Consider the following 71,446-nt stretch of genomic DNA (forward strand, 5'->3'; position numbering starts at 1 on the left):
TAGAAAATTAGAAATTTTTACTCCTGGAATATAGCTGTATCTTCTTGATTACTAATTTCCATTCCATTAATAGTTTTCTAGCTACGTATTCATTTTAGGTATGTTTACAAGGAAGACAATTTAGATACATTCCAAAAAGCCAGCTATTAAGTGTTTCATTCAGCAACTTTTGATCATCTACTCTATATACTTGGCACTTACCAAGTAACCAAAGACAAGTTTCTGCACTCAAGGAGCTTAGCATTTGACTAGGCAGGTGCTGAAAGTGTAGCCATTTCACAAGTGAAAATACATCCTGACTCGGCACTTTCATGTTAACTGGGTAATGTAAATAGCCTGACAAACATAGCAATAAATATGCACTCCTCTTCAATGCCTTCTATAAACTATCCCTTCAAACAGCTGACTTCTGAAAGTCCACAGATCCAAAATTATATCCTTAAAGATGATCTCCTGTGACCATTTACAGAAGACAAGAAAAACTGTTCAGAAAGGAGAGTCCCCTTGTCCTACTGGAAAGGATGGGCCCCGGGCCTGACTGGGATGTAGCTACAGGGCACCTGTTCCCGGAACATGCAGCTGTTCTCAACTGCCTCCAGGGGACATGGTAATGTCCACAAATGGTTTTGGTTGTTACAAGTGTGGGAGTGCCACTGGCGTCTGGTGGGTAGACGCCAGGAGTACTACTAAACATCCTACAATGCATGGGACAGCCCCCAGAGCAAAGAAGTATGTGGCCTGAGATGTCAATAGTAAGGTGAAGAGACTCTTCTCTAGAGACAGCTGCCAACTGATTAAAGAAAGGAGACCAGTGTAGTTTAGTAGCTGCCTGTGCGGCAGAAGAGAACGTGCCCTAACACATAGGGGCTTATACGAAATAATAGGTCAAGAGGTGGCTTCAAGTTTCTGTGAAATACACTGGGCAATGTCTTTTCAGACCACTAATACATAGATGACATCTATAATTCCCCGCTTCTGCCTCAAATATGTAATCTTGTGTCGAATATTCCCCAGCTAAGCCTTAGCAGTGTTCGGAACTTTACAATGATTGTGGCAGACTGCTCTTTCAGGAGTCTTAGTCCCCAGAATCTCATGCAATCATTCCCCACTCCCATCATTTCTTCTCTGTCCAAGGACATATCTAATGCTACATCCTAAGTTTTCCATCTGTCAGTAGACTTCCAGGTTGTATATTTTATTCTCAAATACATTAACCACTGTTTTATTATTTAATGAGATTTTTGTACCCCACCCCACCCCCATCTGGTATCATGGAATGCATCCTTGTATTTCTTACAAGAACTTTCTGACAACACTAAGTTAATGAAAGGTCTTTGAAGAGAGTTGCTACTATATGAATGTGATGAAATGTGTATTTCAGGTAAATAGATCTACAAAGGTCTCCATGTGAAAGGAGATATACAAATATACATACACACATATATACATAAATCTATAAATACACACATACATACACACTTCTATAATTTGTACCTAGCTTTTAGAAGGAAGAAAATGTTTATCATAACTACTATGTATTTAGTCTTCAACAGCAAAGCAACTGTTACCAGTTCCATTATTTAGGTAATGCAATTTTGGCATAATGTTATATACACTTACGTAAAATCCTAAACATATATATTATTTTAATGTTAATGTACTTTTGAGAGAGTGTGAGCAGGGAAGGGCAGAGAGAGAGGGAGATACAAAATCCGAAGTAGGTTCCATGTGGGGCTCAAACTCACAAACCATGAGATCAACACCTGAGCCAAAGTTGGACGCTTAACCCGACTGAGCCACCCAGGTGCCCCTAAAAAAATATTTCTAAAGATCCACCTTCCTGAGGCTTAAGCTTACAATTTTTTAAATTAAAAAAAATCAAGGGGCGCCTGGGTGGTTCAAGTTGGTTAAGCATCCAACTCTTGATTTCAGTTCAGGTCATGATCTCACAGCTGGGGAAATCCAGCCCCACAACAGGCTCAACACTAACAGCACAGAGCCTGCTTAGGATTCTCTCTCTCCCTCTGTGCCCCTCCCCCTACTCATGCTCACACACTCTCTCTCTCAAATATGAACAAAAAAATTCTTCATTAACAAAATCAAAAGACAAGTCCAAACCCAAATTCACCTAAGCCATGCACTTGTTCAAACAGGAAATATTACCTACATGTGTGCAAGGTACTTTGCTGGCAATGTGGATAAAAAGATATGAAACAATCCCTTCCCTCAAGGAGCCCAGAGTCTCCCAAATGAAAGCATATAAAAAGAGCATCAAAGTGCAATAAATCCAAAAAATACCTACCAATGGTGGAGGCCCTAAGGGGAGCATGAGAAGCTACAATACAGGGATGAGGGAAGGTTTCCCACAGGCAAGGAGTTCGCATTTCCTACTACTTCACCGAAGGCCATTTCACCTCCAAGTGTACTGTCCTTTTATAAAAAGACAGTACTTGGGACTCTGTCTCAAGAGATGAAGCACTAACTGGTTTTCCTCTATGATAATCCTTCGGGAGATGGCATGTACTTTACAGGTGATTGGTTAGGGTTAAAGGCGTGTGGCCAAGGCCAGATGAAGGTAAGAAGTGAAACTCATTAACTTCAAGCTATGGCCATTTGTACAGCTCAGTCAGGACATCAGAAACTGGATCTACGAGTTTTCTATTAAAGGTACTATGCTGCACTGTAACCCAAAGGCCACCAGGTGGCGCCAGCCACACGGAAATGGCACAGCGACTTGCTGTGTCCTAAGACGCTATCAGGCTAAACTAAACTCTCAAATGGCTTTGTTATTGTTGTTTGGGGGTTTTTTACAACTCTAAAGGTAAAACTTCAAAATTCTGATCAACCTAAGTACAGCTCAAGTACACATCTTTATTTGTATTGAGTGTACTCCTTCCATCAATGACCGTGACCCAATTAGTACATTTTACACTGTGACCTAGTACACGTAAATGTATGCACCATGCACATGTCTAACAAGTTTCACATAATACTTACCACTACTAGGCATGATGTGTTATACAGTCTTCTTATAAATGTATAGAAGATGTAGGTATGTATATATGTAATCAGGATGAAATAAACACCTGCTGTATCAATACCTTGTCATGTGTAATTTTCATTTTACTTCCATTAGGGTTTTGTTCATTTGTTTTAGCCATCCTATTCCCGCTACTAAAGATGCACAATTTCTGTGACACAAACCAAAATATCTTACCCTTTTTTTGGTTACTTTAATCCTTTCTCTGAGATACTAATTTCTCAATGCCTCTGGATTACTAAATGGTCTTCAGAAGGGCTTTTTTTATATCTTAAATAGGACTTGATTTTTAAGATGATATGCAGTATATTCATTAAAATATTTCACTAACCAAGCAGCCGAATCAAGCGAAACAATATAGGCCTAAATCAGGGAACTATGGAATGAAGAAGGTGCCCCTCCTTTTATGGGATGGAAAACAACTTGAAGAGATGAAGCCCTTAGCCCGCTCCCAGACCTAGCCAGTGGCAGAGAGCCCTAGGCAAGACCTCCCAGGTATGGACATTCACGCCAACACTACTTCACATCACTGTACACTGCCTTCCAGAAACCCGCCCTCTGGGTGAAAGGACCCCCAAATCCACCTCAGATTGATCCCCTTAGATTAAAAGTTTTATGACACGAGAGTCTCATCTAAAAGCAACATGATGAGTCAAGACCGTTAAATCCATTTTTGAACTTGCTCAATCCTTTTTAATTCCTCTTTCTGGTTACCTATTTTACAGTAATGCATTATTTGTAGCCCAGGAAAGGGGGGGGGGGGACCATTCACAAGTCGATTCAGAGAGTCAATCACAAATGCAGTGAAAATCTATAAGGGAACTAAAATCCCAAAACTATTTCACCATCATCTCTCATGGTTAGAGACCTAACTGTATCCTGAGATTACATATATAGTCCCTGTCCCTTTTGCAGCCTCACCTCTCTCTGCAAAATGTGGGTAACAATGCTATTGACCTCCAAAGGTGGCTATAAGGATTAAATGAGCAAATACATCTGAATGTCATTAGCATATTGCCTGACACATACTAAGACTCCAATATGTTAGTCATACATAAAAGTTCCTTTTTTATGATGATTACACCTTCTCACTGATTATTGCAGCACTTCACCAACATACAAGTTGTCATGGGGTTCTGGAACCAAATAAAGAATCCCTAACTCCTCTCAAATGTTTTTGTTGTAAAGCATAAAACACTGAATTTGAGCTTGAGGCTCTGGCGAGAAACAGAAATTGGTAACAAACTTGTCTTCTCCGTATCAAAATGGAAGCAAATATAAACTACCCTTCACCATCCTCTAATGCACTTCCTTTTTCCTCCCTCTTCTCATGTGTGCAATTTAATAGGTATTAATAAGAAAAAAGGACCATGGCCAAGTAAGTTTCACAAAAGCTGATTAAACAAAGTTAAACAGGTGTTCTTACGGACCTACTTTTCAGAGTCTTTTGTAACCTAATATGCTTTAAAAACTACCAGAGGAGGGGTATCCTATGTAGTGTTTCCCAGTGTTACTTGTTAATAAATGTTTATACAAGACTATTTCATTAGCACTAGTATCCGAGGTACCTTCTTTGTCAACTTCCAGGACATCACTGATTGTTCCCGGCACGAAAATGGCTTTGAGAGGCAGGAGGATGGTGTAGTTAGGATCTAAAACTCTGGCTGGCTGCTCTTGGAGCCCTCAAGACACCATTTAAAAAATCCAACCAGCCTGTTAAGAGGTCTGGCCAACCCCCCCCCCCCCCCGATTCCAGCCACCCCAGCTGAGGTGCCAGATGTTCCGGCGCCAGACACGCCCCCGGCTGCACACAGCTGCCTACAGCTGCCTAGGTGACTGCAGCCAAGGCCACAGGGACAAGAACTCCCCGGGTGGGCCTGGCCATCCCACAGACTCAAATATGCCTTTAGGAAGATAAAGGGTCTTTCTCTCTGCACAAGCTTATCAAAAAGAAAACTAAAATGTTGAATTCCCTGGGGTGACGGGTGTGGGGTGGGAGGGGAGACTTCCATTCTTCAGCCATCAAGCTCTGGGCTCTAAGAGATGAGAGAAAGCAGATCGTCACAGAGAACACGGGTAGCAAAGGGAATGTGCAGAGTATTCAGGTTCCACAAGAAATGGATCCACGGCATCACAAGGGCACGCACAACATAGTGCACAGCATATCAGTGTCAATTCTTCTAAAAAACCAGTGTTAAAGACACCATCCTCGAAGACCAACTGAAGACATGTCTAAGCAAAAAACAAAGAACTTGGTAATAAATGCCTGAAGTAAAATTAGGATGTCTCGGGATGGACAACTCAGTACAAAACCATGTCCAACCCACATTAGGAAATTCCATGCTCAACACGTAATGGTGCTAGGACCAAACACTCACTATCTTTAAAGAGGGACAGAACACTAAATATCTAGAGCCTACTGTATGTCCTTCATATTTCGTTTCATCTCATCTTCTCCAAGTCCTGTATTAAAAATGAAACCCTAAAAAATTGTTTTAATAAAAATCAAAACCTGTTGTTCTTATCATATGAAAACCTTTAATGGGAGGGAACAGGTTCTGAGTTAAGATTCTGATATCCATACCTGAACTAGTAATTTAACTAAAAACACAATAAGCAATTTTTTAAAGTGCAATCTCGGCAAAATTCAAAGACAGCCCATTAACAAATATCCTTTTTCAGCTATCAAAAGGGCAAAGATGTTTAAAAAGAATAAAACTTGGCAAACTTCAGGGAAATCGATGAGTACATGAAGGTCTCCAACTGTTCTAGAAGGTTATGTGAAATGCATATTCAAAGCCTTCAATGTGTGCACACTATTCTGACGTAGGTATCACTTCTGCAATTTTCCTAAGGAAATCATTTAAAGGTTAAATATTTTAGCTATTTAGGATATTTACTGGAACCATGCTTAGAATAGCAAGAAAAGTTCTAGAAAGAATCTCAGTGAATAAGCAAAAAATGTTTAAATGTATAACATATAATCTGTACGACAGCAGACAGTAGGTCTCTTCATTGAACTGCCCTTAACACATTCACACAACTCCCAGAGTCCCCACCGAGTCACAGGTAAATCTGCAAAATGCTGTACTGAAGGGCCCAGAGAAGCTCAGGATGGTGCAAGTACAGTGTGGGGAAACACCTTGCCAGAGAGGACTCTTTTCTTCCCAAAAGCCTGGTTTTTGTCTCTCCCGGACTCAATCGACCTCCCATCCCATCAAGAAAGGAACTTTGTCTTGGCTAGACTCATGAGAATACCTCCCTTTGGGTTCCTAGGTGACACTGTGATCCTGGACACAGAAAGCAGTCCCATGTACTGGTCAAGCGTGCCCTGGTGCCACACGCCTCTGAATGCCAGCACCACCACTTACTAGCTGTGAGACCATGAGCAGGTCACTTAACCTGTCTGTGCTTGAGTGACCTAACCTGAGAGGGTTAGAGAACCTACCTCTAGTGGTGGTGGAAGAAATACATGAGCTAATACACGTCAAGTGCTCAGGACAGTGCCTTAGCACATGGCAAGTGTTCAGCAAGCATAAGCAGCCATTATTGTCACTGTTCCTGTTTTTGAATCAGATATATCCTGGCCAGCTCCGAGTAGAGTGTGAAAAGCTATCTGATGAACGAAAGAATGAACACATGGTCCTGTGTGTCCTCATACAGATCATCTCTGAACACCTCCTCTTGGTATGGCTTTAGGCTTAAAGCTTCCCACAAATCCTTCCAAATGCCTTACCTTTTGTTCGCTCCCTTCACCCCGACTTTTCATCTGCCTCCTGCCAACAACCAAAGCTGGGAAGGAGAGGCAGGCAAAACACAGAGGACTCATGTAGGGTTGATGGGATTTAGACAATACAGGGGAACTGCAGCATCAGGCTTAAGGAATGCCCTCCAAATACCTTGGCAGGAAACTGCACATACGGATAGCTTGTGATAAGCTTAAGAAAAGAAACGTTTCCAACTGCATATAAAGGCATTCTGCCCTCATTTCTTTACCACACAGGAGGTGACATGGTAGGTTTCTAATTTAAATTGTCTTGAGAGTGTTTATTGTTTAATAATTCCCTCTTCCTCCGCCCCACCCAGCCACTCTCTTGTTCTGCTTTGCTGATCATCCTAAAGGTTGAATACATTCTTCTTCTCAACAGAGGATGAGAATAAAGACTGAAACCAAAACACTTGATCGGGCTTTCACCGGGCACTATGCCACCGTGGAGGGCTGCTCTTAAACAAGCATGGTTTTCCTAGGGCTCCACAAGGTAGTCCTTTCTCAAGTTCGCCGGTACACTCATGGAGTTGAAATGCCGCTGCCCATCTAAATACAACATGGACTCTGAAACACAAAAGAGAGAACCATGGAGAAGCCCATGGCACCTTACAAAATCATTGTACGGACAGCTAGGCTACTTGGGAACACGAGGGCAACAAGGAGCGTGCAAAAATGGCTCTAGGCAGGCCCTGTCGGGCTGGGGGTGTGCAAGGATCCTGAGGGGTGAGCCTCGACTCGTGCCCCTTTCCTGTGGCTGCACCAGTCTCTGACCACCAGTGGCCACTTACAGCTGGACTGACCCTTCAGACGGTAGCCAGGTCAGGCAGAGCAGCAATGGCAGCCTGCAGGCCATGAGGCATCCTGGCCGTCAGGGCTGCAGACCCTCGAGAGCGCTATCTCCTAGAGATACGTTCTTGGAGCTAAGAGGCGTCTCTATGCTTCCTACAACAATTTAAAAGAAGAAAAATTTCTTTATACGTTCTTCCATTCACTAAGGACAGACATTGCTGCTTACCTCCGTAGGTTCTGGGGAAAACCAAGGGCACTTCTTTTTCTGACATGAACGTGAAATGGAAGACATTGGTGGTCATATGCTCTTTATTCGCAAGAGAGGCCACCTCACTGTGCACTCTGACTTGAATGTAATTGTCCCGAGTAAAGCAAACCTAAGGGATTTAGACCTGATAGTTAGTCAAGTGCATTAGGAAGGGGAGAAAAGCCAGTCATAAGAGAAACAGTGGCTTTAGAATTAAAAAAAAAAAAAAACCTTCTCTTCTGGGCCCAAGTGATAAAAAATTTATTTCATCCCTCATCGCACACCTACCTGCGAAGAAAGAAACAGCAGTGATCCAACCTCAACGGGTTTCTGAAACATGATATCATCCACTGCTACTACAAACGGTCGGGAACCACTAACAGACAAAGGCAGAATTTGGGTCAACCACAAAATTCAGATGATGTCTATTTCTCCCCTAACAATCAGCTGAAGCAAAATGTGAATGATAAGAGAATAAACCTAGGGAAGGGGCAAATAATCATACCGGTGAGAAATGGTAAGGGATGCCAATGTGACGAGATCACCACTCTATCTTTTCCTTTCTGCATTGTCATCACCTTTTCTCAGTAGGTCTTTAATGCACTAACTGACAAAGTCAGAGCAACAGCCTTTGAAAATGAAGACCAAGTGGAGGTGGTATCAGTGTGAAATTGATTGAAAAACAAAGCACATACCCCAACACATCCAGACTGGCCTAAAATGGTTCATTTCAACGGGGTACTGCAAACTGTCTCTCAGAAGTTGAATACTTTTACTGGCGCCACACTGCCAAACTCACCCAAAGTTACAAGCAGTAGCCCATCCAAGTTCATACGCTTTCCTCATAAGGAAACCGCCAAAGATCCGATTGAAAATGTTCCGCTCCTATAGGGCATAAAATAATTATTAACAGATACAAGCTCATGACCACCCTCATATACAGAACAAAGGAATTAACAATGCCACAGAACAGAGGTCAGTTTGAAGGCGGATCAAATTTTAGATGAGAATCACCAAAGCAAGTTATCCTCTTTAGAAGATTTTTCATTGGCTTACAATACCTGAGGGTGGCAAATTTCCAAGCTCTTCAGTTTTGAATCCTCCATCCACACCGCATGAGGGGGTAAAACTCGACTTTGAAAACTTATAGTCCTGTACAAAAGGAGATTCAGGAAACCCTCTTAATGCCATGATTTTACTGATGAAAGGTAAAATATATGCAAACAACTCCCAAGATGTTGAGGCCCAAGTGGCTCTGGAGAAGGCCAAGGTTTAAATGCTTTCCCAACCTGGAATCTCACCATCCTAACTTACTTTGGATCGAGCGTGCTAAGAAACATCTCATGTATGGTTGTCCTCTCCTCGGCACTGGGAGCCATTTTCAGTAATGACGTGGAGCTGAAGGCAACCCTTCTCCCCTTGTTCACTGGAACACAGGACGACAAGGAGCTACGATCAGGAGGGTCCCACTGCAGCACTGCGGTTCCTGACCTTGGCTGCCTCAGACCCTACAAGGGTAGTATCTCCTGACTTCAAAAAGCCCACCGGAAATTGTACATATATCCCAAAGAAGGCTGCTGAGGCTACATAAAGTGTCCAGCGACTCCCTGCTTTCACACGGAAATTACACTGGCTCAGTGTGAGACCACTTAAAGACCACACTTAGACCATCCAGGGCGCCTGGGTGGCTCGGCTGGTTAAACGTCCAACTTCAGCTCAGGTCATGATCTCACGGTCCTTGAGTTTGAGTCCCCCATTGGGCTCTGCGCTGTCAGTGTGGAGCCCACTTCAGATCCTCTGTCTCCCTCTCTCTCTGCCTCTCTCTCTCTAAAATAAAATAAACACTTTAAAAAGTTTTTAAAAAGACCATCCTGAACTAGAGCCCTGACCAGCAGTTATTTCACTAAGATACATTTCCCATTTTACTAAAAATGAGAAAACAAATTTTTGCACTTAACAAATATTGTCTAATCAGGAAAACTGTTAAACTATGGATTCTGGAACCAAAAATAAGGTATTTTTAATTTCAATAAATTTTCAGCATGAGTAAGACTACTTGACTGGTATGAACAGTCCATACATGCTCTTAAATAACCTCTTCTGCAGTACAGCTAGTGTGCTTTGCAGAACTGTATCTTATTATAAACAAATTAATATACATTCTCCTTGTCTAAAGAGTTCTTCTTCCTCTGGGCTTTCAAGGATGAGTGGATTTACAAATGCCGGCCTAAAGAGAAGAAAAGAAAAGAATACAGTTTAAGAGGCTTATAAATACAGTTTTCCCCAGGAAAGGTGGAAGGTGAAGAATTTACCCACTGGTTTCCAAGTCTCTGCTGTTTGTTTTAGGTAATGCTTACTCACTGTTTCATATAATAACCCAGGAACAAGTAAGGAGCCCTCTAGTTACAGAGTAAGCTGTATACTAGAAAGTTCCCATCATAAAAAGAACACTGCCTCTCACCAAAAAGTTTCCCCTGATTGTCATAATGAGGAAACAGTCAAAAATACGCTGTAGAATATTCTACAGGACAACTGGCCTGGACCCTTCCAAAAATGTCAACGTCTTCAGAGATAGAAAATGGCAGGGGGACGCTTTAAAAAAAAAACTACATAATAACTACATGCCATACATGATCTTCGATCAGATCCTGACCCAGGGGAAAGAGCTATAAAAGATATTTTAGGGACAAATGGCAAAGTTTGAATATGGATTGTATATTAGATAATATAACTGTCTCACTTAAATTTCTTGGATATAATAAAGGCATCGAGGCTGTGTAACAGAATAACCTTATTATTAGGAGACAGATGCTGGACTATCCAGGGGTGAAGTAGTCTCAAACTTACTTTCAAATGATTCAGGGAAAGAGTGTGTACATGTGTGTATTTATAGAGAGAGGGTAAGACAAAATATCAATTGGTGAATTGAAGGTGAGGGCTCTCTGGGTGCTCACTGCATCATTCTACTTTTCTGAAGGTGGCAAATTTCTCAAAAGAGAAAACAGATAAGGGGGGGGGGGTGCTTTCACTGTGGTAGAATCCAAAGATTTGATGAAACAACAATGGAAACAATGGTAGAGAAATTTTAAATAATGCCACAGGGCCGGAAAGGAGTCCCCCACCCAGGGCCAGCCCCTAGGACCCGCAGGCCTGCCCAGCCCAGTGGGAAAGTGAAGAGTAGCATTCTACACTCACATCTGTTTCACCTTAACTCACTCTTCCAAGGCAGTTTTTCATGAGGCAGCAAAGATTTCTCAATGAGGACCCCTACCTCAAGTTTCTAATACAAATTAGATTCCCACAGGCCCCCAGACTCTGTCCTATACCAATAGCAATCCTGTACTATTTCCTCCCAGCCCAGCACCCACCCCCCACAGTTCAACAGTTTTTTCCCCCCGTTCGAATGCCTTCCCAGTGACTGCTGTTAGGAACCAAGAATTCAACTTAAGGGGAAAAAAGTATGAAGCCAAATAAGTTAAAATCTGTAAAGTTCAATCTGACTTGGAATTGAAGGTACATTAACTCACGAGGTCCGATATTTGTTGCTTTTTAATATACATCCTAACTCTGTCCACTGAAAAGGCTTAGAAATAATGACAAATGAGTAGAAAATATAGTTCTAGTGCCCAGATTCTGGTCTCTAAATACCAGTACTCACTAAGAGGAACCCCAAGACTCCTCAGAGAAATGGCTGATTCTGGGCCTGAGGAAGAAAATGTGTAAAGTGAGCCCAAGATATCCCACCATACCAGAGAACAGGAAGACTGGTGGGGAAATGTGAAACAAGTTTACTCCAGGAGCCAGCTTAAAGGAGCTCCCACTGCCCAAACACAGTACGCTCTGAGCATCAAGAACAATGGCTGCAATTTACTGAAATACATTTACTATTAAAATCCATGAATTCATTGGGGCGCCTGGGGGGGGGGCCTCAGTCAGTTAAGTGTCCGACTTTGGCTCAGGTCATGATCTCACGGTCTGTGAGTTTAAGCCCCGCATCGGGCTCTGTGCTGACAGTTCGGAGCCTGGAGCCTGCTTCACATTCTGTGTCTCCCTCTCTCTCTGCCCCTCCCCTGCTCACTCTGTCTCTCGCTCTCTCGCTCTCTCTCTCAAAAAAAAAAATAAATAAACATTTAAAAAAATAAAATATAATAAAGAAAATAATACACTTTTAATAAAGAGATGAAGCAAATACGGCAAAAGTGTTAAAACTTCTAAGTCTAGGTGATGAGTATATGGAAATTTCATTATAGTCTTCTCTCCAGTTTTGTGTTTCTTTGAAGTCTTCCAAAATAAAGAATTAGGAAAAAACAGCAATTACCCTTGATTTTCAGAATCACGAGCCACCATTACAAAGGTTGCATCCAAAACAGGACAAAATTCATTGCCGTGTAACTAAAGAACAGTGGAAAGAAAATACAGACATAAGAAATACATTTAACAAGAAGACCTATGACAATTCTAACAGATGTCACACATGCTTTGGAAAGGGCTGCAATTAGAAAAAGAAAAGTGCTGGGGCACCTGGGTGGCTCAGCAGGTTAAGCGTCCGACTTCGGCTCGGGTCATGATCTCATGGTTCATGGGTTCGAGCCCCGCATCGGGCTCTGTGCTGACAGCTCAGAGCCCGGAGCCTGTTTCAGATTCTGTGTCTCCCTCTCTCTATGCCCCTCCCCAACTCATGTTCTGTCTCCCTCTGTCTCAAAAATAAATAAACATTAAAAATTTTAAAAAAAAGAAAAGAAAAGAAAAAGAAAAGTGCATCATTAACCACCATCTGCTGAGTTGCCAGACACAGAACTAAGCTCTGGGTGGGAATGGAGCAAGACCAAGAAGGCTGTGGTCTTGGAAAAGGAGAAAGACACCCCAAAATTCAAACAGTACACCATGCGAGAAGGGCTGAGATGGACATGACCTACGGGCTTTGGAAGTATGCGTGACTGAGACTCAAGGGCAAGGGTCACAGAGGGACCCTCTGCATCACCGTCACTTAAGTGTCCTGCATTATGCAAAGTTCTGGCTTTCTTGAGGCCTACCTGTCCTCACAATGGCACACAAAGCCAGGTGAAGTGCCCACCGCTCTCATGGACATTAGAATATTCAGGGAACTTCAGTATGCCAGCTACCAGCACACGTTTGTGCCCCCTTAGCTGAGCGTAGGGGGCTCCCAAGAAGGGGTAAGGATCACTGGTCATTCCACGTAATGAGTGAAATAGTTACAATGTACAAGCCTTTGAGGCTTTGAGGTATTTCTTCATCCTCTAGGAATCAGTACTTCCAGGGAAGTTATATCATAAAGTCCTATCATAAGCTGAGGGCATACTAGGCTCACTCTTCAACAAACCTCCTCACTAGTCCTCCTCGCTGCTGTCTGTTCACCTTCCCCCTCAACCTTCTTCCCACATCTGCTCTAAGCTTGCTGGCAATATATATAAAGCTCTCCACGACAGAGTCCAGATTCCCCTCTGCTCACCAAACATGCCCCTAAGCACCTGCAACCTTTCCCTAAGCACACCTGACAACTTGGAGGTCTGGAATGTACCGTGCTGTTGAACTCCTCCCATCCATGCCTGAGCCTGGGCCTTCCTCACAGCCACCTTCCTCAAGACACTTCTCCCCACCCCTGCCCCCTCCCCAGGCAGAGGTCATCATCCTTTCCTTGGTTTGCCACCAGAGTGGAAACAAAGTCCTCCCTGAAAGTGGTACTCAATGTAACAGAGATGGATACTACTCCCACGGGGAACACTTGGAAATGTGCAGAACTGGTTTTGGTTGTCACACGGCTTGAGGGACATCACTAGCCAGGCAGGGGTAACCAAGGAGCTAAACACCTCACAGTGCGGGGGACTGTCCTGCATAACTAAGAATTTTTCCTACATCCAATGCCAGTAGTGCCTCTGTTGAGAAAAGCTGCATGATAATATACTACAGATCCTCCTCGACTTACAGCGAGGTCACATCCCCACAAATCCATCATAAATTGAAAATATCTTAAGTCAAGAATGCATTTAATACACATAAACTACAGAACATCACAGCTTACCTAGCCTATCTTAAACACGCTCAGAACACTTATATTAGCCTGCAATTGGGCAAAAGCATCTAACATAAAGTCTCGTTAATAACAATGTGTTGAATATGTCAGGGAACTTATTTAATACCGTTCAGAGAGTATAAAACAGAAAAGCCATATGGGGACAGGCGGGTTGCAAGTGCGTCAGTCCTCTACCCTCCTGATGGCGTGGCTGACCAGGAACTGCAACTCACTGCCACTGCCCAGCACCACATATCACCAGCCCAGAAAAAGATCAAAATTCAAACTTTAAAGTACACTTTATACTGAACACTCTTTCACACCATCATAAAGCCAAAAAATAGGAAGTCAAACCACCCTAAGTCAGGGACCATCTGTATATCATAATCACCGATTCCAGCACGCTTTCCTTGAGGACAAAGACCATTTTTACTCACATTTGTATGCCTAGCACTTAGCACAAAGACTGGCAGATAGAAGATAATCAATGATTGATGATGTATATGAGTTGAGGCAGAAAATTATCAAGCACTACTAGAATGTAAACTGTAAGAGAATGAAACGTTGTTTAGCTCACTGCTATACACTGAGCACAGAACACGCATTCGATAAACAGCTAAGTGAATGTTAAATGAAGGGACACGAGGAAGTGGGCTAGGTAACTCACACCCAGATGCTGCTTATGTCAAGGAGCCTACAGTGTAGTCGAAGAGAAAAGATGTGTTCATATGCTGCTCTGCGGAGAAGAGCAGGTACCAGGAGAAAGAATCAGAAGTCATGGGGAAGGAACAGGCGCTATGAGCTGGAAGGATCAGGGAAGGATTGAGCATAAGGTGGCCTGGAAGCAGAGGTAGAATACGAATGTGTGGAGCCAGAACATGAGGATTTCAGGCAAGAAAAAAGAATAAGCAATGATACTCATCCTACTCACTCACTGTTTACATTATGGTTTATTATAATGAACACCTACTAGTGCCAAGCATCAAGAATGCAAAATTGAGGGGCCCCTGGGTGGCTCAGTCGGTTAAGCGTCCAACTTCAGGGCAGGTCATGATCTCTCAGTTTGTGCTTTTGAGCCCCACATCAGGCTCTGTGCTGACAGCTCAGAGCCTGGAGCCTGCTTCAGATTCTGGCCTCCCTCTCTTTCTGTCCCTCCCCCTCGCTCGCTCGCTCTCTCTCTCTCTCTGTCTCTCAAAAATAAACAAACATTAAAAAAAGAATGCAAAAATGAGTAACTCCCTATTCTTTGAATGCTCAAAATGTCCATCAGCAAGCTCTAAGAAGGTATAGGAATGATAGAGGGACTACAGTTGTAAAGGCAGGTGGGAGCTAGTTTGTGGAGCACCTTAGATCCTAACTAGTCAAAAGAGTTCAGACTTTAATCCACAGATAATGGTCACTGAAGGGTTTGGAGAAGGAAAGCAATGTGATTTAAGATTGCCTTTATAAGATCTAACTCATAAAAAATCTGTACAATTAACAGAGAGAGCAAAGACTAGAGGCAGGTAGACTATTAAAAGACAGTTAAGGTACTCACAAAGGAGGCAGTGAGGCCTTGAATGAAACACAGAGGCCGAGAGGAAAGGGAAGAAAGAACTCTCTGGTGGGTTGCTATGGGTGATGAATTTGCAAGACTTGGCAAAAGGCTGTATAGGAAAGGACGAAATTAAAGATATGACAAAGGTTTGGACCCAGGGCAGCAAAGGGGGAAATGGAGGAGGATCAGGATTGGGAAGGAAGCTGAGGTACTCAGTTTGTCACACACCTGATTTAAGGTAGCAAGAGCACGTGTAGGAGGAGAGATAAAACAGGTGTGCAGAAAGATGAGTCTGAAGGTCAAGCCCAGAAAATATTTGGGACCACCTCCATAGTAATGATAATAAATGAACATTATAGTCAACATTTGATTAGTGGTTACTGTGTGACAGGCAATGTACCAACTAATTCCTATGGTTAGGTTGTTTTTTCATTTCATGCTTACCACACAATAAAACATGGTACTATTACTGTTTCCACGTTACACTTGAGAAAATGCAAACTCAGAGAAGGTAAGTAATTTACCCACATTCACATGGCTAATAAGCAGCAGAGTTGGGATTTGAACCTACATGTACCTAAACCAGAGGCAAAGCACCTACCGCCAAGCTTCCTATCTGGTATAGAAAGGATCACTCAAGTCTTGAGTTACTAGTCAAAATGGTCAATGAGAAATACAAACTTAAAACAGAAGTTTGTACTTGTCTGACAGTGATTTTCATTGGCCCTCTCCCCACAATAACTCCTGTAACTCTTTTCAACCTATTTGGCCCAGATTCAAATTACCTTGATTCCTATGGCAGGAATCTGAGCAGTCTAGGAATCAACCATGAAGATTAAAAAATGCAGACAGGGGCCGCCTGGGCAACCCAGTCGGTTAAATGTCTGACTCTTGACTTCGGCTCAGGTCATGATCCCAGGGTGGTTGCATCAAGCCCCGAGTTGTGCTCCTTACTGGGCATGGAGCCTGCTTGAGATATTCATTCTCATTCTCTCTCTCCCTCCCTCCATCTCCCTCCGCCTCCTCTCCCTCCTCCTCTCCCTCCTCCTCTTCCTCCTCCTCCTCTCTGCCCCTCTCCGCCCCTCAAAACAAATAAACTTAAAAAAAAAAAAACAGTGTGGACTAATCATAGCAGCATCCCCATCATGCTTACTGTGTTTTGTTCTAACAACAGTATTACTGTCAGCTATGACAACATGGAACTTAAAGAATCCAACTGCTTACAGAGAGCCCCAAATAAAAAACTACTTAACTATTTTGACAAAAACTTTAGTTACTGCAGAACAAGCTTTAGACTTTTTCCAAAAGGTGAAGTACTTCATAATTCCAGAAGAGAAAAAGTCCATCTGAATAATGAGCCTACTAAATACTCTGGCATAATTGAAGAAGTCATTCTTTTTTTTTCCTTATTTTTTTTATTTGAGCATAGTTGACAATGTCACATTAGTTTCAGGTGTACAACATAGTGATTCAACAAGTTTATACGTTATGCTGTGCTCACCAGAATGAGTCATTCTTTTTTTTTTTTGAGAGAGAGAGAGAGAGAGAGAGAGAGAGAGAGAGAGAGAGAGAATATTCCACGCAGGCTCTGCACTGTCAGCACGGAGCCCAAGGCAGAGCTCAAACTCAACCGCAAGATCATGATCTGAACCAAAGCTGGCAGCTTACCCGAGCCACCCAGGTGCACCCAGAATGAGTCATTCTTAAATAAATTTTCACAATGAAACGTGGGACATACTCTGAATTATCTGATTTCTGTGCTATTATCCTCTTTGAGGTACTTGTTTCTTGTCAAATTTCTTCATTTCTTTATAACAGCTACTCAGAGTTCTGCTCCTTAGTGGGGCTGTTCCTAACTGCTACCTTTAGTCTAAGTGACTGTTATGGGTTGACTTGTGTCCTCCAAAAATATATGAAGTCCTACCCCTTGGTACCTCCGAACATACCTTTACTTAGAAATAGGGCCGTTTCAGATATAATCAGTTAAGATGAGGTCATATTGCAGTAGGGTGGGCCCTTAATCCCATATTACTGATGTCCTTATAAGAAGAGAAGAGGGGCACCTGGCTGGCTCAGTCGGTAGGGCATGCAACTCTCAATCTTGGGGTCATGAGTCTCAGCCCCACGCTGGGCACAGAGATTATTTAATAAAAAAGAAGAAGAAGAGGAGAGACGCAAAGACACAGACACCCAAGGGCGAAAGAACACGTGGCAATGGAAGCCGAGATCAAAGCGTTCAAGCTGCAAGCCAAGGAATACCAAGGACTGCCACCAAACCATGAGAAGACAGGAAGAAGCAAAGAAGGATTCTCCCCCTACAAACTGTAGAGGGAGCATGGTCATGCTGAAGCCTTGATTCTGGGCTTCTGGCTGCCAAACTGTGAGATAATTAATTTGTTATTTTTAGCCACCCAGTTTGTGGTACTTTGTTCCAGCAGCCCGAGGAAACTAACACAGTGACCAGTAAGTACCATTCGTGCCTGATGTAACTCAGACTTTTGTGAAATTCTCTGGGGCAAAACCAGAAATAAGCACCTTGACACGTAGCCATATATGATTTGAAAGTAATAAACAATGAACCAAGACAGCAAAGTGTCAGTCTTTGTCTAGGAAGAACACATTAATAACCCACCATCTGCATGACATGAATTTTCAATTCTTTTTCTAGAACTGGTGAGCTATATACCTGTCATAGGTATAGCATAGGTAAAAAGCATAGGTAAATATGCTTTTCTTTCGCTGGGACTAGCTGGTTGTATTGGAACAAGCCAGCAACCTTTAGACAAATACATACCTGAAACATTTGCATCTTCACTTCCATGGATGTCTTCCCAACCCAGCTGACATGGCCACTGAACTTGATGTCCTGTTCTGGACTTAAGCTCGTCTTACACATATCTGCAAAACAAAAAGTCAATCTGAGTTCAAACCACACCCCAAAGTTTCCGTATTACAAAAGGAAAATTTCATTTTATATTCTGGCAAATTCCACCACTTTTCCTTTTTTCTTTTTTTTTAGTCTTCAAAATTAAAAAGAACGTTTTTGACATACAAAAGAGAACTGTATACCTTTTTGAAAAATGTAGACAATGCAAAGAATATAAAAACTAAAACTGGAGGGGCGCCTGAGTAGCTCACTCGGTTAAGCATCTGACTTCAGCTCAGTTCATGGTCTTGCAGTTGGTGGGTTCAGGTCCCACACTGGGCTCTCTACTGATGGCACAGGGTCTGCTTTGGATCCTCTGTCTCCCCCTCTCTCTGCCCTTTCCCCACTTGCACTCTCCCTCTCAAAAATAAATAAACATCGTGAAAATAAATAAATAAACATTTTTAAAACTAAAAAAAATAAAACTGCAATTATGCAAAACAAAACCCTTCCACTCAAAGATCATTTTAATAAATATGTATTTTAGTATATACCATGAGACATTTTCATACATATATATACATAAAAATTTTTCCATAAAATGAAAATATTTCCTCTAATTTCAATAATCTCTTGTGATTACTAAGAATTCTAAGTATCCATAGAAAATAATATTGCTTACCAATCTTGTCCACCAGGGCTGTAACTATAGACAGAGGAGACGCCTTAGCTGAATGAATCTTGGTGTGCATGTAGCAAATGAGAACTGTAAGAAAAAAGAAGAGAACCAAAGAAAGGAAAAGCAAGATTATTGCTCAAAATTTACAACTGAATCCCTGAATCCATAAAAAGTCTTCTCTTGTTTTGAAGACCCAACCCCCCATATCCCACTAGCAGCCTTATCCTAGGTCCAAAGACTTCTACACATTGAAGAGATTTGGGGATCTTCTAATCTGACTACCCACTCAATTTTAGATTTGGTCAAGAAGCCGAAGTCTAAAGCCCAAGCCCAGCAGGTGGCCCATCACCACTCCACAGAGACACACTGCCTCAATTAGAAAAAGAACCCAGCACATGAGTCCAACAGCATCAAACATCTTCATAAAAGAGAAACAAATCACAAGGACTCAACTATCTATTTTCCCTCTGACTCCTTATCATGAAGCAACCATTTCACTTAGAGTTATTCCTCCTTCCTCCTAACACCTTTGACTCCTACACCACCTTGAGACTATCTGTATACTTGCCATATTTTAATAAGCTAAGCATGCTTCTGTGCATTTAAAGTTGTATTATACTCCTGTGTTTAGTGGCCTCCCTGCTTCCCCCATGATTCATTCAAATTTGTATCTTCAGCCCTCAGGACATGGGTCTGCACCCAATAAATATTTGTTAAGTGACAAAAAAATCCTTCCATCCATGCACCTCCTAACAGATGCACTGGGGGAACAAGAGGCTAAAGGCAAGAAAGTCCACTTAAGGTCTCTGTGGTACCCATAGAATAAATCATATGTGGCTGGCCTATGTCAGTATCGATGGAAAAGAAGAGAATATTTTAATAATCTCTTCAATATGTTAATAATCTCAGGTCTCCAGCTTGCCTGACTGAAGATGGTACACCATTCACTGAAAAAGAGAATAGAGGAAGAATAAAATGGACTATTTTCAACATGTTAAATATGAGAAGCCTAGGGCATATCCAAATGGAGATGTCCAGTAGGCGAGAGGGCAAAGTGATCTGGAACTCAGAAAAGCAGGGCAGGAAATGTAGGTTCCTAAGTACTCCACATACTGATAACAAGTGAAGCTCTGGGAGTGTACAGATAAGCAAAAAAAAGGGGAGAAGACAAAACCCTGGGGATAGCCAACATTCAAAAGATCACTAGGAAAAGAGGAACCTACAAGGGAGATAGGAAAGGAACAGCCAGAGAGGTAGAAGTGTCACAAAGCCCAAGGATGAGCTCAACAATATTTATCAGGAACCACAATAGGGTCAGGTAAACCTTGAAAAGCACCCATTAGATCACAAAATAAGGGGGAAAATGGAGAGCTTGGCAAGAGCAGTTCAATGGCTCTGAGGAACAGAAGCCAGCAAGTGTGAGAATGAGAAATAAACAGGAAGTCAAGATACAGAGGCAGTAAGAGCAAATGACTTTTTCCAACTTTTTCCATAAAGTTAGCTCTGAAGTGAAAGAGAAAGATAGTTTGACAGTGTTCTAAGGGAAGGAGATTTTACCTACTTTCCATTATAAGATGGAAGAGCCTTGAATATGTTTAGAAGGTGAGGGAATGTGAAGCTGAGAAACGGCTTGCGATATGAGAGAGAAAGATTAGGTGATAAGGCAAGTTCTTTAAAAAACTTGAAGGAACAGAATCAAGTGGAGAGGTGAAAAGAATGGCCATCAACAGGAGGCAAGGAGGAAAAAACAGGTTAATGCCAAGGGAGTTTGTGTATTTAGGGACACCTAAGTAAACCAAAGTCAAGAGTGTGTGTGTGTGTGTGTGTGTGTGTGTGTGTGTGTGCATGCGCGCGTGTGTGTGTGTGTGTGTGGTTTTTGTTAAAACGCCAATAAGAATGTTTAACTAAATTTATTTAATCTGAAGAAACATGCAGCTAGGTATAAGCCTAACAATGGACTCATTTCTATATTGTAGAAGTCATTACACCCTTTCTTTAAACCCATTCCCAACAGTTCAGTCCAAAAGTCATTAGTGAGAGCAAGCAAGGTAGCCCAGAGTAAGGTGCTAAAGCCCAAACAGGGCCGGAGGACATAAAGAGAGAAGGCAACAAAAGCGATGGCCCAGCATGTTGCAGCTTGAGCACAATGAGGAGGGTGACCCAGCAGAACAGGACCTGGTATGAATCCCAGTGAGGTGAGGGGAGCATCCATGAGAGGCTAGGGGTGGCAGAGATAAGAAATGAGCTACATACAGGGGGACCTTACCAAATAAGTAAATAGATTTAGAATAATGGAGCCAGCTGGAAAGAGGAATTACAAATATGAAAAGGGGGAAATGAATGAAACTGTGGTGCTGATCCAGAATTGCAACTGCCAGTGTGAGCCCATGGTCTTCAGAGATGGATAAACAGACAAACATAGATATAAATTTATGTGCATGTGCAAATATTCTCCAGCTTGTCCACTGAAAGAACATGGGAGCAGTGACACCCCAGCAGCAGTGACCACTCCCAGTACCCCTATCTTGGTTTCTAATTACCATTCCCCATCAAAAAGAACCAGAGCTCCTTGGAGATTTGGCTGATTCCAGGACTGAGGCAGGGAAAGTACAAATGAGCCTAGGAGGTCTTATTGTGCCAGAAAGTAAAGAAGTGCTCAAAGAATGATGGGGACACATTAAAAAAAACACAGAAGTCAGCTTGAAGGGACTGGGACAGTCCCGGCACAATTTGAGCACCACAAGAGATGACAGCGACATATTACAATCCATTCAATAAAATAGGAATCCTTGAGTCCATACTGATTTTAAAATAATACATTGGAAGTCTGAGAAGGAATGGAATGTTTATAAGATCTGAAATTACCTGCCAACCAGGTACTTATTAATTACAAAGGTGCAAAGAGTAACTTTACAGTGAAGAACCCCGACATACACTGCCTTCATCAGAGAACCAAAGTTAACATCCCAGTAATGGGACAAATGAGAATTATGCACCAGTTGATGAGATGCAATAAGAACACATCATCCCTTCTGTGATGTTCCTGCCAAAGGTGCACGTCTCAAATCCATCTTGGGGAAGCATAAAATAAATCCAAATTGAAAGAAATTGTACAAAAGAACTGGCCTATAACCTTCAAAAGTATTAAGGTCATGAAAGTCAGAGAAATACTGAGGAGCTATTCCTGACACAACAATTAAATGCAATATGTGATTAAGAAATGGATCCCTTCTGGGGCGCCTGGGTGGCTCAGTCAGTTGGGTGTCCGACTTCGGCTCAGGTCATGATCTCACAGCTCGTGGGTTCGAGCCCTGTGTTGGGCTCTGTGCTGACAGCTCAGAGCCTGGAGCCTGCTTCAGATTCTGTGTCTCCCTCTCTCTCTGCCCCTCCCCTGCTCACACTCTTTGTGTTTGTCTCTCTCTCAAAAATAAATAAACATTAAAAAAAAAAAAAGAAAAGAAATGGATCCCTTCTGCTACAAAGGACCACTGGTGAAGGCTGAGTTGCGTCCAAGAATCAAACAGTCTAATGTATCAGGGTTAACTTCCCAATGTTGACAGCTGTATTGTGGTTAGGTAGGAGAATGTCCTGGTTTGTAGGAAATACTGTTCTCTCACATGATTCAAAGAAAAAGAATTCTTTGTACTGTACAAACAACTTTTCCAAAAACTTAAGACTTTTTGAAAAGTTATTAGAAAGAAGGACTACTCGGATTATAACTGTTCAGCAGGAATCTACATTTTCAGGAAAAAAATTATGACAATTCAGAGGCAATAGTTGCCCTTCTTTTACTGCTCTTTTAGAATGTCCTCATCTGGGCAAGTTAAAGAATTAAAAAGGCCCTTTCCAGCCAAATGATTCAATATATAGCTATAACTATCTATTTAGAAATACTAAAATAATACCAGTACCTCCTAAGCTGTCAAGATCCTCAAGAATCCTGCCAAATCTGTGAAACAAAGAAAACTGTGATTAAATGAAAATCATGATGATCACCCCTTAAAAAATGAATAACACAGTTTGGGTGGATGAAAGGTTCTAAAATTGCGGCGATGGCCGCACGACTCTGCAAATATACTAAAACCACACAACTGCACACTTTACATAGGTGGACAGTATGGTGCGTAAATTACATCTCAAAGTTTTAGTAACAAAAGAAATAAAAACAAATAAATGACATAAATAAAAAGAGTGCCGTTTTACCTGATGGTGTTTTGAACAGTCAAGTATTTCTCTCGTAATTCAGGCTGACTACCCAAAGGCAAGAGAACCTCGATATAACTGTCTTTCATTCTCCTGGGTGGCAGTCCTTTCTGTGACTGAGCCAAAAAACTCTGAAGTAATTTTCTTTCCTCCATTGCTTTCACATGGTCTCTGAGAAGAAAGGAGGCAAACTACATGAAACACAGGGGGCAGTGCGATCCCACATGCCATTGACATTCAGGCTGGTCAAACCCTATCGAAGAAGGAAAAAGGTCTGGACCTGCTCACCTTCTCTTCCTTCCCTCCATCCCCACTTGGCACTCAGTGAAATTAAAAACTTTCTGTTAAAATGTCTTGGGCTTATAGATAAAAAAGGTAATACATACTTGTAAGTGATATAAATATACTTAAACCACATATTCACCCTCATCAAAAGGTGTATTCAAAAAATAGAATATTTCAAATCAAAATTAAAAATAGAGGGATGGGCACAAATACATATATGGGCTAAAGAACAAAGTGGCCACTGAATCCCATATCCCCATTTCTCACCTTGACAATTCTCACATTCTCTGTGCCCCCAACTCATTCACTCTCTCTCTCTTTCTCTATGTCTATGTCTATGTTTATCTCTATCTCTGCCTTCGATTTCAGGAAACAAAGACAGAGGAAGAAAAATGAACTATATCTAAACGAAGTATGAAAGGCAAAGCAAAAGGTAAAGAGGAAAAGTACATGAAAAGGAGATGGGAAGGGAAGACAAAGAAATGATTAAAGTGGAAAAGAAGAGACAGAGCACCAAGGGGATAGGAAACTAAAATGCTGACAATGTCATTAATTAAGATAAGCTTCACTTATGAAGTAGTATCGCCAGAAAGGTTTAGCCTACCAAAAGTACAAGAAATAAAGACACAAGTTAAACAGCACCAGGGAAATCCTGAACATGGAACGTTCTACACAACAAATGGCTTGGTCTCTAAAGTCAAGCTCACAGAGGTGCCTGGGTGGCTCAGTCGGTTAAGTACCTGACTTTGGCTCAGGTCATGATCTTGCAGTTTGTAGCTTCAAGCCCCACAGTGGTCTCTGTGTGGACAGCTCAGAGCCTAGAGCCTGCTTCAGATTCTGTGTATCCTACTCTCTCTGCTTCTCCCCTGCTCACATTCCATGTGTGTCCATCTCTCTCTCCCTCTCTCTCTCTCAAAAAACTAACTAAATAAATAAACATTTTTTTTAAAAAACTTTAAAGTCAGGCTCATACACAAAAAACAGGAGGGAGAATAATTGTCTACTATTCCAGACTAGGAGCAACCAAAGAGTCATAACCACTAATGCAATATACAATTCTTTATTGGATCTTGATATTTTTTAAAGCTATAAACGACATTTTGGGAACAGTTGAGAAATTCTGTACAGATGAGTAATATACTATGAGGGAATTACTGTATATCTCATCAAGTAAGAGAATATCTTGTTTGTTGGAGATACACACGATTGCTGACTTTGTTACACAAGAGAACATATTTATTTATTGGAGATGTATGAAGTGTCATGATACCTGTAATTCACTTATTCATATAAGTGAATTACAATTCAGCCAACATATGCATATTGGCAAATCTGGAAAAATGTAAGTACCAAACAAGATAGTAGGGACAGAGGTATTCATCTTTTCTATTTTTCAAAACATTGAAATTTTTCATATAAATAGCAAAAAATAAGTCATTAAATAATTTCTATACCAACAATAGATTATTGTATGTCTAGTGATTGCTTTTTCTTTTTATCTCATTTTAGTCTCAAAGTTCGGTGCACCAAGAGGAATATTATCCTATTTCACAGCAGGGAAATACTGAGAGATCCGGTTAATTGTGAAGTGACAAGAATAAAGGAGCCAGGCTGCATCAAATAGAAAAACCAAGAAACTTGAGTTTTAATTCCCAAACCCTGATCCTTAATTCATTCATTCTCTCTCTGAGTTTCAGTTTCATCATATGTAAAAAAGGGATAGGAACATATGCCGTAAGCATGTCACAAGTTTTGTAGAGAATCATTGAGGTAATATACTTGAATGCACTTTGAAAAATGTAGAGTACAGGTAAATGACTTTATGACAAGAATGCATCAAATGATGAGTATGTTGGAATGTTGGTCTTCCCCCCAAGTAAAAAAAACCCTCTCAACCCATTTCCAAACACAGGGCTCCCTCCACCCCTACAATGAGACCATCAGCTGAGCCTAAATACAGCCTAGCATACCACTTTAAAGGTGAAAGGATGAATGAGCACAAGGGTGCTTACCTCCAGTTTGTGGAGACTCCTACTATCTCCCGCAACTTATCACGAACTGAAACAAAAATAAAGAGATCATTCCAGGAAACAAAAATACTAGAATTGGATTATGGATATGAGTTGAAGAACTATAAAAAGCGACCCATGCACTCAAAAGCTTTAAAGATCCATTAATTTCCATTTAATGCCACAACAAACAGCTCAAGGAAGGGATCAAGCCTGTGCTTCCCAAAAACGTGAAACAACTAACTGTCTCCTTAGTGAGAAAAAGAATACTCTGTGCCAATCACTGGGATTTACATACACAAACAAAACAGGGTAACTCCAATTATTCATCGGGTGGGGTAGTATCAGTGTCAGTAGGAGACCCTTTACAATGGAGATATTATGACCAAAATCCTCACCTAGCTTCTTATAGGCAGTTGGTAGAGCAGATTGATTAGTGCAGGGACTGACAGTGATACTCAAATAGGAGTCTCATTCTAACTGATCTTTCATATATTTATACTATCCTAATTGTTAGAAAAGTTTAAGCCACAAAAGTGAAGCAAAGATGTAAATCAAGGAAAAGCAAAGAATGTAATTTAATGTTAGTTAATGCCCAAAAAGTGCAAGAATGAATTAATGCAAAGAAGCTTAAGCAGTTAAAGAAAAAGTCGATACTAATTACCACACACACCATGATTCACATGTATAGGTGAACATGCTATATGGATAAAAGGAAAATAAATTAGATAAGCAGTAGAAATTCAAGACTAAAAAATAAGTCTATAGGATTTCACATGTTGATGTCATATGTTTTTTTCCTAGCATTTATATAGGACTTAAAAGTATATATTCCAGTTATGGGAAATTAACCGTAGCAATACTTGGTCCTTCAATGGCTAAGTGACCAAAACCAAATATGGTTAGATAACATGCACTTAAACTTTAACGAAAAAATAGTTGATTTTTCTATCAAATAATTGTTATACACCATAAATTTGTTACAAACTCTAATTACAACTAAATCAGAGAGAACTGCAGAATATATGGGCATACCTCATTTTATTGTATTCACTGTGCTCCATGAAAGTATGTTTTGTACAAATTGGAAGGTTGTGGCCACACTGCATCACCGCCATTTTTCCAACAGCATTTGCTCACTTCATGTCTCTGTGTCACATTTTGGTAATTCTTACAATATTTCAAACTCTTTCGTTATTATTATATTTGTTAAGGTGATCCGTGATCAGTGAGCTTTGGTGGTACTATTTAAGCTGTTTTGATACGTACACTGTGTTTTTAGACATAGTCCTTTTGCACGTTTAATAGACTACGGTGTAGTGTAAGCCTAACTCTTAAATGCACAGGGAAACAAAAAAATTGATTTCACTCATTGTATTCACTTTATTGCAGGGGTCTGGAACCAAACCTGCAATATCTCCAAGGTATGCCTGTAACCACTAGTAAATGTGTCTTATTTCTGACTTTTTTCCCTCCTGAGTTCCTTGAATAAAAGAATGGACAGGAAGTATGCCAAGTAGTACACAGACTACCGATGCTCACTGACATATAATGATTATTACTAGTTTAGTCAGCATATGAATAAAGGGGGTAGTGAGGGCCAAGAAGTAGAAATTTTCATTAAATATTTGGGACACCTGGGTGGCTCAGTAGGCTAAAGTATCCGGCTTCGACTCAGGTCATGATTTCATGGTTCGTGAATTGGAGCTCCACAACAGGCTCTGTGCTAACAGCACAGAGCCTAGAGCCTACTTCAGATTCTGTGTCTCCCTCTCTCTCAGCCCCTCCCCACTCACACTCTGCCTGCCCCCCTCTCTCTCTCTCTGTCAAAAATAAATAAACATAAAAAATTTTTAAAGAAATTTTAATTATATATATGTATATGCATATGTATATACATGTGTACATATATATATAATTTGTAGCTTTGGAAGAAGCCACAATTTTGTTCATAATGAATACTCCTAAACTGATAGAGACAGCCATAGTTTGCATATCAGACTAGAAATTGAAATTAACTCCAACTGAGCATGGATTAACTGTCCCTCTAACAAAACTATAGATCAGGAGCATTTAGTTGCTGCAACTGAAGGGTCCATCTCTTATGCAACAGGTCTCTTTTTTCTCTGCTTTCCCCTTCAGTACCAACACACAGAAAGTGGAAGCCATTTAATTAAAAGAGCTGTCTCCCAGGCTCCTAGGAACCAAAGCTCAAATTCTGAATGTGGTCTCTACCCAAAGTTATTCTGACCATCTTATAAATGAGAAGTTTATGGAAAAATCTACATTTAGTATGTCTCATTCGCCCTAAAGTACCTATCTGTATGCCTCCCAAGTAAGACAGGGTTTTTCACCACGTGGACCTAAAACACAAACACCCATGCTTGCCTTCATGCATGTGGAGGACTCTCTGTTTCTCGGGATTCTCGGATCCTTGAGTGAGTCCTCTGCCAGGAGCACGCAGCCCCTTGCCCAAGGTGGTACAAAGCCTACAAAACAAGATAAAAAACGCTAGAGTAGGTTCTATGGCGTCCCGGCAACGCCCAAAACCAGCCCCTCCTCCCAAAACACTTAACCATTCCACACCCTCAGTATACACTTTCTTGTAAGGATCTGTACTTGTTTCTCCAGGGTCTGTATATTTGCATATGAGGCTACTCCATAAATCATCTAACTAGAGTAAACATTTCATGAGAGAAGAGACCAACTAGCTAACAATCTACAAAATAAATAAAAGATATCAACCAGGTTTAATGGATTTATTCTTGCTTTTTTATTAGCTTCAGAAGCCCTGAATCAATTTGGTAAACAGCTGAGTAAATTAATTATGAACATTTATTTTGTTCTTTATTATCACACCATATTTCCTCAATAAATAAGCTAAATCCAATTATAAGTTAATAAACTTTGAAAAGAGAATTAACCCTTTCCAGACTCAGAGTATTTATTGTGGGCAGAAATTTCCTAATCCCCAAACAAAATAAAAACAATATACCCAAAAGCACCTAACCTAGTCTGCCAAAACAAGTTGTTTAAGTTGGTTTTGGTTCACTGTTTCTTAAGTGTTGACTCCTAACCACCATCATATCATGGATAACACATATATAATATCAGAAATTGACAAAGTAATCTGAAAGCACAGCTGAAGAAGGCAAGGCACTGACAAGGTCAAGAACTCCAGATACTATTACTCATTCTAGTTCGTTATTAGTAAATTCTTACTACCTCATGCCAGGACAAGCAAGGACTAACTCCACTATGCCGCCCACCCCACCCCTCCCCACCAAAACTTTCTTCATCTGTAAAACGGGGTAATTATAGTACCTATCCTAAGGGACTGTCATAAGGATAAAGAAGTTCACATTCACACATGCACACACGAACACATCTGCAGGCAAGCTGCTCTTTTCACAATCTCAGGCTACTTCCCTTTTACATATACAGCGCTGAGGTGGAGGGAGAGGAAGAATGGTTTAATCACTACCCAACACCTCAGTACCACAGGGTTACTGGCTTGTTCCCTGATAAGACCTAGGGAGCTTTACAGCAAAATCCCTAGGCCTTTAGAAGAAACCGTCAAGAGGCTTTGGGACACTCAGGCCGTAGGACTCCATGATTAAAACTTTCCAATGAAAGGAGACCAAAGAGCCCAATCTCTTCATGGCTTGCCTAAGAAGTCACAGAAGTCACCTAAGGTGTGAAAAAAAGGGTCTTAGCTCTGTTCTGGGTCCCAAGCTTAGGGTAGGTGTCTGGGAAGAGTTTCCAATACAGTAGCAGGCAACGCCATTCATAGGCCCTCCACCCCAGGGAAATGCCTCAATTTAGAAACTAAACGAATTCAGTGACTCTTTCCTGAGTCTGGAAAAATAAGCTACAAAGACTGCACACCAGTCAAATAACCTAATCATCTTGAACAGTCTGTATTCATTTATGAACTCTTTGCCTCACTAAACAACTAACAGAGTACCTGCTTAAGGTTCAACAGGACTCACAAGAAAGGAAAGCAGGTTTATAAGAGTTATTAGTGCAAAGAAAAAGACTTCCAAACTGGGGGAGAGGAGATCAAGAAAGTTTTCCTGGGAAAAGGCACATGGCAAGATCATGGAGCTTTGTAGAAGGCCCTTCACATCATGTCCAATGTAAGCTAAAGTCAACTGTGACCCTTCCCATAATGACTTTCACTCTGTCTAAACAGTGCTAATAAAGCTTTTATTTTTAAGTGCTATACACAAGAGAGAGACAGAGAACCTTTTTCAACTGATAGCAAGATCCACAGGAATAGTGAGGGAGATCCAGGACCCCTAAGACAAATGACGGAGATCAGTCATTCAGAACCAGTATGGACACACAAGGAGAGATGGCGCACCTGTAGCATGATTCCAGAAGCTGGAACAGGGGTGAGGCCCCTGGGGGCCCAGCCAGGCAGAAAGAAGCTGGAGACAGCTGGAGTGCTCAGCTGAAATGGTTTGGGGGAGAGCCAGACTTGTCCTAGAGTCTAAGTCCCGAGGCCTTAACTGGGCAAGCTGGGAGGTGACACACAGAAAAAGGCATCCTCCTTGTCCAAGTAGCCTAATCAACCCCCCACCTCACCTTACAGGGCCTTGCTGCTCATTCAAGGTAAAGTTCAAATCAGCACCAAAAGTCCTAGGTGCTGGAAGCCGAGCTACCCAGCCTGAGTGGCAGGGCCCGGGCTGTGGACGGATTGGTGACTGCAAGGCGGCCCACCGACAGCGAAGCTTCTTGTCCTCCCACTTTTAGGTAATTCGGCCTTCAAACTACCTGGGGTAGTGTCTGCTGGGGAATGGCCCTCGACAGGCCCTCTGGGGAAAAAACCATTAGGAAAGAAAATAAGGTTCCACCAGAAATTGTGCGGCCTTGCGTTTAGCCTTTGCCATCCCCCATGGAGACTCCTCTACTTACAGGAAGGATAGCCTCATGCCTTAGCCAGCAAAGGCGGCCAGCAAAAGAGAGACATATGGATTTGAAAGCCCCACTCCGGCAACTAAGGAGTGTATCTCTGGGCACGGGTGACTTCAACCCCTAGGCCCACCTGGCCCCCCGGAGGCATTCCAGATGATGACTGAACCTAGTCGGTTAAGCTACAAAATGGTTAATTAATTCCTAGGTGCACCGCCTGAGAATGTGTGAGGCAAGGGTTTCTAAGGCGTTTTTGGCCCCTTCCTGGCACCTTGGACCAAGGTGGTGCACCTTGCCTCGGTCTCATGTGGTTAGGAGGTCATGTCCCTGTAACTGTTCCACTTGGGGTGTTGAGAAATGGAGGGCCTTTCATGAGAACGGCAAAGCAAATGCTTTATAGACTATAGATAATTATAGACAAATGCAGATGCATAATGGAATAATGTAAGAAATTAATCAATAATCAAAGGGTATGCGGGAAAATTAGGGGAAAATCGCCATGTTCTTTCTTAAAGGTTGATGGCACATAGGAACATTTTCAAAATTAGGTAATGTTAAAAAACATAGACCACGTATGTTACAAGGAAATCACTCGCATATATAATGCCACGTTTGCTACAATAAATCGGCCAGTTCAACACACTGCGGTTGTCTGTGTCCATTTTTATTTTTGTTTTTTATTTTAGTTTTGTTCTATTTTCACTTTTTCACCCACGCCGTTCATCCTTCGGGAATCCCTGGACCTGCTGGAGCTGGACTCCGGCACCTAGGCGCACAGTCCTGACTGAGGTCCCGGCAGCCCAAGAGGTGCCCCGCAATCTCTCCCCACATTACAACACACTTAACCCGGAGTCCAAGTGGGTCAAGCACTTAACCCTAAAAGTGCTCTCCCAAGGAGGGCAAAGAGCTGTGAAGTAAGGTGGAGTGCTAAACGCCAGCTCTCTCACTAGCGGCTACCCCCAAACCACACCCGTGATGAGCAAAGAGAAAGGAATTTCAGGGAACACCCAACTTCCTCCCTCAAAGTGCCGCTTCGCTTTTAATATCAAACTCCGCTCCAGGAGTGGGGGTCGCGGTGCTTCACTCGGGGGCAGAGGGCACGCGTCCAGGCGGAAGGCGGGCGCCCCTTCCCACCCGGCCCCACTTTCTTCCCCCCCAAACCACTACATCAGTCTCGCCAGCCGGCGGCCGGTTCCTAGCGCCCGGACCCGCTAGCAGCGCGGAGGGCGGGCGCCGGCGACCCTCCCGAAAGGGCCACGCCGGACCCCTGCTACTTACCGCAGCGCCGCCTGCCTCATCTTGCCCTGAGGCCGCGCGCGCGCGACCAGAGACCCGGGCCACGCGAGACAGCTGGCGGAGGGAAGTCGAGAGTAAGGCGAGCGCGAGCGCGGGAGCAGACCTCGCTCTTCACGACCGCACTCTCGCGGGGGCAGCCGCCCAGGGGCGGGGCCTTCCAGCCCAGAGGCGGGGCCTTGCTGCCCGAGGGCGAGGGCTCTCTGCGGAGCGGGGTGGGCTCCGGGGGCCTGCAGCCTCGCTCATTGGCCGGGAGCCTGTCTCTGCGGAGTTTCCCACTGGAAAGGCAGTGCCGGGCGTGTTGCTGCCCACAGGACAGGCCTATCCCCGCCATTATTGATTAAAGGCCCCACGCAGTACGGCCAGGGAGCGGCGTGGAGGCGAGGGATCCTCGGAGCTTGTCTCCGTTATCATGCTTCGCCGAAGGCCGCGCCACCTTGACCCCCACGCCCCGGCTCCCAGTCTGTGGTTCTTGCGCTTAGCTGCACGTCGGAATCTTCTGGGCAGCCTTACGGAATAGTGATCCCTGAGCCCCACCCTCTGGGGATTCCTATTTAGTTAGGGGTCCGACAGGATCTTTAGAACGTCTAAAGGCGCCCTGAGGTGATGCTTTACATAAGCAAAGTTAGGAACCTCTGACCTAAATGGAAAAACATTTCTATTCTAATCTTAGCCTGCCCCCTAGTGTTTGAAAGTTGGAGATTTTGGCTGGCCCAGAAATATTTAAAGCCAGAGTTTTCATGATTTTACCCTACGACCTGATTCTCCATTTCATTCAAGGAATTTTTATTAAACCGTTTGCAGTGCGCCAGACGCTGTTGTAGATGCTGGGTATGCAACAAAATAGACAAAAATCCCTGCCCTTAGGGAGCTTAGCTTTGAAGGAAAATAAGTCAGCAAGTTAGCAAATAACATAATTTTAAACGTGATAAAGCAGTCTAAAGAAACAAAACAAGGTAATGAGAGAGGATCTTTCCAAAATATACAAAAGTCTTGCATTGCCCCTGAAGGTGTTTATTTCCTAGGAGGCAAGGTCCATATTGTATGCTTTTATGGTACACCATGCTTAGTAAAAATGTGTCGATTTTTATTAAGCTGACTTTTCAAAAAAAATCACGTTATAAATTACAAATGGAACATGGTACTTTGGCTTTGTCTTTCCTCTCTACCTACCTGTCCCTTTTATCAGCCCCACATCCAGAAGACTCTCTTTTCAGCCTGCAGGGATCTCCTTCATTTTTGTTCATAGTGTCCGTACCTTTTCAGTGATAATACCTTTTGGTGTTGTTATGATTTGTGTCACCTATACTTTTTAGCACTCTTACCACACCTAACACAGTACAATAAATATTTTATTGAATTGCACTATTTTGTCTTCTTTTTACTTGAACTTTCCGTTAATGCAATGTCAGGCTCAGAGAGAAAAATTAAATTCAAGAGAATTTTTCAGGTTACAAAAATGGTATAACAGTGGATAGGGACAGTTCATGATTTTTGTGCAGTCACATCACCTTCCAGCCAGACACATTCTCATCAGCATATAAATGGTGTTGATTTGAACCAGAACAGCTGAAACCAGGGACTCGATGCCATGAAGATGCCTTCTCTTGATCTCTATCTTAGCTTTCCTTTGCACACTGGCCTCATTCTTTTTTCTCTGTATAATGTCTTTCTCCACATAGCAAAAGAAATTCCTGAACTTTACATCTGATAACCATAGCCACATGGAGACTGACCCAAATTTCTGTATCCCAAGTACAAAAATTCCTGAGAAGAAAGGGGATTGAGAGGTATAAACTTCCAGTTATAAAATAAGTATGTCATGGAGATGAAAAAGCACAGCATAAGAAATATAGTCAATTCTAGTTTAATAACTTCGTATGGTGACAGATGGTGGACTACACTTATCATGCTGAACATTTGAGTAACGTACAGGATTGCTGAATCAATACGTCATACATCTGAAACCAATATAACATTTTATGTCAGTTATACTTCAATTTAGAAAAAGGTCCTGAGAAGAGATTCACTGGCCCAAGTGGGATCAGGTACACACCCCTGAACAGGTCAACTGTGGCAGCCGGGCAAGATCATATGATTGGCCCATGTGGCTCACCAGGAATCCCCTCACTGAGACCCACGGCCAAGTGCTAGATCACATTCTACTAACATGGCTATTTCCAACAGTAACCACATAGATAAGGAAATGGAGCACTTCTTAGAAAAGGAGTACTGAGCAACCAAACCCACAGATGCCCACTACAGATATAACTTAAACAAGAAAAAAATGATCCCATCACTTAACCCACTTACCTCAATTATGACCTGACAGAACTCCAGGTAAACCCAGCCCACCCAGCATTCATTCACATGTCTACAATTTTCTCACATGGCTGATGAATAAAAATCTTAAAACAGCTTAGCAACCCTGATTTTCTGTATGTGTATTGTTGTAAAGCATATATGTTGTACCAAATTTGGGGTGGCAGGAATAGAAGGCGAAGTGGTCAAAAATCAGACCAGGAAACATGCAACAGTTGTATAGTGGTGAGATCACTGTCCTTAAGTAACAGATTCTCCACCCCACCTTTTTGTTTCCTGTTGTGTCCCATTAATTCTATTTTGATTTGGTATCAGGGTAACAGATATAGTATCAAATGTATCATTAAAATAAAAGGCATTGACAGATACATAAGATATTAGTAAGGTCATTATTGCAAGTAGAAGAATAAAATCAGGTTAAAAAAAAAAACTTAAAACGTTGTCTGCTCAGGGCACCTGGGCGGCTCTGTCGGCAAAGGGACCGACTCTTGATTTCAGCTCAGGTCATGATCTCACGGTTTGTGAGATCAAGCCCCATGTCAGGCTCTGTGCTGGCAGTGCAGAGCCTGCTTGGATTTCTCTCTGCCCCTCCCCCCCCCCAAATAAATAAATAAATAAATAAATAAATAAATAAATAAATAAACATTAAAAAAATTAAACGTCTTCTCCATCAAGTAATGAGTGAAAAGTATCTAGTAACCATCTGTCCTTGGACTATTAAACCATATAAACTTTTAGATGACTAATTTAGGTAGAATATGTTTTTGGAAAACTATGTCATTGACTTTCCAACACTGATTCTTGCTATAATTTCAATTAGGATCCAGAAATTACTTTTTATTTTTTTTTTAATTTTTTTTCAACGTTTATTTATTTTTGGAACAGAGAGAGACAGAGCATGAACGGGGGAGGGGCAGAGAGAGAGGGAGACACAGACTCGGAAACAGGCTCCAGGCTCTGAGCCATCAGCCCAGAGCCCGACGCGGGGCTCAAACTCACGGACCGCGAGATCGTGACCTGGCTGAAGTCGGACGCTTAACCGACTGCGCCACCCAGGCACCCCAGAAATTACTGTTTAAAAATTAGTTTAGTTCCTTATATATACAGAGAGAGAGAGAGAGAGAGAGAGAGAGAGAGAGAGAGAGAGATTACACAAAAGGATCCAAAATTGGGAGGCAGAGGAGGAAACAATGGAAAGGGGTTTCCCTCCCAAACCCTAAAGAAAAACCCGGAAAGACTAGAGAGCTGTTACATGAAAGTGCTTGGTAATATGCCTGCTTGTGCCAAGGGAAGCAAAACTCAGGCTAGGCGATTTTGGAACAGTGATTTTTATCAATTTCCCTACCTTTCCTCAGTTCCACTTTTATGACTGCTCATCAAATCCAAGTGTTGAGGGGTGCCTGAGTGGCTCAATCGGTTGTGTCCGACTTTGGCTCAGGTCATGATCTCACAGTTCGTGAGTTTGAGCCCCGTGTCGGGCTCTGGGCTGACAGCTCGGAGCCTGGAGCCTGCTTTGGATTCTGTGTCTCCCTCTGTCTGCCCCTCCACTGCTTGCACTCTGTCTCTCACATTGTCTCAAAAATAAATAAGCATTAAAAAAAAAAAAACAAGTGTTGAAACTTTCTTGTCTTTAATGCTCTCCTTTTCCTCTAACAAATTTCCTCTTGCTTAATATTTGGGGCGCCTGGGGGGCTCAGTTGGTTAAGCATCTGACTCTTGATTCCAGCTCAGGTCATGATCTCACAGTTTGTGGGTTGGAGCTCCATGTCAGGCTCTGTGCTGGCAGTGCACAGCCTACTTAGGATTCTCTCTCTCTCTCTCTCTCTCTCTCTCTCAAATAAACTTTTTTTTAAATAGCAAATATTTAAAATATGTCATACTATTAGTGACATGGGATCAAAGGGCCTCCTTAGGATAGGACATCTTCATTTCAGGGTATCATCTTCAATAAAAGTGCCTCTTTCAATAAAAGAGGGCTTAAACAGTACAATTTCAATGGTGTGTCTCCTACCAATACCTAACCTTCTGTTCATTCTTCACCCTGTCATGCCCACCCTCTCTGCCATTTAATCCACTTGCACCAAAAGACTCAGTTCTCTTCCATTTATTCCTCACTCTGCACCCTATTTCCCTCCATTCTCTTGCCCACCCACCTTAACCCCACCTCAGGGGCTACCATCCCAGCTGGGAAATAGAGCCTCCTGTTAGTCCTCAGGGTAGCCTGTTTAGCTGGGCCAGTGTAGAAGCTAATTCTGCTGCTCCTGGGGCAAGGAAAGGCAACAAGTACCTGTGACACAATTATAGCTGCACCGGGATACGTAACCATGAAGGCAACAAAGCCGTAAACAGATTTCACTCTCTTTATAAAAGCTCATGCTTCACAGTACATGCAAGCTTTCAAAACTTACTTTACAATAAGGATTTGTACATTTCATACATGCTAAAATCATGCTGGTGATTTGAATTCATAAAACACGCTTTTGGGTATAAATTTGTATTTCGTGCTTTTTGGAGATAGGACCACACAAAAACCGGATGATGCCAGTAGTACTGATTTACTTTATCTTTAGAAATACCGACATGACACTAGCTGGTTCATCTTTATGTGTGATATTTACAGGATTGTTAGACTGCTTCGTTCAGTTTATATAAGTAACTAACGCATCGCACAGGTCACCACATACGGCTTCTGTTTGGCCTCATCTGTGGAGGGAGGAAAGAATTATTTTACTCCTAAAAGTCTCTTCAAAGTTGCCATTTCCTCCTCTAGGTCCTACTATTACCCACAATTCCTCACTCCCCATGTATTGCTCAGGCTGCTCTATCTCCCTCACCCTGGCCCTGGCAGTACTCACAATACCTCCCTGAGGGGATACATAGTGACAGAGAGACAGACATAGAGATAGATAGAGATAGAGACAGAGATACAGATACAGATACAGATACAGACAGACAGACAGATACAAAGTAGAGATAGATACATACACACACACACACACACACACACACACACACACACACACACTGAGAGCACTCTGCTCTAAAGTACTAGAGTAAATGCCTCCGGCCAAGGCTGCTGTTAGAGGGCATATTCGGGGTGCCCGACAGTACCGAGATTTAGTGTTGGGACCTTAGAGAAACAGTGTCGCTCACAGGAAGCTCAAATTAAAGAGTTCAGTGATCAGAGCTGCTCCATCTCTAACTGAAGTCTGTGGCTTCCTGTCTGGGACTATAAAGGTTGAGAAACACTCTGGGTGGCAGGTGAGGGAGTGGATGAGAGGGAATTAGAGAAGGGTTCTCGGTTGATGGGGCATATCCCGGAAGCTCAGAATACTGTTGAATCATTCCTGGACCAAGAGCTCCACCAAGACCAAGTTGCTTGGGGCACTGCCTCCCCATGCCTGCCACTGACCTGCAAATTCTCTGCATTCCAAAAAGCCAGCCCACACTGCAGAGAACCAACATTAGATTCAGTCCCCACCAACTCTTGGGCTTCCTGCCTCCTCTCTAATACTGTCACCGCCACCATTTCGTCTCCTCCCCTCGTGCCTCCCCACTTCCTCCTTCAACACCACAGACACCCGTAGAGATTCACTGACATTTAAGAGAGTAACAATACAGACACGAATAAGGCACAGTCCTGGACCAGGATGCAAAGTACTCCTGATACAACAAGAGTGAATTACTTCTGGACAGTTTTTCCTCACCCACGATATTAGTTTCCTATGGCTGCTATAACAAATTTACCAGAAACTTAGTGGCTTAAAACAACACAAATTTATTCTCTTACAGTTCTGAAAGTCAGAAGTCTGACACAGGTTTCACTGGGCTATTCCTGGAGGCTCTAAAAGAGAACCCGTTTTCTTGTTCCTTTCAGCTTCTGGAGGCCACTTCTACCGCTTGGCCCATGGCCCCTTTCCACCCTATTTGAAGCCAGCAACAATGCATCTCTCTGTGCCTTTCTTCGAGTCACATCACCTTCTGACACTCTCTCTTCCACCTTTAATGACCCATGTGATTACATTGGGCCCACCGGGGTAGTCCAAGATAATCTTCCTATCTTTTTTTAATGTTTATTTTTTTAAAGAAAGAGAGAGAGAGAGAGACAGGGTGTGAGTGGGGCACGGGCAGAGAGAGAGGGGGACATGGAATTTGAAGCAGGCTCCAGGCTCCTCACTGTCAGCATAGAGCCCGACGCAGGGCTCGAACCCACAAACCATGAGATCATGACCTGAGCCAAAGGTGGACGCTTAAGCGAGTGAGCCACCCAGGCGCCCCAGATAATCTCCCTATCTTAATGTCAGCTGATTAGCAATTTTACTTCCATCTGCAGCCTTAATTCTTCTTTGCCATGTAACCTAAGATATTAACACATTCTGGGAAGTTGGCTGGGGACATTTTTGGGAGGACTTGATTCTGCCTATTGCACTCACGAAAAAAAAAACAATATAAATATAAATAATATAAACACACACACACACACACACACACACACACACACACCTGAGTTCCACATACATTCCTCCCCCACCGCATTGTGTAGCAGCAACCTTACATCCTCCTGCTAATTAAGGGCGATTACCCCTGCCAAGATGGTGACTCCTTGGCCACAGGAATCCAGAGCCCTGGCAGCAGCCATACTTATAGTTCAATGGGCCCCTTGCTGTACCCATTGGCAAGAGTGTGACCCTATGTGGAACAGAACCTCAAACTCCACAGAGCCCAGAGTTGCAGATTCAGGAAGCATAAATTCCCCCAGTAGGTCATTAGAGGTAATAGTAATTGAGGTCACTCCTGCTTCTAGCCTTTGGCTTTCAGACTTACCTATTTTCCCTAAGAGAGGCACAGAGCCATTCAGAGGCCTCTCATTCAGGGCTTGCAGTAGGCAGAATCCCAAGACTCCCACTCCCTGATATCTATGTCTTGTATCCATGTCATTTTCTTCAGTGTGGGTGGGACCTGTGAATACAATGGATGTCATCATATTGGGTTATGGAATGTCTCATGATTGGGTTATGGTATAAGGTGAACATAAAGGCATTTTGCAGATTTAATTAAGGGCCCAATCAGTGTGACTCTCGGTTAATCAAAAAGAAGAGTCTCCTGGCCTAATCAAGTTAGTCCTTAAAAGAGGAACCCAGCCTTCCTCGGTGATAGAGAGTCTCCCACTGGCCTTGAAGAAGCAAGATACCATGAGTTCTACATCTGCAAGAAAATGAATTCTACAAACAACCACTTGAGCTTAGAAGAGGACCCAGAACCTCAGATGAGACCCCAGCCCTGGCTGACACCTTGAGTGCAGCCATGCTAAGCCATGACCAAACTCTTCACCACAGAAATTTTGAGATAATAAATGTCTGTTGTGTAAGCTACCACGCTTGTGGTAATCTGTTACTCAGCAATAGAATAATTTTTTAGTGTGACCTTTTTTCCTTCAAATTTTTATTTAAATTCTAGTTAGTTAACAATACAGTGCTATACTGATTTCAATACAATTCAGTGGTTCAGCACTTACATACAACACCCAGAGCTCATCATAACAAGTGCCCTCCTTAACACCCATCACCCATATAGCCACCCCTCATCCACCTCCCTCCATCAACCCTCAGTTTGTGCTCTATCGTTAAGAGTCTCTTACGGGGCACCGGGGTGGCTCAGTCAGTGGATCGTGTCTGACTCTTGATTTCAGCTCAGGTCATGATCTCACAATTCGTGAGTTGGAGCCCCATGTCAGGCTCCACGCTGACAGTGCAGAGCCTGCTTGGGATTCTCTCTCGCCCTTTCTCTCTCTACCCTTCTCTCTTTCAAAAACAAATAAATAAACATTTAAAAAGAGAATCGCAGGGTGCCTGGGTTGTTCAGTTGGTTGAGCAACCGACTTGGCTCAGAACATGATCTCACGGTTCATGAGTTCAAGCCCTGCGTCGGGCTCTGTGCTGACAGCTCAGAGCCTGGAACGTGCTTGGGATTCTGTGTCTCCCTCTCTCTCTGCCCCTCCCCCTCTCGCTCTCTGTCTCTCTCTCTCAAAAATGAATAAACACTAAAATTTTTTATTTTTTATTAAATTTTTAATGTTTATTTTTGAGAGAGAGAGAGAGAGAGAACAAACTGATGGTTAATAGAAGGGAGTATTGGGTTAAATACAGGATAGGGATTAAGGAGGGCACTGGTGATGAGCACCAGGTGTTGTGTGGAAGTTTTGAATCACTATATTGTACATCTGAAACTAATATTATATATATGTTAACTAACTGGAATTTAAATAAAAACTTAAAAAAATAATCAACACAGCCGGGGGTACCTGGCTCAGTCGGTTGAAGGGCTGACTTTGGCTCACGTCATGATCTCACAGTTTGTGAGTTCGAGCCTGGCATCAGGTTCTGTGCTGACAGCTCAGAGCCTGGAGCCTGCTTCGAATTCTGTGTCTCCCTCTCTCTCTGCCCCTCCCCTGCTCATGCTCTGCGTCTCTCTCTCTCTCTCTCAAAAATAAATAAACATTAAAAAACAATTTTTTAAAGGGGAGCCTGGGTGGCCCATTTGGTTGGGCAGCCGACTTCGGCCTAGGTCGTGATGTTGCCATTCCTGAGTTCAAGCCCCACATCGGCTTGTGCTGACAGCTCAGAGCCTGGAGCTTTTTTCAGTTTCTGTGACTCCCTCTCTTTCTCTGCCCCTCCCCCACTCACACTCTGCCTCTCTCTCTCTCTCTCTCAAAAATAAGTAAACATTAAAAAAAAATTTTAATTACAAAAAAGTTTAAATACAAAATAATCAATAGAGCCAATATATTAATCTAATGCATTTATTGAGCAACTCCTATATGCCAAGTGCTGTGCTGGGTGCTAAGGCTACAAAGATCAAATAGGTAGGGTTCCTGACCTCAAGGAATTCACTGCCCAGAGAGAAAAAACATAAGTGTAATCAAATGCACTGTGATAATTGCTCCAGTGAATAATGCCCCATAAGGTCTCAGAGGAAGCAGTAAGTAATGCATTCTGCTGAAACGGAATATTGAAGGAGTTTTGGTAAGGTGACAGGATAGTGGCCTGGAAAGCCACAGAGAGGAAATGACATGTGAGAGAGTTCTTCCCTTAGAGAAAAAGACACTAAATTATTCAAATTGAATTTTCCAGTTTCATAACTAAACACTTTATAAAAAGGCTAAGAAAGTTTTCCAAGAAATTAAAGCTGAAAGCTGCTTTTTTTTTATTTTTTCAATATATGAAATTTATTGTCAAATTGGTTTCCATACAACACCCAGTGCTCATCCCAACAGGTGCCCTCCTCAATACCCATCACCCCCCCTCCCCACCCTCCCACTCCCTATCAACCTTCAGTTTATTCTCAGTTTTTAAGAGTCTCTTAAAGTTTGCATCCCTCCCTCTCTAACTTTTTTTTCCCCTTCCCGTCCCCCATGGTCTTCTGTTAAGTTTCTCAGGATCCACATAAGAGTGAAAACATATGGTATCTGTCTTTCTCTGTATGACTCATTTCACTTAGCATAACACTCTCCAGTTCCATCCACGTTGCTACAAAAGGCCAGATTTCATTCTTTCTCATTATCAAGTAGTATTCCATTGTGTATATAAACCACAACTTCTTTCTCCATTCATCAGTTAATGGACATTTAGGCTCTTTCCGTAATTTGGCCATTGGTGAAAGTGAGTACTTTCCTCTCTTTATGGATTGGCAGAACCTAACTGAAGTCCTACTTCTTCTAAAAGGATTTCCCGACTCCTGTAGCCATCATTAACTTTTCACTGTTCTAAACTTCTATTTCACTAAGTCTGTATCTGACAATTTATCACTTAATTATACTTTGTTTGTATTCTTTCTTTGATGACTTTGAAGTGTCCATCATGGTACTCCAATGATACAGTAAGCTTTGTAAAGGCAGGAGTCATCTTTTAAATCTCGAGTCTGGGCACACAGTTCATTCTCAAGGTCTAGTTAAGATTTATTGATTGGAAGATGGAAAGCAGCTCTTGAGGGGGTTAGTCATGGAGGAACTCTAAGCAATGTTCACACCTTCAAAGGCTAGTTTAGTCCTAACCCAGGCTTTAAACAACCAGCTAGACTGAGCTTTCAGAATCTTCCATATGAGTATAACATAAGAACAAAAAGATCCACATTATAGATCATATTCAGAGTTCAAATTAAAGATTGGGTCCATCACACTGAAAGAAAGGATGATTTATTGTAGGAGAGAACAATGTCAACCTCAAGATAAATGTCAACCTCAAGAGCTACCCTCCCCAGGATTATAAATTTAATCAATTATCTATGCATAGTCTAAACCCTTCAAGATGCTTTTTAAATTAAAAATAACTTTTTTTTCTTATTACTGTAAAGGGTTATTTTCTACTCCCCCCCCCCCCTCCATCCCCACCCCTATTCCTGGAGTCTGGTGCCTCCTATGAAAGCTTGATTAGCAGAAGAGGACACTTAGTAGGGAAAAAGAAAGCAACTCTTTGTAGCATTATAGTCCCTGAGAGCACAAGAACGTTGGCAGTGAGGAAGGTCTGATTTTTTTTACAGCTTATCCTCTCTAAGGGAGGACCATAATAAGGGTTTTTTTCTTTTCTTCCCTCTTCTACTGATTCAAGCCCCAGGAAATCCTCAGTCTTTTTCTACCCTCCTAGCCTGTCTCATCCAGAAGGAACTGGATGACTGACACTTGCTAAGGAGAAGAGGTCCAAAAGGCTGAGTTTTCCCTAAGGACTGGGAAAATACAACTCCCCTACTTTCTTGTCCTTTCTTGTGCAAGGGCCAGAGTGAACATTTTGGTCTGTGTTGCTCTGTGTCTATATTCTTTTCTCCTGTGACAGCAGAACATCCCCCATGGTACACTAGGTTCTTCTGGAAAGGGAAGGCAAAGTAAAGCAAAGCAAAAGACCCCCATCGTGAGCAGCTTCTTTCCCACCTGCCTATAAGGGACAGAGGCTGATCACGTTTTTCTACCCTCCTTTCCGTCCCATAGTCAGCCAGAACCTGCCACATTGCAGGAAGGCATCTGGCTGTGATCTCTTTGGAAGTCCAGAGAACTCATAAGGGAGAAAAGAGTCTCACTAATAGAACCAGAAAAACCTACCCAGAGACTTAAATGTTCGATCTTATTTACTGCTGTGGCTCCTATACCTGGCACAGTGCCGGATACACTGTAATTTAATTATATAATAATATGGATTAGCAGTATGATAGCCACCCATGTATTGACTACTTATCTCGGTGCCTAACATACAGAAAATACATAATAAATATCTGTTCAACTATGAGGGAATACTAGCATGGACAGTATTATTTACTGAGCACTTATCGCTCAGCTATCTTATTTAATCCTCACAAGAACTGTAGGAGATCAGTATTCCCATTTGATAGATAAAGACATTAGGATTGAGAGATATTAAATATCTTTCCCCCAAAATTAAAATGGCTAGCAAATGATGACTAAACAAACATTTCCCAAATAGCAGTGAGTGGTATCTTTCTCCACCAGAGGGCGTGGTCTTGTACTCCAGACTTGCCCAGAAAAACATGATATGGGGAGATCTGGGGAAGTAGTCTCATGATTCCTGCCATGTTATAACACCAATCACTGCTAGAATCAGGCAATTCTGCAGAGTCAGGGGAATTGACTGGGAAATGAGAACAAACTGGGAAATGAGAAATCATCTAGAAACCTAGATCACGGGGCCTCAAATCATAATCCTCAAGTTCCCCTCTCATGTGCATATTCAGCATTTATACAGGCCTTCAGCCAATATTTCTCCCTTTCTGATTAGTTTCCCCATGTGGAAAAAAGGTATTCTACAGTTATTTTTACTTTGGTAAATTATAAAGTAATGACATATGGTTCTAGCTTAATTGCTAGGTTATCATCAAATGGCCCACCAACATATGGCAAACAAAATGTCCTGAAATTTGTCATTTCAGAATCCTGTCTCTGAATGTTAATTTTCCTAAACTAGGACTCTTTCCTATCTCAAGCCAGAAATAAGGAAACTCTATTTCTACTTCTTTCCACTGTGTTTGGCAAAAATAGATTCAGAACCTATTACTATTTCACTGGATCTGAGTATGTCTCATTTACTGGCTAGATCCTTGCATACATATCATCCTTATCCACCCCCTGGTCCTGTCCACCACGACAGCAGTAAGTGATGAAGGGACAGAAGCAAGCATGAAATTCAAAACCTGAATAATAAACGTATAATCTGGTACTGGCCACAGGGCCCTTATTTTCTGCAACTAGGGTGTACCATGCCCAGTGGCCTGTTCTCAGTATGACATTAACATAAAGATACATTAAGGTCAAAGTCAAGATTAGGAGAAAGGACATATCAGGCAAATATTTACAAAAATAAAGTTGCATTTACTGTATTTATTTCATAAAAATGGACTTTAATTTTTTTAATGTTTATTTCTGAGAGAGAGAGACAGCAAATGGAGGAGGGGCAGAGAGCAGAGGAGACAGAGAATCCCAAGCAGGCTCTAGGCTCCAAGCTGTCAGCACACAACCCAACGCAGGGCTCAAACCCACAAACTGTGAGGTCACGACCCGAGCCTAAGTCAGATGCTTAACCAACTGAGCCACCCAGGAGCCCTGGACTTTAAATTTTTAAAACCACTAAATATAAAGAGCCACAAACATGAAAATAGGGAAAATTCGCCATGATAGTATTAAAATTTGGAACTTGCTTATACACAGTAGTATAATCTTAGTTCAAAATGGATGGATAAATGAAACACTTCCATATAACCAAAGACACTATATTTTTTAACCAAAGACACTATCAACAAAGAAAAATATCCTAGCCACAGATGTGGTACATGTCTGGAGCAAAAATAACAAAAAGGAGGGGTGAGAAGTTAGAATAATAAATTATATAAAAGGGTTACTAAAAATGAATAAGAAAAAGGTAAAGACGCCAATAAAAAATGGACAAGGTCATGAATTGGCAATTCAAGTAGAAGAAAGAATATATGGCCAAAAAACATCTGAAAAGATCAACATCAAATGAATTAAATTCAAACCATAATAAGATACCATTTCATACCTATCAGGTAAGCAAAAACCAAAGAGTCTGAAAATATTAACTGTTGGTGAGGACAGAGAATGGCAGGCAAGAATTCTCATTCACGGATTAGTAGAAGGTATGAATTGGCATAATCACTCTGAGGAGCAATCTGGCTGTATTCCATAAAGTTGAACATGCATAAACCCTTTGACACAGCATTCCAGTCCTAGGTAAATACTCTATCATTGCTCTTGTACTCAAGGATATATACAGGAATGTGCATAAGAGCATTGTTTGAAAGGGCAGGAAAAAAAAGCAACAATCGAAATGACCATCAACAGGAAACTTTTTTAAAGCTTAAATCCTGGCAGGAGGAACTTTAACCCCATTAGTTCTTAATACATCACACAAATCACAGTGTTTCAAAGTCAGCACTCCTTTTTTTCAGAGATATTTAGAACCTTACAACTTAATATTTCCTTCTGGTATCCCTTTCACACAAATGAATAAATTTAAACATTCCAAATGGGAGAAAGATGCACTATTGAGGTATTAACTAGAGAAAGCTGTGTGGCTTTCTGCCTCCCACAGTGGCTCACAGGGTTGAAATGCCTTGTTGAATTTACCATGGTTCAAGTACTGGCCCTCAGATAAGCAGGTCAAAAACACAATTTGTCATTTCACTAAAGGTGAAATATATGTCCCTAATAAGAGTCACATCAACCAAGCAACTGATCGATGAAATAAAAATGCCAATTTCTTAATTCATAATGAAATGTGGGACAGTTCGAGGGCCATAATAAATCCAACTATAATCAGAAAATTGACTGATGAACGTGGAATCTGTTGCATTCAGCTAAGATACCTTCACTGGAATGTAAGCATCATGGGGGCAGACATCTTTGTCTGGTTTTTCTACTGCTACAATTCCAGAGATAAAAACAACACCTGACACGATACAAATCTGTTAAATAAATGAATAAGGAGAGACTGATATATCCATCCCCACAATACTCAAAGATCCATCTCAAGATTCAGCTGCTGGAGTTCTTTCATTGGGGTATTCGTGTTCTAGTACAGTGCCAAGCTGAGTAGTGTCAATTTTGGCCTCTGAGATTCTTCTTTTTCTATACTTCCAGGACTAATCCCAGCAGACACCTTTAGTTACCTACTCTACAGCCATTCCCTTCTAATTCCTTGCTAACAGAATCCCAATATCATTCTGGGACTGCAATGTGCCCAACCTCAAAGAATCACAACTCATCTTGGCCAAACATAGCACCTCTGTTTTAACAGGTAAATACAGATGTTTTAGGCTTTTCTTTTGGTGGTTTCTTACCTGACAGAGGAACGACACTAGTCCTATATTTCCATTTGTCCTAGGTGTTCTTTGTTCCTTTTTCCCTCTTTTCCTCTCTTCCCTTGGATTATTTTTTATGAATCCATTTTATCTCCTGTACTGACAAACGAGCTACACCCTTTCCATTTTTTAGTCGTTGCTCTGAGCTTTACAATATGCATTTTAAACTTACCACAGTCTACCTTTGAATGTTACAGCATTTAACATACAATGTAAGAATCTTTTAATGATATATTTGCATCCTATCTCTGCTGTTGTGTTCATAAATTCTATATCGATAATTATTATAAATCCCCTAATATACTGTTATTATTCTCACTTTAAGCAGTTAATTCTCTTTTAAAGATATTAAAAACAAGAAAAATATCTTTTATATTACCCAAATATTTACCATATTTACTCTTCATTCCTTTGTGTAAACTCCTGTGTCCATCTGGTATCCTTTTCCTTCAGCCTGAAGAACTTCCCTTAGCATTCCTTGTAGTGCAAATTCACTAGCGATGCATTCTCTTGGCTTTGGCTTAACTCAAATGTCTTTATTTTGCCTTCATCTTTGAAGAACATTTTCACTGGATATAAAATTGGAAGTTGACAGTGTTTTTCTTTTAATGCTTTAAAGATGTTGTTCTGTGGCACCTGGGTGGCTCAGTCAGTTAAGCATCCAACTCTTGCTTTCAGCACAGGTCATGATCTCACAGTTCATGAGTTTGAGTTCCGTGTCGGGCTCCGCACTGACAGTACAGAGCCTGCTTGGGATTCTCCCTCTCTCGCTCTCTGCTCCTCCCATGCAATCTTTTTCTCAAAATAAATAAATAAACTTTAAAAAAATAAAGATGTTCCCAATATCTTCTGGTTTGCATTGTTTTTGATGACAAACCAGTGATTAGTCTCATCTTTAAGATTTTGTCTTTATCCCTGCTTTTCAGAAATTTGATTGTGTAGTGCCTTGGTGTGGTTTGTGTTTATGCACCTTGGGGTTCACTGGGATTCTTGGACATGTTGAAGAGAATCTTCAATGAATTGGATTAATCTGGAAGTGGAACAAGAGAATGACAGAACCGTACATTGTGTTTCATGGTTACATGTTGCTGAAGGTAAAGGAAGAGTGCTTAACCGCTATTCACAGCTCTTTTACAGCTTTTTCTTTTTAACCATGGTTTCAGAGACTAGGTACCAAATAAAAAGTTTGGGAAATTGTTCTGTCTGCTGTCTTGCCCAGATTCTAAGCACCGTAACTGCATAATTTCCCTCTATCTGGCATAACTATAAAATACCTGTAAAAAGGAGAAAGGAAAAAAGTTGTGTGAATGAATATGTTCTGTATAATGGTCTTTTCCACATTTTCTCCTATTTTCACCAAGCTGCTTCTTTTTTTAAAAATCTCCAGGTGGGGTTTATAGTGAAATATTAATCAGGTCATGGATGAGGTCCACTTTTAAAGTGAGGCGGAGTTGTAAATAATTTATCTTAGGTGATGTGTTCTGGACTGGACCTTGTCTACATGATGTCTGGCCAAGCAGATAAAACGCTCCGGGCAGAGTACAATAGGGATAACAATACTGATTACCCAGCCTCTGTGATGACTCCTGATTCTGTGATCACCGGGAAGGCCTCATTGGTTGGCAAATGTTAACTGAATCACATCACAGTGATTATTCATGAGGAAGGTCAAAGCTTCATGACAAAGGTCAATGAATAAGAGAATGATCCTGTGTAAGGGCAGGATAAAAATAGGTTTAGAGATAAATCCTTCCCTCTTCTTATTGGACCATTCACAATTATTCTTCCTAATCTAAAAATTGTTATACTCCTTGTATTACCAGCCAGACAGAAAGGAATAAACATTTAGAGGGTACCAACTATATTCTAAGCACTCTATAAAGGGTTTCACAACAGCATTTTTTTTAAATTTTTTTTAACGTTTATTTATTTTTGAGACAGAGAGAGACAGAGCATGAACGGGGGAGGGGCAGAGAGAGAGGGAGACACAGAATCGGAAGCAGGCTCCAGGCTCTGAGCCATCAGCCCAGAACCCGACGCGGGGCTCGAACTCACGGACCACGAGATCGTGACCTGAGCTGAAGTCGGACGCTTAACCGACTGAGCCACCCAGGCGCCCCTCACAACAGCATTTAATATTTGCAATAGTGAGAGGACAAAACGATCTAACTCCATTTTACAGATAAGCACACTGAGATTCAAGAATCTTGTCCAAAATCACACAGCTGGTAACTGGCAGCACTGGGATTTGCACCTAGGTCTGCCTGGCCTCAAACTTCCTGCTTTTGCTGCCACACAGTACATTCAACCCCACCTCCCAAAAAGTACTTACTGAGCCAACTGCCCTTTGGCTTCATGTCAATAGGCTGGCATTCTCTATGTCACCTGCCTGGATAGGAAAACCCACTCCTCCTGTCAGATTAGGAGTGTGTGCTCTGTCTGTAAGGGAATAACATGAATGCAGGGCTATGGACCATTTTCTTTTTTTTTTTTAAACATGAAATTTATTGTCAAATTGGTTTCCATACAACACCCAGTGCTCATCCCAACAGGTACCCTCCTCAATGCCCATCACCCACCCACCCCCTCCATTCCACCCCCCCATCAACCCTCAGTTTGTTCTCAGTTTTTAAGAGTCTCTTATATTTTGGCTCCCTCCCTCTCTAACCTCTTTATTTTTTCTTCCCCTCCCCCATGACCATTCTCAAAGTACTGGGATAGCACTGATCTCAGAAAGCATGGTGATACTGTGATGCCCCAGACTCACTGACAAGATGTTCAGAGGGGAATCCCCCATGAATGCGAAGTTCTGTGGCCTCTGGAATTCTCCCGTGAAGAAGTCTGGATGGGGGCAGCTGCCTGCGGCCACTTAAGTGGCATGGATCTCCTAGCAAGTTGATTGTGTGCTTGTCTCAGTTGTAGGTGTTTGTGATTCACACAGCAGAGTCCTACTTATCAGTCCTTGGGATGGGCAGGGGTTGGGGGGGGGGGTGGGGCGGGAGGCGCACAAGGCAGAGACCAGAGACAGAAGGCTTAGGAAGAAGAAGAAACTGAGTAGACTGGAACAAGACCAAGCATTCTTTGCCATAATTAAAACAAAGCATGCGCTAGCGAAACTTAACTTGTGAGAAGTGGACCAAATGTATGGAATGTTTACAGTTTTCTACCTGGACTCTAGCCTTAGGACAGTATTTAATATACTGTTTTTAAGTTTTCCACTTTTGCCAGAAGACCTCTGAGGTATAGTAAAAGATCTCTTGACTTAGAATCAGAAGACCTCACTTGTATTTTTGACTCTGCCACCTTCTAGCTGTGTGACCTTGGATAAGTACTTCACCCTCTATGGGCTTCAGTTTTCTTAGCTATTAGATGAGAAATTTGTACTAGTGAATCACTACCATTCTATGCTTCTATGATGACAGAAATCTCAACAATAGAGGATGGGGGGCTTTGAAGAAAAAAAAACTCTTAACCCTTACTATTCCAGATTATATTCATCCATGCTAGCTTTATTTAAATGGCTGATTTCAGGGGCATCTGGGTGGCTCAGTGAGTTAAGCATCCAACTTCAGCTCAGCTCATGATTGCATGGCTCATGAGTTTGAGCCCTGTGTCGGGCTCTGTGCTGACAGCTCAGATCCTGGAGCCTGCTTCGAATTCTGTGTCTCCCTCTCTCTCTCTGCCCCTCCCCCACTTGCGCGCGCGCTCTCTCTCTCTCTCTCTCTCTCTCTCTCTCTCTCTCAAAAACAGATAAACATTAAAAAAAGGCTTTTTTAATAAAATAAAATAAAATAAAATAAATGGCTGATTTCATTCCCAGTTTTCCCTGACTGGGTGGTTCAGTCGATTAAGTGTCCAACTTCAGCTCAGGTCATTATCTCGCGGTTCGTGGGTTCCAGCCCCGCATCAGGCTCTGTGCTGACAGCTCGGAGCCTGAAGCCTTCTTTGGATTCTGTGTCTCCCTCTCTCTCTGCCCCTCCCTTGCTTGTGCTCTCTCTGCCTCTCTCAAAATAAATAAACATTTTTAAAAGATGTTTTTTCTTTTTTTTTTTTTTGAGTATAGCTAACACACAACGTTACATTAGTTTCAGGTGCACAACTTAATGATTTGACAGGTTTATACATGGTGCTATTTTCACCACAACGTAGCTACCACCTGTCCCATTACATCGCTATTACAATATCATCCACTGTATCCTTATGCTGTGACTTACTCATTCCATAACTGGAAGCCCGTATCTTCTATTCCCCTTCACCCATTTTGCCCAACCTCCCACACCCTTTCTGGCAACCATCAGTTTGTTCTTTGTATTTATAGGTTCAATTCTGCTTTTTGTTTGTTTGTTTTTTTAGATTCCACTTATGAGTGAAATCATATAGTATTTGTCTTTCTTAGTCTCACTTATTTCATGTAGCAAAATACCTTCTAGGTCCATGCATGTTACCTCAAATGGCATGATCTCATCCCCTATTTCAATTTTAATTTGAGTATAGTTAACATATAGTGTTATATTAGTTTCAGGTGTACTATATATATATATATATATATATATATATATATTGTGTTCTCTATTTTCATTAGTCTTTTTTTTTAATTTATATCCAAATTAGTTAGCATATAGTGCAACAATGATTTCAGGAGTACATTTAAAAATGTTTAATAAAAAACAAAAAGACTAAATGAAATCAGAGGCACCTGGGTGGCTCAGTCAGTTAAACGTCCAACTCTTGATTTCGGCTCAGGTCATGATCTCACGGTTCGTGAGTTCGAGCCCCTGCGTCTGGCTCTGCATTGACAGCGCGGAGCCTGCTTGGGATTCTCTCTCCCTGTCTCTCTGCTCCTCCCCTGCTCATGCTCTCTCTCTCAAAATAAATAAACAAACATTACAAAAAAAGACTAAAGGAAATCACATCTGTAAAATGCCAAGCCAGGCATGCCACTCATAATAGGCACTAAGAAATGCTAGCTGCAGATCTCATTTCTTCCTCTCCTGTAGCACCCTTCTATAATTGATCTTTTAAGGAGACCTTAAAATGTATTACAGTTCTCCCAATCCTATGGTTCTGGGTCCCCCTTTGATCTTCTTGCACCCCTTCTCCCACCTCCATCATCTCTTCAAAAGGAATGATTCACCACCTTCTCCTCCACCTCCGGAATAAGTCCTAAGGTAATAACCTTTGTTGTCCCCAGCAGAACATGCCCAACATCCACTCACATCAGGGCTCTAATGTGGGTCTGTTCCTTGCTCCTCAGGTCACACAGAGGCTGCTTGGGTGGAGTTCATGCCCTTGCTTTTCCTTCTTTGAAGTATCCTCTATTTTCTGGATTCACAGTTAACATTTAATTGCCAGTTTGTGAATGGTACAAAGATTGGTAAGCTGGATTTTGAACTATAAAATCTATTACATGTACCCAGGGGCCACAGGGAAAAGAGGGGGTGTCTAAAACTTTGTGCACTAACAGGCAATTATTTCCTATGATCTTCTTATTGAGTAACCTCCATACCTAGATTCAAAGAGCTGAAACTTTGGGAGGCCTAAGGATGGCTGACTGTACTTTGCAAGTTTCCTAAGTATTTATGAGGAGTTAGAGCCTCAACCCCTCAGCTGAGTGGTGGGCAGTCGTCTTCCCTTGGACAGGACTCCAGAAGGGGAGAGAGGGAGGGCTGCCTCAAGGAGGGAGGTCACACTGGACAAGCGACAAACCGTGTATCTGCCCCGTCAGTTCTGATTGTTCCTGTCACTTTTCTCTAGGAGGCTGGATCCCTTCCGCCCATAACTAGAACCTGTAATGTTTAACTGTAAGCCTGTGGACAGCAGAGACCATGCCACATTTATTTCATAATCCCCAAGCACAATGCTTGGCAGGAAACAGACCTTAAAAAATGTTTGTTAAATGTTAAATAAAAAATAGGCTTTCACTGACCTTTGCGTGCAGACAGACCTTAAGGTGGCCCCCATGATCCTGCCTCCTGGTGTTTACGCCTTCGTGTGATCCTCTCCACGTGTATATTGCTAGGACCTGTGACTTGCTTTTAATCAAGAGAATGTGGTTAGGGCAATAAGATGTCACTCCCATGATTATGTTACATTATGTAAAACCCTCTCTTGCCAGGCAACAAAAGCAAAAATAGACAAATGGGACTACATCAAACTTAAAAATATCTGTATGTCAGAGGAAACAATAAGCAGAGTGAAAAGGCAAGCTAAGGAATGGGAGAAAGTATCTGCAAATCATATCTTTGATAAAACGTTAATATCCAGAATACAGAAAGAACTCCTACAGCTCAACAATTAAAAACAAATAACCTGGGACACCTGGGTGGCTCAGTTAGTTGAACGTCTGACTCTCAGTTTCAACTGGGGTCATGACCTCATGGTTCATGAGATCAAGCCCCGCGCCAGCAGTGCAGAGCCCGCTTGGGATTCTCTCGTGCTCTCTCTCTCCCTCTCAAAATAAATACAATAAACATTTTTTAAATTAAAAATTGAAAAAAAAATAACCTGGTTTAAAAGTGGCCAAAGAACTTAAATGCACATTCCTCCACTGAAAATATACAGATGGCCCACAAGCATATAAAAAGATGCCCAACATCGGGGCGCCTGGGTGGCGCAGTTGGTTAAGCGTCTGACTTGAGCCAGGTCACGATCTCGCGGTCCGTGAGTTCGAGCCCCGCGTCGGGCTCTGGGCTGATGGCTCAGAGCCTGGAGCCTGTTTCCGATTCTGTGTCTCCCTCTCTCTCTGCCCCTCCCCCGTTCATGCTCTGTCTCTCTCTGTCCCAAAAATAAATAAACGTTGAAAAAAAAATTAAAAAAAAAAAAAAAGATGCCCAACATCACTAATCATCAGAGAACTGCAAATCAAAACCACAGAGAGCTATCAGCTCACACCTGTTAGGATGAGCACTATCCAAAACAAACAAACAAACAAATACAAAACCAAGAAGATAACAAGCGCTGGTGCAGATGTGGAGAAAAGAGAACTGTTGTGCACTGTTGGTGGGAATGTAAAATGGTACAGCCTCTATGGAAAACATGGACAGGTTCCTCAAAAACTAAAAATAGAGGGGCGCCTGGGTGGCTCAGTCGGTTAAGCGTCTGACTTCGGCTCAGGTCATGATCTCGCGGTCCACGAGTTCGAGCCCCATGTCGGGCTCTGTGCTGACAGCTCAGAGCCCGGAGCCTGTTTCAGATTCTGTGTCTCCCTCTCTCTCTGACCCTCCCCCGTTCATGCTGTGTCTCTCTCTGTCTCAAAAATAAATAAACGTTAAAAATAAAAAATTTAAAAAAAAAAAACTAAAAATAGAAATATCATATAATCTAGCAATCCCATTTCTGGGTAAAGATCGTAAAGAGTTGAAAACAGGGTCTTGAAAAGACATTTGCACACCTATGCTCAGTGTGCCATTTTTCAGAAGAGCCAAAAAGTGGAAGCAACCTAAGTGTCAAGAAATGTGGTACAAGATATGATTTCACTCATATGTGGAATTTAAGAAACAAAAGAAATGAGCAAAGGGGAAAAAGAGAGATAGAGGCAAACCAAGAAACAGACTCTTAACTATAGAGAACAAACTGATGGTTACCAGAGGAGAGGTGGGTGGGGGGATGGGTGAAATAGGTGATGGGGATTCAGGAGGGCACTTGTGATGAGCAGCACGTGATGTACGGAAGTGCTGAATCACTATATTGCATCCATGAAACTAATAGAACACTGTATGTCAACTGGAATTTAAATAAAAACTTAAAAAAATAAAATTTGTGAAACTTTGCATATAAAAAAAGAAATGTGGTATATACACACAATGGAATATCACTCAACTTTTTAAAAGAAGGAAGTTTTATCATTGGCTACAACATGGATAAACCTTGAGGACATTATGCTAAGTGAAATAAGCCAGTCACAAAAAGACAGTGTACGATTCACTTACATGAGGTATCTAAAGAGTAAACTTACAGAGTCAGAAAGCAGAATGGTAGTTAGCAGGCGCTAGGAGAAGGGGGAAATGAGGTGTTCAATGGGTGTAGAGTTTCAGTTTTGCAAAAGGAAACATTTCTAGAGGTTTGTCATACAATATGCACATAGTTAACACTACTGTACTGTAAAAATGATTAAAAATAGTTAAGATGATAAAATTGATGTTATGTGGGGGTTTTTTCACAATTAAAAAACACTATCTTCTAGCAGACTATTCTATAGACTCTCCTTTCTGGCTTGATGAAGTAAGCAGCCATACTGGATAAGCCCACGTGATAAGAAACTGCAGGCAGCTTCTAGAAACCACAGGTGGCCTCAACTGACAGCCAGTAAGAAGTCAAAGTCCCCAGTCAAGGAAATGAATTCTACCGGTGCCTACAACCTGAGCTCACAGGTGGATTCTTCTTTGGCCATACTCCCACATGAGAATGCAGCCTGGCTGACGCCTTAATCAAAGGAACCAGCTAAGCCACGCCTGGACTCCCAACCTACAGAAACTGCAATGATAAATGTATATAACATAAACCAGTATGTCTGTGGTCATTTGTTAAGTGGCAATAGATAACTGATACAAAAGGGGCGGTATAAAACAACTTGCTTCCAAATAACTGTCTTGCTATTGTGGAACCTTGAAATAAAAAGTGTTCATGGTGGACAGCAATGGCCCTTGGGCCAAAAGCACCAGTCTTAAGTCATAAACATTCAGAGAGTTGGAATGTGTCCAAGTCTTTGCCTAAAGGTCACTCAGCCTCTACATCTGGTTTCCAAGAGGCGATTTCTGCAGATTTAACACAATTGCCAATGCCCTGGCCTTCTCACAAAGACCACCAGACAAAAACCAAAACGAAAACAAAGATGACCAGACAGGGGGAAAAAAAGGAGTTATATCACATGTCTTAAAGTTCAACCCCAGGGATTTCAAGTATGATCATCCCTATTTCTGCATATTCCCACACAGTATCTACCTCTCCCAACCCCCCCTCTTTGGCCGAGGAGCTTCTTATCCCCACTTTTTTCTGAAGTGAATGGAATGGAGACTTTCTAACCATTCGGCCCCCTTTTTCCTTACAAGTGTGCAAAGTAGTAGTACCTGGGGTGGGGGTTGGGGTGGGGGTGTGAGGGGGTCAAAAGCAGGCAACAGAGATGATTGGGAGCATACAGGCCATTCCACCTGTGGCTATGCAGAGCCAGAAACTCAAATGGGGTCAGTCTTTCCCAGGCAGGTCAAAGTCATTGTCTCAGACCTCCACATCTTCTCAGATGTGCCAGAAGAAAGGGAAGGACTTTCTTGGCATCACTGAGAAAAGACACTGGTTGGCATGGCTTGGATCACAATATTGACAAAGCAGATGGCATGCTCTGATTGGGAGCCTCCTCCCCCCTCACCAAGGAGAACCATCTTTTGGGGCTTAGGGGGGAAATAATTATTCAAAAGCAAAAAATGATTTTCTGAGAAACAAATAGATGTCCATTACAAGCACCGATCTTCCCTCTTTTTCAGTATATTTCAGACTGTACCACAAGGTTCTAGTTCCTGTCAGACCTGTGCTCCCTGTGCTGAGCAGTGAATTCCCCCTTTGCCTAAACTAGTTAGAATCAGGTACTTGCAGACAAGAGTCCTGATTAATACCTTACTTATTACTGACCAGCCTCTTAACTGCAGCCTAAAGCAACGTAATACTTTATATTTACAAAGAGAAGTCTTACACTTTTGATGGTCCACCCCTAAAGATGGAACAGCTTTCCAGGCCCTAAAGGATAATTTCACAAATTAAAAAAAAAGGATAAAAAAATAAAAGAAAACCTTGGCCCAAAACAAGGTATTTTCCTGGGGCTAGTTGTTTTTATTGATCATACCCATAAAGTTTCGCCCACATGTAGCAAGAAAACCCCCTCTGGAGAAGACTCAAACTCTAGTCTATCCCAAGTATTATAACCTGTGGAATACAGATGTCAGATGTTATCAAAATTTAGATAATTTTAGCTAGAGCAAGCCCATCTGCGGAGTCATCTCAAATTATACTTTCATGTAATGAGGACCTGAATTTGGAGTGTTTGTCTGGCTTCAGATCAACAAAATGACATCTCTGCTTAGTTGGTAATTTCACTTCTAGGAATCTTCCTAAGGAAACAATCAGAAACCTGGGCTGAACCTGGATGGAAAGATGTTCATCAATGCATTATTTGTGAGTGAAAAAAATCTAAATCTTCAACAAGAGAATGGTAAAATAAATTGCACAGAATGGAATTCTAAGAAGCCATCATATTTTTTAAAAAAATTAAATATACTTAATGAGATGGAAAAATATACTACAAATGTTAATAGTAATAAAGCTAACAGTCCAGGTGCTATGCTGAGCACTTTTTATGCATTACCTCATTTAATCCTCACAACGACTAACCATATTAAGGATATTCTTATTATTTACTCATTACAGACAAAACAAAATGGTAACTTAACCAGGTTAAGTAAATGACATGACCACACAGATGGGGAATCGAATTCCAAAGCTGTAGTAGCTAAGGAGACAATATACTACGCTGAAGGATAGGAATTATACATATAGGATACCAATTTGTTGTTATTACACACACACACACCCCCCACACACACAGTAATTTAATATTTTGAAAGGTACAGCAAAAAAGCACAGACCAGTCAGAACGGACACTACAACCAATCAGAATGGAAGCCAGATGTAAAGAACCAAAACGACCATCTAGTTTCAGTTAGCCTTTGCTGTATAACAAAGCACTCCGATATTTAGTGACTTAAAAAAAAAAACATTTTATTGGCTCATGATTCTTCAGGTTAATAACATGGCCTGGGATCAGCTAGGCTGTTCTGTTGGTCTCACCTAGGGTCACTGGTACGACCACAATCACCTGAGAGCTCAAGTGTGATTAGATGACCTAAGATGGCCTCACTTATGTATCTTGCAGTTGGTGCTGGCTACCAGCCGGACCCCTGTCTTCATGAGGTCTTTCCTCCTCAAGGAGGCTAGCTAGCTCAAGCTTCCTCATATGGCAGTAGCAGTGTCCCAGGAGAGCATGAGCAGAAGTTTTAGGACCTTTTGAGGTCTTGTTTACAAGCTGTATATCACCACTTCTACTGCATTCTATTGGTCAAGGCAAGTCACAAAGCCAGTCCAGATCCAAGGAGTGGGGAAACAGACTCTACCTCTTGACAGGAGGAGCTGAAATGAATTTGAGGCCATTTTAAATCTACTACATTGTATATACCAACTGAGTATCAGTCCTGCGTGTACATGTACATAGACAAAAAGACTGGAAGAAAACCAACCTATGAACAGGCTTTTTATTAACTTTTTGTAACTCTGCCAGTCTCCAATTTTCTTAATCAGTGTGTACTACTTCTATAAACAGAAGAAAACCATGACACTTTCCATAATAGTTCAATAGGGCAGGTTGGACAGCTTCATTCACTCTGGCATGGAAATCAACATAATTCCTTCATTCCTAGCTCTATCACTTCCTAGTTTTGGCAACTGTGTAACCCTCTGAGCCTCCAGTTTTCTCAGTTGTAAAGATGGATGCAGCTAACATTACCCATTTCACAACACACTGTAAAGATCAAATGAGACAATGAATGTAAAACACCCACAACGCGCCTTGGTGGTTTCCCTTCCTCCTACTCTACCCATACTAAGACCTCCTTAGTTTTATAGGAATTCTCTTTCTCACAAAACTTAAATTCTGCTGTAGTAAACTACACACACACACACAACTCTAAAAGTAAACTGCATGCCCTGAGGGCTGGTTTCAAAGCTGAATCTTCCTTTATAACTCCCAAGTACCTAGCACAAGACACAATAAGTCTTGTTGATTTGTTGACTCATTAACCAAATCAAAATTTTCCAGGTAATCCCTCTTTATGCAGTTTTAAACATAAACTGACTGGGTGGCTCAGTCAGTTAGGTGGCTGACTTCGGCTCAGGTCATGATCCCACGGTTTGTGGGTTCAAACCCCACAATAAAGATAAATACACATTAAAAATAAATAAATAAATATAAATTCCAGTATCAAGAGTAATGTTAGTCATCCATTGTTTCTATTCCTGACAATGGAAAAGCCTAACTTGGTTCACCGCCAAAAGAAAATTCAAATTTCTTAGGGTTCTAAGCTTCTACATTTGCACAAACACAATCACAGTGAGGTTTTTTTTTTCTGTAGCCATCTGCTTTTCAGGATAGGCTCTTCTTGGGGGTGCCTGACTCACTCAGTTGGTGGAGCTGGCAACTCTTGATCCCGGGGTTGTGAGGTCAATTCCCATGTTGGGTGGAGAGACTACTTAAAAAATAAAATCTTCAAAAAAAAAAAAAAAAAAAAGAACGGGCTCCTCTTGCCATAATGGCAAAGTGAAGCATAAAAGCATGAAATTTCAACTGGAAAAAAACAGAATACATAGAAAATGAAACAAATTTTAATGAAACTAGCATTATTCTGAAAAACTAAGCAACCCAAACTGAAAAGAGCCGTACTACTGCTTCAACAGGACAGCTATCATTAGTGCTTAGTCATGGAGGTCTAATTTACCGTTATCAGTAAACACATACTTACGCAATTAGCTCTCCTCGATCCTCCCACGAGTAAGACCGGGAGTAGGGAAGGGCCTATGGATGATCATCCATGTGTCATGGTGTCAGGAAACACATCACCTGAAGTAGCTCAGGCAGATGAGAATCAATGCTATTTTTAAAGATCTTTGAGAAAGACATTTGGTAAATTCCCAGGTGACTCACCATGCATAACATTCCCAGAGGGTGGGAAAGGTAACAAAGAACCTACTTTTGCTTTCCTTTTTACATACAGGGTATTGCTAGCAAAGGCAGAGAATCACTTGTTAGATGTTTGAGGGATCATTTGGTGATAGTCCAACCTTTCATTCTACAGACGGAGAGCGCTGTGGGACCCTTCTCTGCTTTCTCTTTGACTCATCCTGGAACCCAAGTAGGGCAGCCAAAGCAAGCCCTCAGAGGCTCTGTCTGGGAAGGTGGAATGTCAAAGAAAAACTACCTGCAAAAGGCTGAATACTTGTTCCGGTGGGTACAGTCAAGAAACAGCTATACTCTCATTCAACCGTTCTCAAACATTGTGCTCTCCGGACATTTAAAAATTACTGAAGAATCCAAAAAGCTTACCTTTGAAAATTCTATTAAACACAAGAATACACAAGCACACATTCCTTTAGTCGCGAGAGCAATGTCATCACACATTCTGTAAATTTGTAATTATTTCAAAATAAAAAGTTAAAGCAAAGGGGAAAAAGAAGCACAGAGGATGCAGCAAGTAAGGATTACAACAACTTTCAACAGCAATAGAAGCCAGAAGATAGTCTGATATCACCATGCTGCAAGAAAATAACTTTCAACCTCAAATTCTATAAGCAGTGAAATAAACCCTTCAAGAATTTTAAGATGAATTAAAGACATATGTAGACAAGCAAAACAGAAAAATTTTCAAAAGCAGATCTTGACTAAAGGAAATTGTAAAGAGTGTACCTCATGCAGGGGAAGTGGGTGTCCACAAGGAAAGTCAGAGATTTAAGAAAGAATAAGGAAAAAAATAAGAAAGAAAACAGTGTGTTAATTCTAAAAATTACAAATATAGAGGGGAAAAATTACTGAAGAACCCAAATAGTTTACCTTAGGAAATTCTAGGAAATCTAAGAATATCCAAGCATGGGGCACCTGGGTGGCTCAGTCTGACTCTTGATTTCAGCTCAGGTGACGGTCTCCTGGTTTCGTGAGTTCGAGCCTCACATCTGGCTCTGCGCCGACAGTGCTGAGCCTCCTTGGGATTCTCAGCCTCTCTCTCTCTCTCTCTCTCTCTCTCTCTCTCTCTCTCTCAAAAAATAAATAAACATAAAAAATAGAATATACAAGCACACATTCCATTAGTCATCAGAGCAGTGACTTCATCACACACACATCACGTCGCCTCTGGAAATTTTCAACAAGAATGAAAAAGACCAATGACGTCTTACTATTATTATGAAACCAATTTTGACACACTCTCTGACGGGATCTTGGAACCCACAGGTTCCCCGGGACCACACTTTGGGAACTGCTGCTCTAATCCTCAAGTTGCCCAAGGCTGGGTCTCCTGAGTTTCCTTTCCTGACCAGTGAAGAAACTGGAAAGTCACTAGCTAGGGACCACAAGAAGATCTCCTCTTTTCCTTTTGCGAAGGTGCGTGGGGGACACGCAGGTTCCCATTTCGGGCTTCCGGGAAGGGTTCGAGAGGCGTCAGTAGAGGGCGCCCCTAGAGAACCCCGTGGCTCGCCTCGCTGCCGGCGCCCGCGCCCGCGCCCGCGCCCGCGCCCGCGCCCGCGCCCGCGCCCGCGCCCGCGCCCGCGCCCGCGCCCGCGCCCGCGCCCGCCCGATTCACACAGAGGCCCGGAAGAGAGGGCGGTGTCCGGAAGGGAGGGCGGTGTCCGGAAGAGGGGGGCGGTCGGGGCCTCATTGGACGAGGGGCCTCCGCCTCACGGCCGGAGGCGGGGCTTCTCCGCGCTAAAAAGCGGAGCCCAGCGGACACTCGAGTGTGCAGCGCTAGTCGCAGTCGGGGAAGCTTTTCCGTCGCTTGCAAAGGTTCGCCGGGTCATGGTGCCAGCCTGACTGAGAAAAGGACGCTCCCGGGAGACGAATGAGGAACCACCTCCTCCTGCTGTTCAAGTACAGGGGCCTGGTCCGCAAAGGGAAGAAAAGCAAAAGACGAAAATGGCTAAATTCGTGATCCGCCCGGCCACCGCCGCCGACTGCAGTGACATCCTGCGGCTAATCAAGGTAGCGGGAGGCCCGGGCCCCTCCTGGGGCGAGGGGCGGGAGGTGGGGAGCGGCTCAGGCAGGTCCCCCTTTGTCCGCCAGCCACTTCCAGCCTTGGCCCGGCCGCTCCGGGCAGGATTCTGGGAGTGAATCTCCACCCCGCCCCGCCCACCCTGTTCCCTCTGAGCTGGTTAGGCCGGGGCCTCACTTAAAGTTTTCTTCTTCTCTTCTCCCTTTCTCCTATGTGCATCGCCCCAGGAACTGGCCAAATACGAATATATGGAAGAGCAAGTAATGTTAACTGAAAAAGGTAACGCAACTGTGGCAGGGCGGGGGAAGGGCGTCCGGTGCTTGTCATCTTCACCAAGGCCATCACTGTCCCTGCTGCCCCTTCTTGCAGATCTACTAGAGGATGGTTTCGGAGAGCACCCTTTCTACCACTGCCTGGTTGCAGAAGTGCCCAAGGAGCACCGGTCTCCGGAAGGTAACCACCCTTCCCTTCCAGAAGCCAAACACCGAGTGTTGTATAAAAACATAGTGTCTGTTGTGTAGAACCACTGACAACACAGGCCAAAGATACTTACTGAGCAATTGGCCAGAAATAATAGCGAGTGTCCAAACTACTGAGAAAAAAAAGTAGATGTGCTGCACATAATAGGGCAGGTTGAAAGAGCTGTTTAAGTAAGTATCAGTGCTGTGGAGACCCTGAAGAGTTTGAGCTGTTTAAGTAAGTATCAGAGTGCTGTGGAGACCCGAAGAGTTAGGTATAATGTCGTTTGTTGTAATTCAGTTTCATAAATGGTTCTTGTTTGACCCTAACGTAACCTTTTTTTGTAATTGTGTTAAATCACATTTTTTTCTTTAATTTGTCCCAATCTTCAGGTTACAGTCTCTAGCTTCGCCATGTACATGGCCCTTCCGTGTACATGGATGGGCGGGGAGGTAACTAAAAGATCCTTTACACAATAAAGTAGATGATCATGATAAATGAGGTAAGGTCCTATTATCACACACTTAAAACACGGTAGATCAGAAACTCCAGTGTACTCGCTTCCTGTGTTTGCTCAGGACTATAAAACGGCTAGAAAGTTTAATTTGAAACCTTTGCCTCCATTTGAAATTACAGACACCATATAAGAGGGAGTCAGATTGTTTTGTTTTGTTTTGTTTTGTTTTTTTTGCTGGTCCCTGTTGACTGGTCAGAAGACAGAGCTAAAAAAAGGGAAGTTGTTTGGGTGGGTGCTTCGTTTTTTTCTGAAGTCTCTTCCCCAAGCTAGAAGAAACGAACGGAAAACATACGGGATGAGGTACTTTTCAGAGGTATGTGGATGTTACATAATACCTGTTTCTGGGTACCTCTGCTTCTTCTGGCTTAAAACTGGGGAAAGCAAATTGAAGATGTGCGAATTGGAAGGCAAGTTCTGAAATTAAACGTTACGCTTTTGGCCTGATGTCCTGACCTTAAGGAAGCAGAGTTTCTAAACTACAAATATTTATTATTCTGAACTGCCGTGTAAACCTGACTTATTCCGAAGTCAACATACCAATATATCGATAGGATGTGAATAATGTGTGTGTTTAGTTTTAAGACTATAGCAGTGTTGCTCTGGCAAGTAATGAAAGCATTCTCACTTCCTGAGTCTGAGATCCAGCAGATTGCAGAGTGGCCAGTCCACGACTTTAGCCTCGCTTCAGCTAGCTCTAATGTGTGCTTTTTGCAAATACATGTTCTCAGAACAGTGAGATCATCCAACAGTGGCCTGGACTGCACTAGCATAAAAATCAGGAAACAGTCCAGTTCAGTGGCTACTTACTTCTATAATACATGCATGTATATTTTTAAAAACCTATGATAGGCTTCTGATTTTGCAGCTACAGCTTTTATGGGTTGCTTTTTGTCCACATCTCATGTGATCCTCTTATTACAGGACACAGTGTTGTTGGTTTCGCCATGTACTACTTTACCTATGACCCGTGGATTGGCAAACTGTTGTATCTTGAGGACTTCTTCGTAATGAGTGACTATAGAGGTATGGCTCGGTTAAGAGGGGGGCGCTCTAAAGAGAAATCAGGGCTTCAAGTCCTAAAGATGACTTTGTAAACGGTACTTCTCTTTCTTTTAGGCTTTGGCATAGGATCAGAAATTCTGAAGAACCTAAGCCAGGTATGTGTTGGTTTTGGTGTCTGAATCCGTAAGGGTTACTGAATTCTTTTAAGGACTGATTCCGATTCGGGTCTTGGCAAGGAGGTGAAATGTCACTGAGTTTGTTTTGCTGTCTCTTGTAACAGGTTGCCATGAAATGTCGCTGCAGCAGCATGCACTTCTTGGTAGCCGAATGGAATGAACCATCTATCAACTTCTACAAAAGAAGAGGTGCTTCTGATCTGTCCAGCGAAGAGGGATGGAGACTCTTCAAGATCGACAAGGAGTATTTGCTAAAGATGGCAGCAGAGGAGTGAGGAGTGCTGGTGCAGAAAAATGACAGCTTCCATTCTATTTTAGATTAAATTCTCAACTGATCTTGCTTTCTGTCCTGTTTGTAGTCGAATAATAGAATGAACACCCATTCCAAAGCTTTATTACCAGTGGCGTTGTTGCATGTTTGAAATGCGGTCTGTTTAAGATGGCAGTCTTGTATGCAGTTTGGAGTCAGATTTCTCCTTGAACATCTTTTGATAAACAGCAAGGTGGTGTGATCTTAATGTATATGAAAAAAACTTCATTCTTGTGAGTCATTTAAATGTGTACAATGTACACACTGGTACTTAGAGTTTCTGTTTTGATTCTTTTATAATAAACTACCCTTTGATTTAATCGGTATAAGCATTTTTACGAATCTTTCTCTTGACGTTTTTCTTGCTGTTGAATGCAAAATAAAAATGGCCAAGAAACCTAACTTTACAGTTGTTTAAAAACAGTTTTTAACCCAATTTAAAATGGTCACAAGCTGTTCTCAGAGTCTGGAAGGAAGCCAGTTGAATTTCATGGTTTTAGGCAGCAGCATGTAAAATGGCTTTACACTGGTAACACTACACTTGACCTGACAGATTTTTCAAGAGGTGAGAAACCAGGTTAGAAAGCGAGCCCACAACAAGCAAGCCCTTTTGTTACCCAAATAAAAGGTGGAGATGGGACTGGGAGCGTAGGGGGACACGTGCACATTGCCCGCAGCAACCTCCTCCCACACAAAATGCTACTCTGAGGGGAAAAGGGATCACTTTGCTAATCAGGAGGGAACCAACAATTTTATAGGGACTGCAAACAAAAAGGCTGGAGGTGGATGCAGGTACCAACCAGGGAAATTATCTGGAGGGCCAGTCTATGATACTGTGGGAACAAAGGGCTTTTTTGTGGACAATTTGCTTAAAACCACAGGTGGTGGTTGGGGGGGGTGGGGAGTGGTAAACAAAAGCTTTCTCCAGGAATGAAAATGAAACTACTAAGAACCATGAGGAAGAGACAGTCTTAGATAAATATTACCCCCTTTTACTACTCATTACATGGAACTAAACTAAACCCAGCAAGTCCCCTAATAATGGAGATGGTAGTTGATAAGAACCACTGCTGATGTCCAAGATGAACGTTTTCCAAGTCCTCAGATAACCTGAAAAACAATGCTCTGTATCTTCTTTCTGGGTGCTCCAGGAAAGAAATCCGGGCTCCTCAGTCAAAGGGGGGTTTTGCCCTGCACCCCGTTTTAAGTCTGTTCTGGCTTCTAAATTAAGAGGCAGCCATATAAACAATGGGATCCTGCACTATACTGAACACAGGAGAGCTCCGGGATTTACTGGTGGCTCAGACAGCTTGCTATGAAAGCAAGTTTACAGAGTCCACTCTCAGCCAGGGTCCTGCTAGGATGCTAACTGGCAGAGAGAAGCTCGCAAGCATAAAAAGGGTTAACTAAACACAAAGAGCCTTGTGGGAAAAGAAGACATTTTGAAAAGTGTTTTGGAAAGTGGGCCTCTTTGAGGAAAACAACTACATGCTGACCGTGGTTAAATATGTGAATAAATTAGATTAACCAAGCGAGTTACAATATAACTCTTTGTTTTCTCATTCTTCTTAGAGTTTAGCCCTAAAAATACAGCGCTGTCACCCGAAAGCTTTGATGAAGGTTGTGTCCACTCTAAAGAAGTCCCTTAAGTTTAAAATTTAGAAGCTGAGGGGCACCTGGGTGGCTCAGTTGGTTGAGTGTCATGATCTTCATGGCTCCTGGGCTCAAGCACCCTACCAGGCTCTGCACGGACAGCACAGAGCCTGCTTGGGATTCTCTCTCTGTCTCCCTCTGTCCCTCTTCCCCACTCACGCTCCCTCTCTCTCTCGCTAAAATAAAACTAAAGAAAAATTAAAAGCTGAAACACCACAGCATCAGCCCACTGAATGTTTAACTCGATTACAAAGGCACCTCTTTAAAAACTAAACTTTAAAACCAATCTGTAAAATTTGAAATCACCAGGCAGGTAAGAAAACATGTTCTGGGAAATTTTATTAAAGGAAATAATAAACAATGATAAACCTGGAAAATGGGGAGAAAGCTTTCTGTAAAGATAACTTTAAAATTACTATTTTACTGGGGTGCCTGGGTGGCGCAGTCGGTTAAGCATCCGACTTCAGCCAGGTCACGATTTCGCGGTCTGTGAGTTCGAGCCCCACGTCAGGCTCTGGGCTGATGGCTTGGAGCCTGGAGCCTGTTTCCGATTCTGTGTCTCCCTCTCTCTCTGCCCCTACCCCGTTCATGCTCTGTCTCTCTCTGTCCCAAAAATAAATAAAAACGTTAAAAAAAAAATTTTTTTTTTAAATTACTATTTTACTAAAACACTCTGCCTGACATAATCCCTTGAGGAGAATAGTATTTCGGACTAAGGACTTGCCAATTACTATATTACATAGGATATTTCAGGGTTTTTCTGTGTGGTTGTTTTTTTTTTAAAAAACAACTGCTAAGGGGGCGCCTGGGTGGCTCAGTCGGTTGAGCGAACGACTCATGATCTCGCGGTCCGTGAGTTCGAGCCCTGCGTCAGGATCTGTGCTGATAGCTCAGAGCCTGGAGCCTGTTTCAGATTCTGTGCCTCCCTCTCTCTGACCCTCCCCCGTTCATGCTCTGTCTCTCTCTGTCTCAAAAATAAATAAATGTTAAAAAAAAATTTTTAAAAAACTGCTATGTGCTAAGTGTATTACATTCCTTAAAAACGGATAAAATCAAAATTTCTGATACGATTAAAAGCGGAAGTAGCTGGGCTTGTCCGTGTATAGGCTTATGACATCCTGCTACTGACCCAAGTAGAGTAGAGCCATGGTCCGTCATTATCCAAACCACAGCCCAAGATCATCAGCTGCCTAGCTTCCAGGGAATAGCCTTTCTAGGGAAAGGAAGTAGTCCTTTCCACAAAAAGGCAGAAGCAACAATTCAGAAGAGGCCAAATGACTCATTAATGCCTTATGCCCACTCTACCCCATCCTGTGAGTCTCCTTTCCACTGGGTCTCCAGCGAGGCCTAGAATGGATGACACCACTGTTCTTGGAGGCAAGCGAACACTCAGCAGCCACCAATGGGGCTGGCCCAGCTCTGAGAAAGCAGCCACCGTCTCCCGCTGGGAGCAGCGGCTTTCTCCCTGACTACGGCAGCCTTGGCCTCCCATTCAGAGTCTGCAGGTGGCCATGTCTGCTCCTAGAGTTGTTTGCTCGACTGGCTGCATCTTCGTTTTCTTGTTTTATCATCTCTTCCTGGGCATTGTCACCTCTGGGTGACCCTGTGCATTATTCTCATCCCTTTTCCGTGTACTGCCCATCTAGGCTTCACGCCAATCATCTGTTACCCAGCTCACCCTGACAGTCCCACACCCTTACTGAACATCCCATCCGTCCTCACTGCGTTTGTTGCCCCACCTAACGCCACCAAATGCCCTTCCTCATAATGTTCGCCCAGCACCCCATTCTCCCATCCCCTCTTTCTTGTGGCTTGCACCTGCCCAAGAAATGTTTTAGTAGTTTCCAGAGGGTTATCAACATCATAATTAACGAGGAGGTTTTTGGGGTGATTGTGGAGTTCGTGGGGTCCGGAGCCAACGGCCAAGAGAGAATTCTTGAAGACGTCTTTGATGCAAAAAGGTGGTTTTATTAAAGCACGGGGACAGGACCCGTGGGCAGAAAGAGACACTGGTTATATACTACGGAGTTGGGGGCGGTAAAGTCCAGGGGAAGTTTCCAGTGAGATTTTTCACATGCTATAAAGACTCACAGGATCCTGGAGGCCTAGCTATTGTCAAGCTAAGGTTTTTTTTCCCTCTAGCAAAGCATTAGCATTAAGACAGGAGGGAGTTCCTGGAGAAACGTTTTACCCTGCCAGCCTCAAGCATTTGTCAATGGGCTGCAGGTTATAAGGAAATTTAGTTCTATCTGCCATTTCCTTCTGCCTTTGTTTCCCCGCAGCACTTTGGAAGGGTGATGGAGACTCAGGTCCCACAGGACTATGATCTCCATCAGTTAACCATTTTTTTCCCCTTTCCTTTGTTCTTGGGCAGCCAGGAGTGCCCCAGAATATCACACTTATCCCACCTGGGGGTGGGGGTGTTTGTGGCCTGTCAGCCTGCCTTCTGCTCCCTCATCAGTTAATAATAAGAGCTAACCTTTAGCTAAGTACTCACCAGGAACCAGGCATTACATGTAGCACTCTGTGTACATCTAATCCTCACAAACACATTGCAGAGGGAAGTACCATTAATAGTTTCTTCTACTAATGAGAAACCAAACCTCTGAGAGGCTAAGTTGCCTAAGGCCACCCAAGTAGTCCTGGAGATCAAACTCCGGAGACCAAATTTCTCAAACCCCTGGGGGTTCACCGCCATACTCTCAAACCAGCTCATACTCTAAGAATGATCGAATTTGGTGTTTCTTTTGGACTATAAAGATTAATCAGTATAAGCATTTTCTGGAGCATCAAAATCAGTAGTTCTCAGTATTGGCTGCACCTTAGAATGGCCTAGAAAGCTTTTAAGAAATACTAATGCCCCACCCTGAAAAACTCCTAATTTAATTGTATTTCATGTGCATTTCAAACGGAAGCCAGGGCTGAGAGCCACTGGTCTAGATAATCAATCACCTTGTAACTGAATCCTAGTTGCGGTGTGAGTGCAGCCATTTCGGTTTGTGTTCATGTTGCTCACTTTTCACACCATGTCATTAACAAAGACCAAGTCCCAGCACACAGCATAAAGGAGAGCCTTCTAGAGAGTTATTAGAGAGACATCACCACACAATTGTGTCACCCAAGTGCATACAGTGCTGAAACCAAAAACATCCACCCCAGCCATCAGTACTGTGTCCCTTTGCAAGCAACAACTCGATTTGAGCAAAACATCTTCCCTCATATGAATTCAGTGTCATTCATTTGAATTTTATTCGTTTGGTCGTTTTGTTTAGATTTTATTTGTAAATGTATATTGGTTTTACAGTTGTATAGGAGCTGTGAATATGAAGTATTCACATCTAGTTATATGTCTATAGTAAGTAAGATAAGTAATTTCAGTCACCACTGGGGGTTTGTGAGAATGCTTTCCTCTAAAAGGGGTCTGTATGAAGCTTGAGAAACACTGCCATAACCTTAATACAAAACTGCCTGCCTCTGTGCGGCTAAAAAACAAGAGAGCGAAAAGTGTCAGAAATAAAACTTTACCAACTGGGCCCCAACTGGAGCAGATTCAGGTTTGAGTTTTTGGCAAGAAAATTTCATAGATGACTTTTTTCTCCCATCAAGACACATATAATGTCTAGCCGTTGCTTTCTGTTATGCTGGCAGCCATGAATATCAACACCTGCTAGGTCCACTGATTCGTTAGTTGTTGGTGATATTCTATTTCTTCAGTTATTAGCTAAAATATTTCTATAAGAAGAACGCTCTCCCATCTTGCAGTTCATTGCCATGGAATACAGTTCACCCAACAGAGGCAGGATAAATATTGGATTCTTCCCATTTATTTACTACTTTTCAAAACAATGAATTGGCTTCCCCATCATCTTCCACTTAGGCTCTCCTCCACCCCCGCCAAGTATCATTATTAACTCATGGGCTTTAAACATTTCCTGTGTCTTAATTCATTGTTCTTATTTTTTCATATTGAAGCTCACATTGCCCTGATTGTCCAGGGAGAGCTTCTTCAAGTTGGCTTCGTGGTCCTTTGGACATGACCTCAGAAGGTTTTGTTAGTGTCCTCGCTTTTGAGATGTCCCAGGTGCATCTTGTACGTTTTCTGCGCCAGATGTGACATCAACAGCTAGGAAATTCTGAGCGTCAGGGGTTCCTAGAGAAGCGACATTTATTGGGAGCAAGTGTGTTCTCTGCTCTTTCGGTAGTGACAGGGGCACAGCAGGGGGAGCCTTTTAAAGCGGGGCTGAGGATGGAGGCATTCACTTCCGGCTTAGCTCAGAGAGACTTTTGCCAGCTGTGGACAGGGCTGTCTTCTTCCACCCCGTTGCTTACGCTGCGTTCTTTCATCCAGTCAATCGATAACAACAACAAAAGTGATTTCAGAGGCAGTTTGGGTCTGGTGGAGAGAACACTCCTTTAGAGTCAAAGGCAACTGAATTAGATCCTGGCTTTTCTTCATATCAGTTGCTATTCATAAATGAGATTAAGAATATGGATTGCAGGATGTATATTATTAATATATCCTATGTGATCGACTTATCGTAACCTATGTGGAGCGTTTACTACGGGCCAGATGCTGTGATTCTGTGACTTCATTAATCTTCATGACATCAGTGTAGCATATTTGAAGGGTGGCAGGATTCGCCACCCCAAAATATGCCACTTTGGCATAAGGATTACTTTGAGCTAAAGGCGCTTGAAAAACAGCAGATGCCAAGAAGGGCGGTCTTATCTCCCATCTTCTTTCTGACAACAGGAGATGAAACTCCCATGTGCAAAGATGCCCACCCGTACCAGGAGAAAAGAAACATGCTTCCTTAGGGAGTCAAAGCCAGGATTCTGTACAAACAGAGTTCGTCAAAATAATCCTTCTCTTCCTTTGGCCTCCCCGGATATTTTAGTTACTTTTCCACAATTGGAACTCTCTTCGTTCAATCTAGTGTAAAAGCACTTGGGTTTTACCATTTCTTTGGATCTTCATTTCCTTACAAGGGCTCCCATGTCACATAAAATTTAGATTAAATAAATGTATATGCTTTTCTCCTGTTAATCTGTTTTACGTTAATGAAATTCTCAAGCCCAGCCAAAGACCCCGTGAGGATCAAGTTTTGCCTCCCCTACATATTCCAGACCTGTGCTAGTAACCCCGCTGGGGGTGGGGGTGGGGGTGGGGGCCTTGATTTGTAGAAGTGGCTGATTAACATGGTGTAAATACCTCCACCGAGACTGATTTGAAGCTACCAATGGTTTTAACTGGCTTGCAAAATTCCTGAATATTTAACAAGAGGTTCTCCCAAGCGAGTTCGAGCCTGCTTCGGCACACCACTGAATCAGGCCCACTTTAAAGATGAGGAAACGGAGGCTGACAGAGGTTGAGCAAGTTGGATTCACTCTGGGCGTGCAGGTCTGGGCTGTCAACCAGGTTTGTGGCTCCACACTCCGCATGCATGTGCCTTCTTTACCACACGCTTGCCCCTTCTCTGAGCACTTGACCACACTCTTTGGCCTCAGATTTACTTATTTCTTTATGCTTTTGACATAACAGTGTGAACAGAAACGTTTACCTCCTTGACTGTTAACATTCCGGGAGAAGGGACCATATCCCAGAATCTTTATATCCTCGGGGCCTTATTGCATGCATGGCACACTGTGGGCACTTAATGAAACCATTTATTTCATTAAATAAAAGAAATAAACCAGCCCCAGACTCACTTTTCAAAAAATTTTAAGTTATTTTTGAGAAAGAAAGGGCGCGCACAAGCTGTGGAGGGGCAGAGAGAGAGTGAGAGAGAGAGAGAGAGAGAGAGAGAGAATCCCAAGCAGGCTTCGCCATGTCAGCACAGAGCCTTATTTGGGGCTCAGTCTCACAAACTAGGAGATAATGACCCGAGTGGAAATCAAGAGACACTTTAACAGACTCAGCCACCCAGGTGCCCCCCAGCCCCAGTTTTAGAAGGAAAGGGAGAATCAACTCTAATGTTATTCTTGTAATAGGCACCCATTCTGAAAGTCACAATTTAATTGGAAACAAAAAGAAACCTCATGATTATAGAGCACTTTTAATCCTTAAAACAAAGCCATCGTTTGTGCATGAGGAAGGCAGGGTGTAGGGGTGAAGAAATTTATTCACTGTTTTTACAACCAAAAGGCAATGGGGTTGAGATTTGAACTGGGCAGC

At 42.4% G+C, this 71,446-nt stretch overlaps 2 protein-coding genes and 2 long non-coding RNA genes across 8 annotated transcripts; 1 reads left to right on the forward strand and 3 right to left on the reverse strand.

Annotated features, from left to right (window-relative positions):
- Positions 1-7,055: 7,055 nt before the first annotated feature.
- On the reverse strand, positions 7,056-31,811 carry ACOT9 (acyl-CoA thioesterase 9). Of its 4 annotated transcripts, XM_019823668.2 has the most exons (17): positions 31,651-31,796; positions 30,046-30,275; positions 27,844-27,944; positions 26,129-26,155; positions 25,459-25,504; positions 23,162-23,332; positions 22,870-22,907; positions 18,962-19,045; positions 18,208-18,311; positions 12,164-12,237; positions 10,005-10,072; positions 9,160-9,271; positions 8,907-8,997; positions 8,645-8,730; positions 8,134-8,221; positions 7,825-7,975; positions 7,056-7,373 (listed from the first exon to the last, which is right to left on the reverse strand). In XM_019823668.2, exons 3-17 carry the CDS (start codon positions 27,851-27,853, stop codon positions 7,285-7,287), a joined length of 1,239 nt encoding a protein of 412 aa, XP_019679227.1. In that variant the 5' UTR covers positions 27,854-27,944; positions 30,046-30,275; positions 31,651-31,796; the 3' UTR covers positions 7,056-7,284. The 4 variants fall into 4 exon arrangements, with proteins under 4 accessions (XP_019679227.1, XP_004000408.1, XP_044906561.1 ...); XM_004000359.4 differs by lacking the exon at positions 30,046-30,275 and having other exon boundaries at positions 31,651-31,810; XM_045050626.1 differs by lacking the exon at positions 26,129-26,155.
- A 4,522-nt stretch (positions 31,812-36,333) lies between these two features.
- LOC109496370 lies at positions 36,334-47,016 on the reverse strand. The gene is made up of 3 exons (XR_006593231.1): positions 46,754-47,016; positions 38,812-38,946; positions 36,334-36,690 (listed from the first exon to the last, which is right to left on the reverse strand). It is a non-coding gene; the product is annotated as an uncharacterized LOC109496370 (long non-coding RNA).
- A 65-nt stretch (positions 47,017-47,081) lies between these two features.
- Positions 47,082-49,990, reverse strand: LOC123383374. Of its 2 annotated transcripts, XR_006593057.1 has the most exons (4): positions 49,130-49,990; positions 48,695-48,801; positions 47,930-48,071; positions 47,082-47,392 (listed from the first exon to the last, which is right to left on the reverse strand). It is a non-coding gene; the product is annotated as an uncharacterized LOC123383374 (long non-coding RNA). The 2 variants fall into 2 exon arrangements; XR_006593058.1 differs by lacking the exon at positions 47,930-48,071.
- A 10,893-nt stretch (positions 49,991-60,883) lies between these two features.
- Positions 60,884-64,020, forward strand: SAT1 (spermidine/spermine N1-acetyltransferase 1). The gene is made up of 6 exons (XM_004000360.4): positions 60,884-61,144; positions 61,382-61,433; positions 61,524-61,607; positions 63,052-63,153; positions 63,247-63,287; positions 63,413-64,020. Exons 1-6 carry the CDS (start codon positions 61,079-61,081, stop codon positions 63,581-63,583), a joined length of 516 nt encoding a protein of 171 aa, XP_004000409.1. The 5' UTR covers positions 60,884-61,078; the 3' UTR covers positions 63,584-64,020.
- Positions 64,021-71,446: the final 7,426 nt, after the last annotated feature.

Source organism: Felis catus, chromosome X (assembly GCF_018350175.1).
Source record: "Felis catus isolate Fca126 chromosome X, F.catus_Fca126_mat1.0, whole genome shotgun sequence".
NCBI lineage: Eukaryota > Metazoa > Chordata > Mammalia > Carnivora > Felidae > Felis > Felis catus.

What these genes read in the sequence shown, in the direction of transcription:
- ACOT9 (XM_004000359.4), bottom strand. Translation starts at nt 31,670, where the DNA reads ATGAGGCAGGCGGCGCTGCG. An exon ending in TGAAGATGCAAATGTTTCAG is followed by an intron (nt 12,238 to 18,207) that starts GTATGTATTTGT and finishes ACTGTTCTTTAG; the next exon opens with TTACACGGCAATGAATTTTG. An exon ending in GCTACTGCTTGTAACTTTGG is followed by an intron (nt 8,222 to 8,644) that starts GTGAGTTTGGCA and finishes TTTGTCTGTTAG; the next exon opens with TGGTTCCCGACCGTTTGTAG.
- SAT1 (XM_004000360.4), top strand. Translation starts at nt 61,079, where the DNA reads ATGGCTAAATTCGTGATCCGCCCGGCCACCGCCGCCGACTGCAGTGAC. An exon ending in GGAGCACCGGTCTCCGGAAG is followed by an intron (nt 61,608 to 63,051) that starts GTAACCACCCTT and finishes CTCTTATTACAG; the next exon opens with GACACAGTGTTGTTGGTTTC. An exon ending in CGTAATGAGTGACTATAGAG is followed by an intron (nt 63,154 to 63,246) that starts GTATGGCTCGGT and finishes TCTTTCTTTTAG; the next exon opens with GCTTTGGCATAGGATCAGAA.